Source organism: Pleurodeles waltl, chromosome 4_1, assembly GCF_031143425.1.
Source record: "Pleurodeles waltl isolate 20211129_DDA chromosome 4_1, aPleWal1.hap1.20221129, whole genome shotgun sequence".
NCBI classification, from domain to species: Eukaryota; Metazoa; Chordata; class Amphibia; order Caudata; family Salamandridae; genus Pleurodeles; species Pleurodeles waltl.
In genome coordinates this window covers 80,392,830-80,464,918 of record NC_090442.1, presented here as the reverse complement: position 1 = coordinate 80,464,918, position 72,089 = coordinate 80,392,830, and the positions used below count along the sequence as shown (strand labels likewise).

General features: G+C 48.0%; 1 protein-coding gene and 1 pseudogene across 1 annotated transcript; both read left to right on the top strand.

The window, feature by feature from the left end:
- The first annotated feature begins 37,621 nt into the window (after positions 1-37,621).
- On the top strand, positions 37,622-37,753 carry LOC138288627 (U2 spliceosomal RNA; annotated as a pseudogene).
- Positions 37,754-38,858: 1,105 nt separating this feature from the next.
- On the top strand, positions 38,859-50,464 carry LOC138286992 (nucleolar protein dao-5-like). The gene is made up of 3 exons (XM_069227355.1): positions 38,859-38,959; positions 39,044-39,673; positions 49,864-50,464. The coding sequence occupies exons 1-3, from the start codon at positions 38,859-38,861 to the stop codon at positions 50,462-50,464; spliced, it is 1,332 nt and encodes a 443-aa protein (XP_069083456.1).
- Positions 50,465-72,089: the final 21,625 nt, after the last annotated feature.

Here is a 72,089-nt window from a genome sequence, read left to right as displayed (position 1 = left end):
TGGGGGAATTTGTGCCATCACTTGGTGTGTCTGTATTGGAGCCATCGCAATGACCACCAGCTGAAGCACCACTGGGCTGACCTGATCTCCAGGGAGCAAGATCTGCTGGACCACCTGGGAATCATGATTGGTGGCCATGTTGGTGAGTACAGATCATGTAAATGTGCACAATTAAAAGCTGTGTAGTGACATGAGATGATTGGTACACAATCTGCCAGATAAGTTGCTGACTGTGTGTAATGCTGAGGAAACATACAGGGTAATTGATGCACTATGTGAAGGATGACAAATGCTAGCAGTCAGGCAGCTCATGTTTTGGACACTTACAGGTTGCTTGTTGCTGAATGTAATTTAGTGCCACCTTTGTGTCAGACAAGCGAAACATTAATGAGGCAATCAGGACTCTACAGGTCACAATTGCCAGTGAAGTATGGATGTACTGACATCATACCTACATATGTTGACGCTATAGCTAGACTGACATTGGAAACCCTACATGATGCAGAAAATGAGTGCTGCCTTCACGTCAATTGATGATAGCAATGTGGCCCAGACATATGTCTCATGTGTGTCTGGTGAGTGTGTAAGGAAAGTGTTCACGGAAGTGCTATGCCTGTTAGGGATTACTGTGCTCCTTCATATTTTATTGATACATGCCAGATCTGAACATGAACCATATTTGGAAAGGAGTCAGGTGCCCTCAGCTAACATCTTAGATAGGCTTTTTATGTTTCTTGTGCCAAAATCCGATTAGGGATGGCAGTCCAAAGGTATGGACTAGGGTACAAACATCTATGTTTGGTGCCAATCACCACTGTTAGGACACATCAATTTATTAAACTTTTCCAACATAAGGTATTGCCAAAGTCCCTGCCCCTCTGTACCTTGTACCTATCTGTCACAAATGTGTCATGACCACATAGGCTGTTTGACAGGTCATGCAGTCCTCAAGTAACCAGCCTTTGGATGTCTCTCTTGGATGCACATGATGAGACGAATACACACCAATATTGTTGCTGCTCACTAATGGAGGTGCATGTTTGCCACCACATGACAGTCAGGGCCACTGCATGTGTGTAGAAGTGTGTGTAACTGTAGCAGGAGACCCATCCTATGTAAATGTTGGCCATGAAATATTCCATGCAATATGAGCATGTCTGAAAGTGTTTCATTACTCATGTCAGCTTACACATTGTTTTTTTAATTGAAATTGTTTGTCACTGCACTGATTCTGAGCATATTCTTCCTTCCATGCTTTACAGGTGGACCTGCACCGTACACGTTTTGATGACCCCGACACCTACAGTGAGTGTTGACATGTATGTTATGTTTTGTGTTTGCTGGTGATGTGTGATGGACTCCTGTGTGTTGAACACATTGCAAGGTGTGATGCGCTGCCCAATCATTAGTCTTGTTCCATTAGTGGGATTTCAGTACTTAGAATATTTTGAGTTGACCAATGCTTATCTATTTGTCTGATCTTGGGTTTGTAGGCCATTCCTGTAGGACCCGCTATGAGAAGTGGGGTGAGTCATGTGGAATACACTAGTTACAATAAGAGTTGCACTGGGACTCGTCTCGAACTGAGTCTTCATGTCAGACTGACATTCTCCCAGATAGCTTCTGCAAATGGCTTTTATGAAGACTGCTGCTTCCCTATTAACCGATGTACTGAGTACACTGTAGGTTGAACCTTCTGGGAGCATGTTCTTCCACAAGTTGTACTACAAGTGTGTGGAACTAGAGTGCAAAGGCCTAGGTGTGCATGCTATTCATGATCATGGGTGTTCTTGCTCCTCTGTGTCTGTTGAAAATTATGCCTCACTGGAAGTATGTGATGTTGACCTAGGTCAGTACATTCTGGCATGTGTGGGCCTTGGATAGGACAAGGTTTAGCTGACTCCAATTTGTTGATAGCCCTTACTGGTGGTGTGTGTGTAGAGCCAAACACATGTTGAGATTTCTATACACTCCTGGGTGTGCATGTAGTTTGAAATTGTTTGTTGTTCTCCCCCCCCCCCCAACACAGGCATGGGTTTGTGAATAGGGTACCTAGGACTGAAGCAACCAGTATGTTACACATACTTGTGACTATTTGAAAATTTGTTTTGAACCTAGTGTACACACTCAGGTATGGCACATGAGTACTGTACTAGCAAATCCCATTACAAATCGCAGACCTTGAGGTTTGTGATTATCATCACATACACTGACATATGTAGTCCAGGCAATAGGCGGAGGATGTGCAGCATGATTGTTAGCTGTCAACTGTCAGTACTTTGATGACAAGTTATTGCCAGTTGTTACCCATCATGTAGATTTTGGATGTGCTATGTGTGAGATGACCTTTGTAGGCAGGGTTTCCATTTACTTCCTCTGAGACTTTCAATGATCTGTATGGTGATATGAGATGTTACAAGTACAGTAGATGTATTGTCAGATTGACCACTTGTGCTATTCCACACACTGCAGTTCCTATGGTAAATAGTTGCCCTTTGTCTTCACAGCTGCAAACATGACACCCCCCCCAGAAGCATGAATTTGAGAGGCGGGCCATGAGATACAGACACATCCTGCAGATGCAGTCGGGGTTCCGAAGGATGGCCCGTACATACCAGTCTGATTGGGCCTCCGGAGCATGGTGGGCTTCACCACAGGGTGGCCCAAGGTTGCCCACTACAGCCACCACCACCACAACCACTGGTTCTCCCCAGGTGGCCCCACCCACAGCGGGGACAGTTGTCCCTACATCTACAGCACACCCAGGCCCCAGCAGTGTGACAGCTGCAGGAAAGTCCAGTGGGCTAGGGTCCACACGGCCACAGAGCACCTCGGCCGGGACACAAACGGCACCAGCACCAACAATCGACCCTGCGGCATTCCTGGCTTTGGAACATAAGATGGACCGAGTTCTAAAGAAGGTGAACAATCTTAGCCAGGATGTCAGCTACATCAAGAAGTGGGTCAAATCGATCAGGCGGACCCTCCGCAGTGCCAACCTCTAGGAATATCTTTTTTCTATGGACATAATTCCCTCCCCTCCCTCCTCTTTCCTTGTTCTCATGATTAGTGGGCTTGGGGGATTAGTGTTAGGTTAGTATAGGTTGTTAGTTTAGTTAGTGTTAGGGAGGGGGTTGGGGGCCTGATTCTTTCTACTTTTCCTTATGAAGTGTGTGGGTGGGTGGGGGGCAATGTTGGGGTTCCTGTGTGTTTAAAAAAAAAAACAATAACAAACAAATTAAAAAATATGAAAAAAAATAACAAAAAAATATATTATTGTTTAGGATAGTATAGTATGTGTGTAGGTTAGTATGTGTTGTCCTCCATGTGTCCTGTCTCATAATGGTGGTTGGGGTTTGATGTTTAGAACGATTCGTTATATGTGAAAAGTAAGTTTAGCTTAGGTTAGTTAGGGACAGTTGTGGGTAATGAGTAGTCAGGTTAGATTAGGGTAGGTTTGACTTTTCCCTTAGTTGCCTCTGGTGTGATTAGTTTTGAATAAATATATAGATAACCCTTTACATTATGTGTTAACTGCTACTTGATAATGGCCTTGGCATCAATGTAGATGATTGTTGTTCTATGACATTTGTGTCCTATGCTACAAACAAATACAAACTGAGGTGTAAAATGGCAGCTACCCCAGTGCTACCTTGGTAAGAATCCACCATTTGTTAGAACCACCAATCGGAGTTGACATGGATCACAAAGAATTTTTGTCGATGAGTATGTTTTCTACGTCACAAAGTGTGCTTCTAGACTTGGTATTGTGGGGACAGTTTTAGGTCTGACTGCAGTGTGATGTCCAGGGACACCTTCAAAGATGAGGTCTTGTTAACACTCTTGTCTTCTTGTCTTCATAACTGACATAGATCATTTGTGTCACTATTCAGCATGATTACCTATTTGGATGTTAACTCAGAAAGATTGATTCATGCTGTGTTTTGTAGTGTTTGCTTAGATTAGACTGCACAGTTCAATGTGTTAGTATTGCATGGTGACAACATTTATCAGCCACTATTAGTTGACTTTGATATCTCTTGAGGAAGCATTATTCTGTCCAACACAGCATGATGGTGTGTGGTTTCTCACTTCATCAGTTATTCTCCTCAGGATGGGCAGGCAATGATGCAATCCTGGCCACTGTGCAGATGGTTCTGACTACATGATGTCAGGACAGTTGTATTGACAAGCTACATGATTGGCACACAGGGACATTTGTGTTATCTACTGCACAGTTGATGTGCCAAATTACACAGAGACATATTTGTTGTGCAAGTGCTATTTATTGATAGGTGCTGTAGTGCAATATGTACATTGTCCATGTTTGCTGAGTCCGTTCTAGTGAAATCTTACATGGTGATCCTACAGAAGGGGTGTAGGTAATGCTACTGACATGCTGGGGTGATGTTACAGACAGTGCAGAGGGACAGGATTTGCCGAATAGTAGGAGAGAGACAATAACTGGGCATGCTGAAAAGTTATACAGTGGTTAGCAGAACAGTCATTGAGTAGAGTTGTTGTAAGACTGGCATTTGACAAAACGTAGGACCTTGGTAAAAGTAGGCCATGGTGCAGGAACTAGTGCTTCCGGGTACTCTTCTGTGTGAATGTGATCTGTTCCATGTCTTCTTCTTCTGATGTGTGTGTTGCCTGCTTCGTCCTTGTTGTTGTTGGTTGTGAAGGGGCAACACACACCTCAGTGTTAGAAGACGTGGAGTCAGACATCCCGGTCGCTGCTCCCTGTGAAGGTCTTAAGGGCAGTACTGCAGCAAGGAGGATCTGCTGGTTCCTGAGAATAGCAGCCATTTCACGATGATAGGCAGCCAGGTCGGCCCTGAGGGAGTCATGATTGCATTCGTGCATGCAGTGGAAGGTTTGGGGTGCGAGGTGTTGTGGCAACTCCCTTACTGCAGTAGTGAATTTCTTGACAGTTTCTTGTAGTCCTTGCAGTATGGATGTTAGGGCTTGCATAGCTGCTGCCTGATCTGCAGATGACATCATGCACGAGCGCACCCCCTCAAGGCTGGCTGCCATAGTTTGCATTCCTAGCCGCACCTCCTTGGCCAGCTCCCGCTGTACTCCAACTATAGTTCTCTCAAAGCTGGTTCCAGTGTCGTCTGAGTCCTCAGCTGTATTGGAGCTGGCAGGTCTTACAATTGGGGTGGTGGGTGGATCCTCTGCGATGGCTGCTTGTTCTGTGCTCCTCCTTGTGACTGAAGGTGGGGTCTGGAGGGTTTCAAGGACCTTTTGGATAGTCTCCTGGGGAATGTTTATGGGCTCGACATCCATGTCATCAGGGAAATCTGGGACAGGCATATCGACAGGAGATCCATCTTCCTCTGCAATGAAACAGGGTACAATTAGTGTGTCTGTGTTGTGACAATTTTGACGTGGCGTGCCTGCCTTTTGATGAATTCACTTTGTGATCTTGTTTTGTATTAATATCTGCAGTCCTTCAGATGGGCATTGTTTCAGGCCTATGGCCCACATGTGTGTCACATGTCTGTTATTGAGTTATCAGACTTGTCAGCCTCATTGCCTCTAGGTGTTGGTTTATGCCAAATAGAGAATAGCCACCTTTTTGTCCTACTCGACCCTCCGTGTACATCCATTCTCATGGTGAGACCTTTCACTGGCTGTAGGTGTTCTGATGGCCCAGGCAGCACACTTAACTATCAGGACCTGCCCCAATCCCTGATCTTTCAAATCGACTTAATTGTACTTGACATGTAGCATATCCTATGCATGGCAATGTTATGATCTGATATGGATGTTGACATTGTTGATGTGTCCTGCTGATGTTGGGTAATGTGTGTTACATTGGATTGCCCTGATAGTCTTATCAGTGTCTTATTTTGTTCTCTGGCTGTGCAGGTGTATTTCAGTGACCAGTTCCATGAGTTCCCTCCTCAATGCTGTTGTCTGAGCAGTATGACATTTGTGATGTTGCCTTGTTAGCCAGGCACGGGATGGACCCTGACATATGCAGCATGGGTGTGTCCTTAGTGCTGTGTCACTCCTATTGTTGTTTACATTGGCTGATGTTTGTAACACCTATGGGCATTGACATATGAGTGTACTGGGGCCTTTGTCTTGTTTCAGGAGATTGTTGCAGATGTCATCCTCACCCCCTAATTTAGGTATGTATGTTCCATGGAGAGGTTTCTGCCATTGGCTACTTGAGCTGCACACAGATCAGAGGTGGTAGAGGCAACTGTTGTTGCAGTTACATTGCAGTTGTCGGTTTGGCTAGAGGATTGCTAATAGGGCCCTAGTTAATGTAGGAGATATGTTGGCTGACGAGTGCCAGGATGTAAGTTTGACGTAGTGGCCTTCCCTCCTGTCGAGGCTTTCCCTTTGCTCCACCGTTGGCATGACAGCATGCCCCCATGGGACTTTTGTTGGTGTAGTGTAATGGTGTGCCCCAGCTTATCTTTGTGCAGGCCATGCCCACCTGCCGTGCCCCTTTACCCATGCAACTCCATGTATATGATGACTTACATGCAATGTGTAGTAAGTATTTCCCCCCCTGCTTACAAATGACATTCTTGCATTATAATTCCCCATGCGACTTACCCTGCATGTGCGTTGTCTCGTGGTAGTCTGCGCTGTCCTGTCCTCGAATCCCTGTGATGATCTCCTCAGGGATCAAGGCTGCGACCATCTCCTCCATGTGGTCCAGTGTCTCCTGGTGTGCTGGACTCCCCCCTCCAGTCTGCAGTGCTGCCTTCCTGTTCCTGGCCATCTTTTCCTTGGTCCTGCGTTTGCAGTCATGCCATAGTTTCTTACACTCAGTGACTGTTCTGCATACTTCAGCCACACTGTTAATCTTGTCAACAATTTGTTGCCATATGGCCTCTCTCCTACTGATTGGCAACTTTGATGTGATAAACAGTTGGTGCTGGTGTTCCGTCACCTCTTTAACCAGGATTTCCTGCTCCTCTGCACTGAAGCGACACTTTCTTTTCTTTCTATAAGTGTCCTGGTTCTGGTATGGATCGTCCTGGCTGGTTCCTGGCCTGCTGTCATCTTCCTGGGGACTGTAGTGGCATCTGGGATCCATTTTGGCTCTCCTCTGGTGAACTGGCAGTGTTTGCGTTTTTTTTTTATGCTATCGAGTCAAAAAACGCAGCATATCTGGGTTGCGGTGTCGTAAATCGACCCACAGTCATTTCTGCCGCGTTAACGTTGTTTTCCTTTACGACTTGACGCCGCGGTGTGTGTCAAAAATAATGACTCCCAACTGTTGATTGCGCCGCCGTGCGTCAAAGTATAAATATGACGCCCGCACGGCGCAAAGAAATGGCCTTAGCCGGCGGTAATTTTTTTGACGCATAACTGCGCCGGCGCAATTTTGCGTCAAAAAGTATAAATATGGCCCTTGGTGTGTGGGCACCCTGGCAATAGCCAAGGTGCCCACACATCGTTCAGGGCAAATTCCCCAGACTTTGTGCGTGCGGGGACACCATTACACGCATGCATTTGTACATAGGTCACTACCTATGTACAGCGTCACAATGGTAACTCCGAACATGGCCATGTAACATGTCTAAGATCATGGAATTGTCCCCCCCAATGCCATTCTGGCAGTGGGGGGACAATTCCATGATCCCCCGGGTCTCTAGCACAGAACTCGGGTACTGCCAAACTGCCTTTTCAGAGTCTGCACTGCAGTTGCTGCCAACCCCTCAGACAGGTTTCTGCCCCCCCTGGGGTCCAGGCAGCCCTGGCCCAGGAAGGCAGAACTAAGGATTTCCTCTGAAAGAGGGTGTTACACCCTCTCCCTTTGGAAATAGGTGTGATGGGCTGGGGAGGAGTAGCCTCCCCCAGCCTCTGGAAATGCTTTTATGGGCACAGATGGTGCCCATCTCTGCATAAGTCAGTCTACACCGGTTCAGGGATCCCCCAACCCTGCTCTGGCGTGAAACTGGACAAAGGAAAGGGGAGTGACCACTCCCCTGACCTGCACCTCCCAGGGGAGGTGCCCAGAGCTCCTCCAGTGTGTCCCAGACCTCTGCCATCTTGGAAACAGAGGTGTTTGTGGCACACTGGACTGCTCTGAGTGGCCAGTGCCAGCAGATGGCGTCAGAGGCTCCTTCTGATAGGCTCTTACCTCTCTTGGTAACCAATTCTCCTTCCTTGGTAGCCAAACCTCCTTTTTGGGCTATTTAGGGTCTCTGCTTTGGGGAATTCTTCAGATAACGAATGCAAGAGCTCATCAGAGTTCCTCTGCATCTCCCTCTTCACCTTCTGCCAAAGGATTGACCGCTGACTGCTCAGGACGCCTGCAAAACCGCAACAAAGTAGCAAGACGACTACTAGCAACCTTGTATCGCCTCATCCTGCTGGCTTTCTCAACTGTTTCCAGGTGGTGCATGCTCTGGGGGTAGCCTGCCTCCTCTCTGCACCAGGAGCTCTGAAGAAATCTCCTGTGGGTCAAGGGAATCTTCCCCCTGCAACTGCAGGCACCAAAAGACTGCATCACTGGTCCTCTGGGTCCCCTCTCAGCACAACGAGCGTGGTCCCTGGAACTCAGCAACTCTGTCCAAGTGACTCCCACAGTCCAGTGACACTTCAGTCCAAGTTTGGTGGTGGTAAGTCCTTGCCTCCCCACGCTAGACTGCATTGCTGGGTACCATGTGATTTGCAGCTGCTCCGGCTCCTGTGCACTCTTCCAGGATTTCCTTTGTGCACAGCCAAGCCGGGGTCCCCGACACTGTAACCTGCAGTGCACAACCTTCTGAGTTGTCCTCCGGCGTCGTGGGACTCCCTTTTGTGACTTTCCGTGGACTCTGGTTCACTCTTCTTCCAAGTGCCTGTTCAGGTACTTCTGTGGGTGCTGCCTGCATCTGTGAGGGCTCCCTGACTTGCTGGGTGCACCCTCTGTCTCCTCCTCCAAGTGGCGACATCCTCGTCCCTCCTGGCTACGGCAGCACCCAAAAACCTCCACCGCAACCCTTGCAGCTAGCAAGGCTTGTTTGCGGTCTTTCTGAGTGGGAACACGTCTGCAAGCTTCATCGCGACGTGGGACATCTATCCTCCAAAGGAGAAGTTCCTAGCTCTCTTCTTTCTTGCAGAACTCCAAGCTTCTTCCAACAGGTGGCAGCTTCCTTGCACCCTCAGCTGGCATTTCCTGGGCTCCTGCCTACTCTCAACACTGTTGCGACTATTAGACTTGGTCCCCTTGTCTTACAGGTACTCAGGTCCGGAAATCCACTGTTGTTGCATTGCTAGTGTTTGTTCTTCCTTCAGAATCCCCCTATCACGACTTCTGTGCTCTCTGGGGTAGTAGGTGCACTTTACACCTACCTTTCAGGGTCTTGGGGTGGGCTATTTTTCTAACCCTCACTGTTTTCATACAGCCCCAGCGACCCTCTACAAGCTCACATAGGTCTGGGTTCCATTCGTGGTTCGCATTCCACTTTTGGAGCATATGGCTTGTGTTGCCCCTATACCTATGTGCTCCTATTGCAATCTACTGTAATTGTACACTGATTGCATTACTTTTCTTGATATTACCTGCATAATTTTGGTTTGTGTACAGATATCTTGTGTATATAACTTATCCTCATACTGAGGGTACTCACTGAGATACTTTTGGCATATTGTCATAAAAATAAAGTACCTTTATTTTTAGTACTTCTGGGTATTGCGTTTTCTTATGATATTGTGCGTATGACACCAGTGGTATAGTAGGAGCTTTACATGTCTCCTAGTTTAGCCTAAGCTGCTTTGCCATAGCTACCTTCTATCAGCCTAAGCTGCTAGAAACACCTCTTCTACACTAATAAGGGATAACTGGACTTGGCACAAGGTTTAAGTACCTCTGGTACCCACTACAAGCCAGGCCAGCCTCCTACAGCTACTCCTCCCCAGCCCTGAACACCTATTTCCAAAGGGAGAGGGTGTAACACCCTCTCTCAGAGGAAATCCTTTGTTCTGCCTTCCTGGGACTGGGATGCCCAGACACCAGGAGGGCAGAAGTCTGTCTGTGGGTTGGCAGCAGCGGTAGCTGCAGTGAAAGCCCCAGAGAGCTGGTTTGGCAGTACCTGGGGTCCATGCTGGAGCCCCGGCGATGCATGGGATTGGCACCCCCAATACCAGATTTGGCATGGGGGGACAATTCCATGATCTTAAACATGTTACATGGCCATATTCGGAGTTACCATTGGGAAGCTACATATAAGTATGGGCCTATATGTAGTGCACACGTGTAATGGTGTCCCCGCGCTCACAAAGCCCGGGGAAATTGCCCTGAACTATGTGGGGGCACCTTGGCAAGTGCCAGGGTGCCCTCACACTTAGTAACTTTGCACCTAACCTTCACTAAGTGAGGGTTAGACATATAGGTGACTTATAAGTTACTAATGTGCAGTGTAAAATGGCTGTGAAATAACGTGGACGTTATTTCACTCAGGCTGCAGTGGTAGTCCTGTGTAAGAATTGTCTGAGCTCCCTATGGGTGGCAAAATAAATGCTGCAGCCCATAGGGATCTCTTGGAACCCCAATACCCTGGGTTCCTAGGTACCATATACTAGGGAATTATAAGGGTGTTCCAGTGTGCCAATCAGAATTGGTAAAAATGGTCACTAGCCTGCAGTGACAATTTTAAAGACAGGGGGCCATATTTATACTCCGTTTGCGCCGAAATTGCGTCGTTTTTTTTGACGCAATTTCGACGCAAAACTAACGCCAACTAACGCCATATTTATACTATGGCGTTAGAGGCGAATAGCGCCAAAGTTCCCGGAATGTGCGTCATTTTTTAGCGTGAACCCCTTCCTTGCGTTAATGATATGCAAGGGAGGCGTTCCCGTCTAAAAAATGACTCCCAGGCCTTTACGTGGTATTTATACTCCCGGGCAAAAGAGACGCCCGGGAGTTGGCGTGGCTAAAAACGGCGCATTTGCGCCACTTTTTAACGCCTGCTCAGGGCAGGCGTTAAGGGGCCTGTGGGCTCAAAATGAGCCCACAGGTGCCCTCCCATGCCCCCAGGGACCCCCCCTGCCACCCTTGCCCACCCCAGGAGGACCCCCAAGGATGGAGGGACCCACCCCAGGGACATTCAGGTAAGTTCAGGTAAGTATAATTTTTTTTTTTTTATATTTTGTTTTGGTGGCATAGGGGGGCCTTATTTGTGCCCCCCTACATGCCACTATGCCCAATGACCATGCCCAGGGGACAGAAGTCCCCTGGGCATGGCCATTGGGCAAGGGGGCATGACTCCTATCTTTACAATGATAGGAGTCATGTTGATGGGGGATGGGCGTCGTTAAAAAATGGCGCAAGTCGGGTTAAGACGATTTTTTCGACGTAACCTGACTTGCCCCATTTTAAGACGCCCATGCGCCATTTTCCCCCTACGCCGGCGCTGTCTGGTCTACGTGGTTTTTTCCCACGCAAACCAGGCAGCGCCGGTCTGATTGCGCCGTCTAACGCCATTCCATAAATACGGCGCCCGCATGGCGCTTCAGAATGGCGTTAGACGGCGCAAAACTTTTTGACGCTAAACTGCGTTAGCGCAGTTTAGCGTCAAAAAGTATAAATATGGGCCAGAGAGAGCATAAGCACTGAGGTTCTGATTAGCAGAGCCTCAGTGGCACAGTTAAGCACCACACAGGGACCACATTCAGGCAACAACTATGAGTCCTGGCTAGCAGGATCCCAGTGAGACAGGCAAAAACAAACTGACACACAAGTATAAATGGGGGAAACATGCTAGGCAAGATGGTACTTTCCTACACAAGGACACCATGAAAAAATAGTCAGAGCATCAAATGGCTTGTAGTAGGTTTCACCATCGAGAAGGATTGGTTTAGCCAACACAAAAGTATAGGGTAGCTTAGGCACAATCAAGATACCGTATATTTAATTGTAGGTATCACCAAAAAGGTAGATTAGGGTAAATATAGCGCAAAGAATGCTAATGTGTCTTAAAAGACATCATAGTAAGTTGGCATCAAATAGAGGAGTTACCCAGTGGTAATCATATGGTTTATCCCTATGAGGTGCCAGGGACTCAGTGCCAAAATGAACAAGGGACCAATCAACTATTAGGAGGGAAACTCATCCACGGAATATCATCATTGAGCCCATGGATGTGGGTCCCCAGTCTGAACACCCAACGTTGCTCTCTTTCTACTAACGTTTTAGATCCAGTCAGAACGTGATTAAATGTGTCAAGAACTACCCACCACACATCATTTGGAGTGTGCTTTTTGTTGAGATAGCGGACACTTAGGCCCAAATTTATACTTTTTTTGCACCGCTTTTGCGTCATTCTTTGACGCAAAAGTGTCGCAAACTAACAAAATACAATTATATTTTGTACGTTTGCAGCACTTTTGCATCAAACAATGTCGCAAATGCGGCACAAAAAAAGTATAAATATGGGCCTTAGTTTTGTAGTGGAACGTCCACACCTAATTTTACTGCGGTGTTCATTGATCCTGACCTTCACTGTTTTAGTGGTCATTCCAATGTGCCGTAAATGACAGGAACACGTAATCATGTAAATGCAATTATGTGTGTTGCAATTAGTGTGTCTGTAGGAGGCTGGCCTGGCTTTTAGTGGGGACCAAGGGGTACTTACACTCTGTACCAGGACCAGTTATCCCTTATTAGTGGAGAAGACGTGTTTCTAGCAGCTTAGGCTGAAATAGGAGACATGCAAAGCTCCTACTATACCACAGGTGTCATATGCACAATATCATAAGAAAACACAATACACAGATATACTAAAAATAAAGGTACTTTATTTTTATGACAATATGCCAAAAGTATCTCAGTGAGTACCCTCAGTATGAGGATAGCAAATATACACAAGATATATGTACACAATACCAAAAATATGCAGTAATAGCAAAAGGAAGTAATGCAAGCAATGTACAGTCACAATAGATTGCAATAGGAGCACATAGGTATAGGGACAACACAAACCATATACTCTAAAAGTGGAATGCGAACCACGAATGGACCCCAAACCTATGTGAACTTGTAGAGAGTCGCTGGGACTGTAAGAAAACAGTGAGGGTTAGAAAAATAGCCCACCCCAAGACCCTGAAAAGTAGGTGTAGAGTGCACCTATATTCCCCAGAGAGCACAGAAGTCGTGATAGGGGAATTCTGCAAGGAAGACCAAAACCAGCAATGCAACAAAGGTGGATTTCCAGACGAGAGTACCTGTGGAACAAGGGGACCAAGTCCAAGAGTCGCGACAAAGTCGAGATTGGGCAGATGCCCAGGAAATGCCAGCTGAGGGTGCAAAGAAGCTGCAACCGGATGGTAGAAGCTGTGGATTCTGCAAGAACGAAGAGGACTAGGAACTTCCCCTTTGGAGGATGGATGTCCCACGTCGTGAAGAAGCTTTCACGCAGAAAGACCACAAACAAGCCTTGCTAGCTGCAAGGGTCGCGGTTAGGGTTTTTGTATGCTGCTGTGGCCCAGGAGGGACCAGGATGTCGCCAATTGCGTGAGAAGACAGAGGGGGCGCCCAGCAAGATAGGGAGCCCTCACAGAAGCAGGCAGCACCCGCAAAAGTGCCGGAACAGGCACTACGAAGAAGAGTGAACCAGAGATCACCCGAAGTCACAAAAGAAGATCCCACGACGCCGGAGGACAACTCAGAAGGTTGTGCACTGCAGGTTTGAGTGTGGTGGACCCAGGCTTGGCTGTGCACAAAGGAAATCCTGGAAGAGTGCACAGGAGCCGGAGCAGCTGCAAATCACGCGGTACCCAGCAATGCAGTCTAGCGTGGGGAGGCAAGGACTTACCTCCACCAAACTTGGACTGAAGAGTCACTGGACTGTGGGAGTCACTTGGACAGAGTTGCTGAGTTCCAGGGACCACGCTCGTCGTGCTGAGAGGGGACCCAGAGGACCAGTGATGCAGTCTTTTGTTGCCTGCGGTTGCAGGGGGAAGATTCCGTCGACCCACGGGAGATTTCTTTGGAGCTTCTAGTGCAGAGAGGAGGCAGACTACCCCCACAGCATGCACCACCAGGAAAACAGTCGAGAAGATGGCAGGATCAGCGATACAAGGTTGCAGTAGTCGTCTTTGCTACTTTGTTGCGGTTTTGCAGGCGTGCTGAGCAGTCAGCGGTCGATTCCCTGGCAGAAGGTGAAGAGAGAGATGCAGAGGAACTCTGATGAGCTCTTGCATTCGTTATCTAAAGAATTCCCCAAAGCAGAGACCCTAAATAGCCAGAAAAGGAGGTTTGGCTACCTAGGAAGGAGGCTAGGCTAGCAACACAGGTAAGAGCCTATCAGAAGGGGTCTCTGACGTCACCTGCTGGCACTGGCCACTCAGAGCAGTCCAGTGTGCCAGCAGCACCTCTGTTTCCATGATGGCAGAGGTCTGGAGCACACTGGAGGAGCTCTGGGCACCTCCCCTGGGAGGTGCAGGTCAGGGGAGTGGTCACTCCCCTTTCCTTTGTCCAGGTTCGCGCCAGAGCAGGGCTGGGGGATCCCTGAACCGGTGTAGACTGGCTTATGCAGAGATGGGCACCATCTGTGCCCATCAAAACATTTCCAGAGGCTGGGGGAGGCTACTCCTCCCCAGCCCTGACACCTTTTTCCAAAGGGAGAGGGTGTAACACCCTCTCTCTGAGGAGGTTCTTTGTTCTGCCTTCCTGGACCAAGACTGGCTGGACCCCAGGAGGGCAGAAACCTGTCTGAGGGGTTGGCAGCAGCAGCAGCTGCAGTGAAACCCCGGGAAAGGCAGTTTGGCAGTACCCGGGTCTGTGCTAGAGACTCGGGGGATCATGGAATTGCCACCCCAATGCCACTGGGGTGGCAATTCCATGATCTTAGACATGTTACATGGCCATGTTCGGAGTTACCATTGTGACACTATACATAGGTACTGACCTATGTATAGTGCACGCGTGTAATGGTGTCCCCTCACTCACAAAGTCTGGGGAATTTGCCCTGAATGATGTGGGGGCACCTTGGATAGTGCCAGGGTGCCCACACACTAAGTAACTTAGCACCCAACCTTTACCAGGTAAAGGTTAGACATAGAGGTGAGTTATAAGTTACTTAAGGGCAGTGGTAAATGGCTGTGAAATACTGTGGACGTTATTTCACTCAGTCTGCAGTGGCAGGCCTGTGTAAGAATTGTCAGAGCTCCCTATGGGTGGCAAAATACATGCTGCAGCCCATAGGGATCTCCTGGAACCCCAATACCCTGGGTACCCCAGTACCATATACTAGGGAATTATAAGGGTGTTCCAGTATGTCAATATGAATTGGTGAAATTGGTCACTAGCCTGTTAGTGACAATTTGTAAAGAGAGAGCATAACCACTGAGGTTCTGGTTAGCAGAGCCTCAGTGAGACAGTTAGGCATCACACAGGGAACACATACATATAGGCCACAAACTTATGAGCACTGGGGTCCTGACTAGCAGGGTCCCAGTGACACATAACAAACATACTGAAAACATAGGGTTTTCACTATGAGCACTGGGCCCTGGCTGGCAGGATCCCAGTGAGACAGTGAAAACACCCTGACATACACTCACAAACTGGCCAAAAGTGGGGGTAACAAGGCTAGAAAGAGGCTACTTTCTCACAGTGTCTCAAAAGGCGCCTATAGGTAGCACATATAAGTTATCAACCTGTTTGGTCAATGAGCAAACATTGCAACTACCACACGGATGATGACCTACTACTGGGGAGAGTTGCCAAAGAGTCACCTGCCTAGGTTCTGAGCGGACAGTTATAGGGCGTGTATGTACAACCAAGTCCATTATATTTGTTGTCCTCTTAAAGGCAACCAAATGCTTAGGTACTGATACTTCACCACTTCTCAGTATAGACCATTGATTGTTAATAAGCTTTTTTATGGTATTTGGCAGAGGGTGTATGTAGAAACACAAGCCAATCGAGTGTCGGAGTTCTTAGGTTCAGTTGTCAATAATGCCTCTCTGTGGTTATTGCATGCCTGGTTGCGAGCTGTATTAATTAGTTGGCGTGGATAGTGTCTATTATGCAACTTTGCTGCAAAGTCATTGGCTTGTGCTTCAAAACTCGAGATGTCACTGCAATTATGGCATAGCGGCAGAAATTGACCATACAGTAAATGATCCCGTAATGCCTTAGGATGGTGACTTGCATATAGAAGTAGACTATTACTATCTGTTGTCTTCTGATAAGTGCAGGTCTCCAATTTCCCCTGGTTGATGGTAATCGTGAGATCCAAAAAAGAAATCCTTAGGGCCGTATTTATACTTTTTGGCGCACAACTGCGCCAACGCAGTTGTGCGTCAAAAAATGTAACGCCTTCTAACGCCATTCCAAAGCGCCATGCGGGCGCCTTATTTATGGAATGACGTTACCCGGCGGAGCTGCCTGGTGTGCGTAAAAAAAAATGACTTACACCAGGCAGCGCCGGCGTAGGGTAATATGGAGCTTGGGCGTCAAAAAATGGGGCAAGTCAGGCTGAGGCAAAATTTTCACCTCAACCCGATTTGCGCCATTTTTTGGGGACTCCCAACCCCCATTGAAATGACTCCTGTCTTAGCAAAGACAGGAGTCATGCCCCCTTGCCAAATGGCCATGCCCAGGGAACTTATGTCCCCTGGGCATGGTCATTGGGCATAGTGGCATGTAGGGGGGCACAAATCAGGCACCCCTATGCCACAAAAAAAAACTTACCTGAACTTACCTTAAGTTCCCTGCGATGGGTCCCTCCATCCTTGGGCGTCCTCCTGGGGTGGGCAAGGGTGGCAGGGGGTGTCCCTGGGGGCATGGTAGGGCACCTTTGGGCTCCTTCCGATCCCACAGGTCCCTTAACGCCTGCCCTGACCAGGCGTAAAAAAATTACACAAAAGCGGCTGGACGTAATTTTTTTTGACCCGCCCACTCCCGGGCGTCATTTTTGCCCGGGAGTGTAAATACGGCGCACAGGCCTCGGAGTCATTTTTTAGAAGGGAACGCCTACCTTGCATATCATTAACGCAAAGTAGGTGTCCACGCTAAAAATGACGCAAACTCCATGAACTTTGGCGCTAGACGCGTCTAACGCCAGAGTATAAATATGGAGTTCGTTTTGCGTCGAATTTGCGTAAAAAAAAACGACGCAAATCCGGCGCAAACAGAGTATAAATATGGCCCTTAGTCTCTGAAAGTGATGAGGTCAACCTTAAGAAGGGATCAAGTACGTTAATCCAGGCGATAGGTAGACTGTATGGGTTGGACTGTGTTCCCATGCACCCACTATGTGTATCACTTCACAGTCATCATACTATGAATAAACTTTACTATCCTCCACAAGTGTGCGCCATACACAGGGCTAGCTGTACGAGAGACACACACAGTAATAGCACACTATGGGGCATATTTACAAGAAAGTGGCACATCGGTCCCACTGCGACACTTTTCTTGAGTCCCCCCTGCTCCCCCCAGTGACACCATGGATGCACTGTATTTACAACACTCTGCACCATGGCAGTCGTTACCACAACATCTCAACGTTTTTGATGCTATTGTGCCGCTTTGCTGCACTAGTGGTAAAAAATTTGACGCTAGTGCAACATAGCACAGGGAGGCCCATGGGCCAATACAAGGGCTTGGTTATTGGAAACAACGGCACAGTGAAATCTTGTAAATTTCACTGCGCCATTTTTATCGGGCCTCCCTGCACGGGCAACGCCTCCCCCCCTGCATACATTATACCTAGTGCAGGTATAATGTGGCGCGAGGGGTTGCAAAGTCACACAGTGCATGGATAGCGCTACTTTGTAAATATGGCACGGGTATGGCCTACTTATCACCACCTTAGTGTAAAAACAAATTAAGCTAATGGAGCGTTGAGGCACTAGAGACTTGTATATCTGCCCCTATCTGCGTTAGCACTTCATGTTTATTGTGTTTGGCAATGGAGGACTAAATGGTATACAATGTTGTCATGCACACTATTTTGGATGTATCAGATGTTGTTCAGCGCTGTTTCTCACACATAGCTACATACTTTTTGTGTTTTTTTAATCAACTGCATTCTACATAAAAAGGCATTTACTACGACTACGAGGATAATAAAACATAATTGTTAGAAATTGGGTTTTTGGTTGGCAGTCAGGTTACCCTCTGTCCAAGCAAAAGCCCTCACTCTAGTCAGGGTAAGTCACACACTATCCAAGATTATCCTGTGCCCACCCTCTGGTAGCTTGGCACGAGCAGTCAGGCTTAACTTAGAAGGCAATGTGTAAAGTATTTGTGCAATAAATCATACAATACCACCATCTAGCACCACAAAAATACACCACACAGTGTTTAGAAAAATATATAATATTTATCAGGATAATTGTAGGTCAAAAAGAATAAAGTTGCAATGGAAAATTGTAGAAATATCACAGTACAGTGATATAAAGTGTCTTAAGTCTTTTAGAATGTAAACAAAGTCTCTTTTAAGCACAAGTACCTGGTTGGGAGTGGAAAAATCTCCTCAGAGGGCCACAAGCGAAGAGGTGCGTGGAAAAAGGGTGTGTGCGTCGATTTCTCCCCAGCACACACGCACTTGCGTCGTTATTTTCCACGCGGGGAAGTCAGCGTCGTTTTCCGGCGCGCGGACAGTCTCTTTCTGTGGATCGCGGGGATTACCAGATGTCCCGGGTCTGTGCGTGGATTTTCCTGCTTGTTCTCCGGCTGCGCGTCGGTCTGCGGGGCTGCGCGTCGAAATTACGATCTCACGGCAGGCGTCGCGTCGATTTCTCCTCTAGAGGTCGGGCGGCGTTGTCCTTGCGAGGCCGTGCGTCGGATCTTCGATCGTCCCAAGAGCGTCGCGTCGATCAGCGTCGGAGTGCGGCGTTTTTCTCGCCGCGAAACAAGCTGTGCGTCGAAATTTTCGGCGCACGGAGCGTCCAAGTAAAGAGGGAAGTCTTTTTGGTCCTGAGACTTCAAGGAACAGGAGGCAAGCTCTATCCAAGCCCTTGGAGAGCACTTTCACAGCCATACAAGAGTTCAGCAAGGCAGCAGGGCAACAGCAAGGCAGCAGTCCTTTGTAGAAAGCAGGCAGGTGAGTCCTTTGAGCAGCCAGGCAGTTCTTCTTGGCAGGATGTAGGTTCTGGTTCAGGTTTCTTCTCCAGCAAGTGTCTGATGAGGTAGGGCAGAGGCCCTGTTTTATACCCAAATGTGCCTTTGAAGTGGGGGAGACTTCAAAGAGTGGCTAAGAAGTGCACCAGGTCCCCTTTCAGTTTAATCCTGTCTGCCAGGATCCCAGTAGGGGGTGTGGCAGTCCTTTGTGTGAGAGCAGGCCCTCCACCCTCCCAGCCCAGGAAGACCCATTCAAAATGCAGATGTATGCAAGTGAGGCTGAGTACCCTGTGTTTGGGGTGTGTCTGAGTGAATGCACAAGGAGCTGTCAACCAAGCCCAGCCAGACGTGGATTGTAAGGCACAGAAGGATTTAAGTGCAAAGAAATGCTCACTTTCTAAAAGTGGCATTTCTAGAATAGTAATATTAAATCCGACTTCACCAGTCAGTAGGACTTTGTATTACCATTCTGGCCATACTAAATATGACCTTCCTGCTCCTTTCAGATCAGCAGCTGCCACTTCAACAGTGTATGAGGGCAGCCCTAATGTTAGCCTATGAAGGGAGCAGGCCTCACAGTAGTGTGAAAACGAATTTAGGAGTTTTACACTACCAGGACATATAACTACACAGGTACATGTCCTGCCTTTTACCTACACAGCACCCTGCCCTAGGGGTTACCTAGAGCACACATTAAGGGTGACTTATATGTAGAGAAAGGGGAGTTCTAGGCTTGGCAAGTACTTTTAAATGCCAAGTCGAGGTGGCAGTGAAACTGCACACACAGGCCTTGCAATGGCAGGCCTGAGACAAGAAAAAGGGGCTACTTAAGTGGGTGGCACAACCAGTGCTGCAGGCCCACTAGTAGCATTTAATTTACCAGCCCTATGCACATAAAGTGCACCTTACTAGGGACTTATAAGTAAATTAATAGTCCAATCAGGTATGATTCAAGGTTACCATGTTTTAAGGGAGAGAGCATATGCACTTTAGCACTGGTTAGCAGTGGTAAAGTGCGCAGAGTCTATAAACCAGCAAAAACAGTGTCCAAAAAGTGGAGGGAGGCAGGCAAAAAGTTAGGGGTGACTACCCTAAGGCTGTCAGGTCTAACATGTGTCCCCCCGAGCTGAAAGTGGGGAGAGCTACCCGACCTCCTGGGAGCTCTCATCGCTAAGGCGGAAGTACCTGGAGAGACCATCAGCATTGGCGTGGTCAACCCCTGGGCGATGTTCCACCGTAAAGTCCATCCCCTGTAGGGAAATGGACCACCTCAAGAGTTTTGGATTCTCACCCCTCATCTGCATGAGCCATCTGAGGGGCCTGTGGTCTGTCTGAACCCGGAAGTGAGTCCCAAACAGGTAGGGTCTTAGCTTCTTCAGTGCCCAGACCACAGCAAAAGCTTCTCGTTCAATAGCACTCCACCTCTGTTCCCGTGGTAATAGCCTTCTGCTAATAAAGACTACCGGTTGATCTCTGCCCTCCTCATTTAGCTGTGCTAGGACTGCCCCTATGCCATGCTCTGAAGCGCCTGTCTGCACGATAAATTCCTGAGAGTAGTCAGGGGCCATGAGTACGGGGGCCGTGCACATGGCTTCCTTCAGGGCGTCAAAGGCTTTCTGACAAGCCTCTGTCCAATTCACCAACCTAGGTTGTTTCTTGGAAGTGAGTTCTGTCAAGGGTGTTACAATGGTACCATAGCCCTTGACAAATCGGCGGTAGTATCCTGTGAGGCCTAGAAAGGCTCTCACTTCAGTCTGCGTTCGGGGTGGTTGCCAGGCCTTGATAGTTTCAATCTTGGCCTGGAGTGGCTGCACCTTGCCATCACCCACTAGGTGTCCCAAGTACACCACGGAGCCCTGCCCAATCTGGCACTTACTGGCCTTGATGGTCAGGCCTGCCTGTTGCAGGGCCTGAAGCACCTCCTTGAGGTGAAGCAGGTGTTCCTCCCAGCTGGAACTGTAGACAGCTATGTCATCCAGGTAGGCTGCACAGAAGGCATCCTTGCCAGCTAGGACCCCGTTGACCAACCGTTGGAAGGTAGCGGGGGCATTTTTCAACCCAAACGGCATCACCCGGAACTGGTAATGGCCATCTGGGGTTGAAAATGCGGATCTTTCCTTGGCCCCCTCAGTTAGGGCGATCTGCCAGTACCCTGAAGTAAGATCAAACGTACTCAGGAACTTGGCAGCACCTAGCCTGTCCACGAGCTCATCCGCTCGGGGGATGGGGTGAGCATCAGTCCGTGTGACTGAGTTGAGACCCCGGTAGTCCACACAGAACCGGAGTTCTGGCTTCGCACCTGGGGCAGTAGCCTTAGGGACCAATACCACTGGGCTGGCCCAGGGACTACTGGATTTCTCAATAACCCCTAGAGTCAACATCTTGGAGACCTCCTCCTTGATGCTGGCCTTCACCTTATCCGACAACCTGTAAATTTTGTTTTTCACAGGGAGACTGTCACCAGTGTCAATATCATGAACACAGAGGTGGTTCAGTCCTGGAGTAAGGGAGAACAGGGGGGAGAACTGCTCCAACAGCTCATAGCAGTCTCCTTTCTGATTTAGAGTCAGGGAGTCAGACAGAATGACCCCGCTTACTGACCCATCACCTTCTTGGGAAGAGAGGAGGTCGGGGAGAGGTTCACTCTCCTCTTCCGTTCCTTCATCTGTGACCAGAAGCATGTTGATCTCCGACCTCTCAAAATGAGCTTTTAGTCGGTTCACATGGAGCACCCTTAGGGGATTCCTAGGGGTTTTGAGGTCCACTAGGTAAGTGGCCTCCCCTTTCCGCTCCTTTACTTCAAATGGGCCAGACCAGCGGTCCTGGAGAGCTCTGGGCTCTACTGGCTCCATTACCCACACTTTGTCTCCAGGTTGAAACTCTACCAGGGTGGCCTTCTGGTCATACCATTGTTTCATCACCTCTTGACTGGCCTCAAGGTTATCTTGGGCTTCTTTCCAGAAGCGGGTCATCTGGTTGCGGAGGGCCAACATATAGCTGACCACATCCTGAGGGGGTGTCTTTGGAGCTTTCTCCAATCCCTCCTGGACAATGCTTAAGGGTCCACTGACAGGGTACCCGTAGAGAAGTTCAAAGGGACTGAACCCTACCCCTCTCTGGGGGACCTCTCTGTAAGCAAAGAGAAGGCATGGTAAGAGGACGTCCCACTTACGCCTCATGGCCTCAGGGAGGCCACCAATCATGCCTTTCAGGGTCTTGTTGAATCTCTCCACAAGACCATTCGACTGGGGGTGATAGGGTGTGGTGAACTTGTAAGTTACACCACAGGCATCCCACAGAGACTTCATGTATGCAGACATGAAGTTAGTGCCTCTGTCAGACACTATTTCCTTGGGGAATCCCACACGGGTAAATATCCCCATCAGGGTTCTGGCCACCACCTGTGCAGTTACTGTCCTCAGAGGGATTGCCTCTGGGTAACGGGTGGCATGGTCCACCAAAACCAGGATGAACCTGTTGCCTAAGGCAGTTTTGGGGTTCAAGGGACCAACAATGTCGATGCCCACCCTTTCAAAGGGGGTGCCAACGTCAGGAAGTGGAATCAGGGGGGTTTTAACCCTTTTTCCTGCTTTACCACTGGCCTGGCAGGTAGGACAGGATCTGCAGAACTTGTCTGAGTGTGTCCTCATTTTGGGCCAATAAAAGTGGGTGACAAGCCTGTTAAAGGTCTTGCCCTGCCCCAAATGTCCTGCCAGGGGAATGTCGTGAGCCAGACCCAGTAGGAAGGTTCGGTAACATTGGGGGACCACCAGCATACGTGCTGCCCCAAAGCCCGGAACCTTAGGCTCACTGTAGAGGAGGTCATTCTCCCAATATAGGTGGTGATCGCCAGAGGCGTCGCCTGCTGCCTGGTTTGAGGCTTGTTTCCTCAAACCTTCCAGAGTGGGACATTCTTTCTGCGCCTTGCAGAATTCCTCCCTGGTGGGTCCACCCTCAACTTGCCAGCCAGCAAGCTCAGGTAAGACACCTAGGGCGGCAATGTCTTCCCCAGTTGGCTCGGGAGCCTCCTCCTCAGGAGCCCCGTCAGCCACTGTGGGAACAGCTGGGGTCGGTTTCCCGCACCCCTGGTCCCTCCTCCTGGCAGCTCTCTGGGCCATCGTTCCAGGCTCCAGATGCCCTTGACTTCCCTCTCGTTCAGCCATGGACCGTGTGGTCATGCAGACCCACTCAGGTAACCCTAACATCTCCAGGTGAGACCTGAGCTCCACTTCTTTCCAAGCAGTGTGCTCAAGGTCATTGCCTAAAAGACAATCTACAGGCATGGCAGGACTCACAGCTACCTTCAGAGTACCAGAGACCCCCCCCCACTCAAAGGGAACCAGAGCCACCGGTAGGTGACTCTCGCGATTGTCAGCGACTCTGACCTGGTGGAATGTATTAGGTACTATCTGCTCTGTTGACACCAGCTGACTCTTGATAGTAGTCATACTGGCTCCTGTGTCACGCAGAGCCTCCACCCTCTGCCCATCAATGGTGACCCACTGCCGGTACTTGGAAGTATTTCTGGGCATCTGGGCCTTGGGCACCATTTCTCCTTCTCCCAGGGACACTAGGGAAATCTCTACCTGCTCCCCAAAGCTAGTTGGGTCCATCTCCCCCCGAGTGCTACACTAGTCAACCCAGGTGCCTGTCCGGTAGTGGACGGTGCCCTCTTGGGGCACTGTGGATCGCCTTTGTAGTGACCATACTGGTAACACTCCATGCATTTGGGGCTAGATTTCCCTGACTTGTCAAATGTCCCCGGCTTTTTCCCAAATTTGGAAAAGGAAGGGTTGCCACCCCCTCCCTGGGAATTCTTTTGGGGGCCTTTAGAGAGTTCCTTATCTGTAAGTTTATCTCCCCCCTCTTTCTTCTGTTGGGAACCCTGACCACCTTTGTGGGAGTCCCCCCCAGGTACCTTTTTGGACACTCTGGTGCTAACCCAGAGGTCCGCCTCCTCAGCAAGCTTCCTGGGATCAGTCAGCTTACTATCCACTAGGTGCTGGCGCAAATCTGTATAAGTAACATTAAGCATATGCTCTCTCAGAATCAAGTCATATAAACCTTTATAATCTGCTACTTTGTTGCCCCGCACCCATCCATTCAGTGCCTTACTGGAGAAATCAAAGAAATCTACCCATGTTTGTGTGGTTTGTTTGGTGCTGTCCCTGAACCTCTGACGGTATCCCTCAGGGGTCAGCCCAAACTTGGCAAGTAAAGTGGCTTTCTGAAGTGGGTATGTGTTTTGATCCGGTGGATCCAATGTGAGAAGTGTGTCCCTCCCCAATGGCGGCACATAACCCCACATAGCTACCCCCCATTGCCCTTCAGGAACCTCATGAGCCCTTAGAGCAACTTCATAAGCAGCTAACCATTTATCTATGTCATCTCCCACCACAAAACTGGGCACCACATTTTTGGGTATACGAACCTTCTTTTCTCCAGCAGGTCCTGTCTGTATGCTGCCACCATTATTGCTGGATTCAGACTGTCTTGCCTTGATCTCCAGCTCCTTGAGACTCAGTTCATGAGCCAACAATAGTTTCTTTTCAGCCAAAGCTCTTTCAGCTTCCACTTGTTTGGCTGCTCTTTCAGCTTCCGCTTGTTTGGCTGCCCTCTCAGCTTCTGCTTGAATTTGTTTGGCTGTTCTTTCAGCTTCAATCTGTTTGGCTGCTCTTTCAGCCTCAGCTTGTTTGGCTTCTCTCTCTGCCCTCCTCTCCTCCTGTTGAGCCTCAATTTTCAGTTTTGCCATTTGCAATTGGAACTCCCTTTCCTCTCTCCTTTCCTCTGCGGTCAGGTTTTGCATGGAGACACTGCTCCCTGGTCTGGAAGGGTGCACAATTGCAGTGGTAACACCATCTACCGATAGTGAAAATTCCTCTGAGGGACCATGTTCTGGCTCCTCTTCCTCATCATCCTCTAAATGGGCTTCTGCCCAGGCCCTCAGCGCCACTTGAAAGTCCTCCTTTCTGGAGGCCCCTTGGGTGGGTACCCTCAATGCCCTGCAGAATCCTCTTAGTTGTTTGACCGTATATGCATCCAACTGGACTAGGTCAAAGTCCCCTGTCTGAGACCCAGTCAGAGACATGTTGAGTGAGGATTTAGTTTTTGAAAATTGTCAGGAAAAGAATCGGATTTTCAAGAAGAGATAAAAACCAAGTTGACCTTCAACTGTGGGTAGGTAGTGAAATACTTAGCTACTGTATGTCACTGCACAAATACAAGTCCTATCCTCACCGCTGATCACCAATGTTAGAAATGGGGTTTTTGGTTGGCAGTCAGGTTACCCTCTGTCCAAGCAAAAGCCCTCACTCTAGTCAGGGTAAGTCACACACTATCCAAGATTATCCTGTGCCTACCCTCTGGTAGCTTGGCACGAGCAGTCAGGCTTAACTTAGAAGGCAATGTGTAAAGTATTTGTGCAATAAATCATACAATACCACCATATAGCACCACAAAAATACACCACACAGTGTTTAGAAAAATATATAATATTTATCAGGATAATTGTAGGTCAAAAAGAATAAAGTTGCAATGGAAAATTGTAGAAATATCACAGTACAGTGATATAGAGGGCCATATTTATACTCCGTTTGCGCCGAAATTGCGTCGTTTTTTTTGACGCAATTTCGACGCAAAACTAACGCCAACTAACGCCATATTTATACTATGGCGTTAGAGGCGAATAGCGCCAAAGTTCCCGGAATGTGCGTCATTTTTTAGCGTGAACCCCTTCCTTGCGTTAATGATATGCAAGGGAGGCGTTCCCGTCTAAAAAATGACTCCCAGGCCTTTACGTGGTATTTATACTCCCGGGCAAAAGAGACGCCCGGGAGTTGGCGTGGCTAAAAACGGCGCATTTGCGCCACTTTTTAACGCCTGCTCAGGGCAGGCGTTAAGGGGCCTGTGGGCTCAAAATGAGCCCACAGGTGCCCTCCCATGCCCCCAGGGACCCCCCCTGCCACCCTTGCCCACCCCAGGAGGACCCCCAAGGATGGAGGGACCCACCCCAGGGACATTCAGGTAAGTTCAGGTAAGTATAATTTTTTATTTTTTTATATTTTGTTTTGGTGGCATAGGGGGGCCTTATTTGTGCCCCCCTACATGCCACTATGCCCAATGACCATGCCCAGGGGACATAAGTCCCCTGGGCATGGCCATTGGGCAAGGGGGCATGACTCCTATCTTTACAATGATAGGAGTCATGTTGATGGGGGATGGGCGTCGTTAAAAAATGGCGCAAGTCGGGTTAAGACGATTTTTTCGACGTAACCTGACTTGCCCCATTTTAAGACGCCCATGCGCCATTTTCCCCCTACGCCGGCGCTGTCTGGTCTACGTGGTTTTTTCCCATGCAAACCAGGCAGCGCCGGTCTGATTGCGCCGTCTAACGCCATTCCATAAATACGGCGCCCGCATGGCGCTTCAGAATGGCGTTAGACGGCGCAAAACTTTTTGACGCTAAACTGCGTTAGCGCAGTTTAGCGTCAAAAAGTATAAATATGGGCCAAAGTGTCTTAAGTCTTTTAGAATGTAAACAAAGTCTCTTTTAAGCACAAGTACCTGGTTGGGAGTGGAAAAATCTCCTCAGAGGGCCACAAGCGAAGAGGTGCGTGGAAAAAGGGTGTGTGCGTCGATTTCTCCCCAGCACACACGCACTTGCGTCGTTATTTTCCACGCGGGGAAGTCGGCGTCGTTTTCCGGCGCGCGGACAGTCTCTTTCTGTGGATCGTGGGGATTACCAGATGTCCCGGGTCTGTGCGTGGATTTTCCTGCTTGTTCTCCGGCTGCGCGTCGGTCTGCGGGGCTGCGCGTCGAAATTACGATCTCACGGCAGGCGTCGCGTCGATTTCTCCTCTAGAGGTCGGGCGGCGTTGTCCTTGCGAGGCCGTGCGTCGGATCTTCGATCGTCCCAAGAGCGTCGCGTCGATCAGCGTCGGAGTGCGGCGTTTTTTTCGCCGCGAAACAAGCTGTGCGTCGAAATTTTCGGCGCACGGAGCGTCCAAGTAAAGAGGGAAGTCTTTTTGGTCCTGAGACTTCAAGGAACAGGAGGCAAGCTCTATCCAAGCCCTTGGAGAGCACTTTCACAGCCAGACAAGAGTTCAGCAAGGCAGCAGGGCAACAGCAAGGCAGCAGTCCTTTGTAGAAAGCAGGCAGGTGAGTCCTTTGAGCAGCCAGGCAGTTCTTCTTGGCAGGATGTAGGTTCTGGTTCAGGTTTCTTCTCCAGCAAGTGTCTGATGAGGTAGGGCAGAGGCCCTGTTTTATACCCAAATGTGCCTTTGAAGTGGGGGAGACTTCAAAGAGTGGCTAAGAAGTGCACCAGGTCTCCTTTCAGTTTAATCCTGTCTGCCAGGGTCCCAGTAGGGGGTGTGGCAGTCCTTTGTGTGAGAGCAGGCCCTCCACCCTCCCAGCCCAGGAAGACCCATTCAAAATGCAGATGTATGCAAGTGAGGCTGAGTACCCTGGGCCATATTTATACTTTTTGACGCAAAACTGCGCTAACGCAGTTTAGCGTCAAAAAATTTAGCGCCGTCTAACGCCATTCTGAAGCGCCATGCGGGCGCCGTATTTATGGAATGGCGTTAGCCGGCGCAAGCAGACCGGCGCTGCCTGGTGTGCGTGGAAAAAAACCATGTAGACCAGGCAGCGCCGGCGTTGGGCAAAAATGACGTTAGGGCGTCTTAAAATGGGGCAAGTCAGGTTGAGGCAAAAAAATCGTCTTAACCCGACTTGCGCCATTTTTTAACGACGCCCATCCCCCATCAACATGACTCCTATCATTGTAAAGATAGGAGTCATGCCCCCTTGCCCAATGGCCATGCCCAGGGGACTTATGTCCCCTGGGCATGGTCATTGGGCATAGTGGCATGTAGGGGGGCACAAATCAGGCCCCCCTATGCCAAAAAAAATTATTAAAAAATAAAATAAAAATACTTACCTGAACTTACCTGAATGTCCCTGGGGTGGGTCCCTCCGTCCTTGGGTGTCCTCCTGGGGTGGGCAAGGGTGGCAGGGGGGGTCCCTGGGGGCAGGGGAGGGCACTCTGGGCTCATTTTGAGCCCACTTGTCCCTTAACGCCATGCCTGACCCAGGCGTTAAAAAGCGGCGCAAATGCGCCGTTTTTGGCCACGCCCACTCCCGGGCGTCATTTTTGCCCGGGAGCGTCTAACGCCATAGTATAAATATGGCGTTAGTTTGCGTTAGTTTAGCGTCGAATTTGCGTCGAAAAAAACGACGCAAATTCGGCGCAACCAGAGTATAAATACGGCCCCCTGTGTTTGGGGTGTGTCTGAGTGAATGCACAAGGAGCTGTCAACCAAGCCCAGCCAGACGTGGATTGTAAGGCACAGAAGGATTTAAGTGCAAAGAAATGCTCATTTTCTAAAAGTGGCATTTCTAGAATAGTAATATTAAATCCGACTTCACCAGTCAGTAGGACTTTGTATTACCATTCTGGCCATACTAAATATGACCTTCCTGCTCCTTTCAGATCAGCAGCTGCCACTTCAACAGTGTATGAGGGCAGCCCTAATGTTAGCCTATGAAGGGAGCAGGCCTCACAGTAGTGTGAAAACGAATTTAGGAGTTTTACACTACCAGGACATATAACTACACAGGTACATGTCCTGCCTTTTACCTACACAGCACCCTGCCCTAGGGGTTACCTAGAGCACACATTAAGGGTGACTTATATGTAGAGAAAGGGGAGTTCTAGGCTTGGCAAGTACTTTTAAATGCCAAGTCGAGGTGGCAGTGAAACTGCACACACAGGCCTTGCAATGGCAGGCCTGAGACAAGAAAAAGGGGCTACTTAAGTGGGTGGCACAACCAGTGCTGCAGGCCCACTAGTAGCATTTAATTTACCAGCCCTATGCACATAAAGTGCACCTTACTAGAGACTTATAAGTAAATTAATAGTCCAATCAGGTATGATTCAAGGTTACCATGTTTTAAGGGAGAGAGCATATGCACTTTAGCACTGGTTAGCAGTGGTAAAGTGCGCAGAGTCTATAAACCAGCAAAAACAGTGTCCAAAAAGTGGAGGGAGGCAGGCAAAAAGTTAGGGGTGACTACCCTAAGGCTGTCAGGTCTTACAATAATAAAAGCAGAACAGTGATGAGGGAAATGAAACAGAGGAAATTTCCGACCATACGATCCCAGTAATGGTTCTGGAATCTCTACTTGCACTACCGATATTCTATACAAGAGCATGGCAGTGTAAGGCCTAATGTGTCCATCAGGCCCCTCGGAAGAAACCCATCCCCCATACCTGTGATTGTATGTAAAGAAGAGGTGTGTTGGTCTACTGCGAGTCCTCCCACATATGGGCAGAAGAGGCATCAGAGCTCATCAAAAACTGTAAAGTGGGATGTAGGTTTGGATGACATTAGCTGGAAATCCCCTCTAACATAAAGGGGCAGTGAAGTGTTTTACAATGAAACAGCAGATGTTCTGAGAAACTGCCCTGATATGACAACACAGACATTTCGGTGTGAGTTTGGGACATGATGAACTCTTTGTACCGGATTTAACTTGTAAGCTTATCATAGTCAGCCCTGAGGAAAGCAGAGTGAATATGTCCTGCAAGAAAAGAATAAGGGGCATATTTATACTCTGTTTGCGCTGAATGTGCGTCAAAAATTTTGACGCACATTCGGCGCAAACCCTGCCCCATATTTATACTTTGACGCCCGACCCCGTGGACGTCAAAATCCCACCATGTGCGTCATTTTTTGGAAGCGGGAACCTGCCTTGCGTTAATTATATGCAAGGTAGGCGTTCCCTTCCAAAAATTGACCTTAAGGCCTGTGCCACTTATTTATACTCTGGCGTCATTTTGACGCACAGGAGGGGGTAGGCCTTAAAAAACGGCACACAGCCTGATGGGCGCCGTTTTTTAACACCTGGGTCAGGGCAGGCGTTAAGGGACCTGTGGGCTCGGAAGGAGCCCAGAGGTGCTCTCCCCTGCCCCCAGGGACACCCCCTGCCACCCTTACCCACCCCAGGAGGACACCCAAGGATGGAGGGACCCATCCCAGGGAAGGAAAGGTAAGTTCGGGTAAGGATTTTTTTCCGATTTTTTTTGTGGCATAGGGGGGCCTGATTTGGGCCCCCCTACATGCCACTATGCCCAATGACCATGCCCAGGGGACTTATGTCCCCTGGGCATGGCCATTTGGCAAGGGGGCATGACTCCTGTCTTTGCTAAGACAGGAGTCATGTCAATGGAGGTTGGGCGTCAAAATAAATGGCGCAAATCCTGTTTGAGGCCTGAATTTTGCCTCACACCTGACTTGCACCATTTTTTGACGCACAACCCCCATTTTCCCATACGCCGGCGCTGCCTGGTGTGAGTCATTTTTTTTTACGCACACCAGTCCACAGCGCCGGCTTACTTCATTCCATAAATAAGGCGCCCGCATGGCGCGTTGGAATGGCGTTAGCCGGCGGTAAAATTTTTGACGCACAACTGCGTTGGCGCAGTTTTGTGTCAAAAAGTATAAATATGGGTGTAAAAGTCTGCACAAAAGAGCAACTGATAAAATATTAAAAACAGCTTTCGCTAACCAAGCCTTTGATAAAATAATAAAAACGAATAAAATGCCAAGTACATAACTAAAAGGGCACAAGCTGCAGGCCTAAGCCAAGAAAGGCTAGATTTACGTGCTTGTACCCTAACTAAAGCAACCTTCAGACAGTGCAAACTGCTTGTGATTAAGACCCTGGGCGTCCACCAACCAGAATGCGCAGTACCATCTGCTGTTACTAGGGGGCAGGCTCTCCATGAACAACCCGATTTTTGGGGGGGAAATTTGCATACCCAGAATACACGGTAAATCCACACTCACTTCCGTTTCTTTTGTCATTGGTAAAAACATGTTTTTAAGATTTCTAAATCAGAAATCAGCGTGTATGTGTTTTGGTACAACGGCGATATATGTTATCCCTTCTGATATTTTAAAAGTCACCGTTTTCTTTACGTGTTGTTCATAATAACATGTGCTAGCTCCTTTTTTTTTTTCTACTTTGAGAAAGTATTGACCATGTTACAAATATTTGTTATGTTTCATTTGCACTGTGTGTGGCAATGATAAATGACGAAATAATAATTTTTGATGGATCGTTGTCACATTGTACAGACGTGATCCGTTATGAAGGTTAAAACATGAGCATTAATAACTAGGAAATGTATGTTAGTTTAGGAGTAGTATTATCATTGGAAATTACAAATCTGAGCTATTTAAAAAAGAATTAGAGTTTTTTTTTTCAGTATCAATCAGTACTGGTGTTTGATAATTAAAAGCTGGATGTTACCGATTAACGTGTTAAGTGCTGAAAACGCAGCAAGCGAAGTAAAGAAGTAGCGCGTCACCGGCAGTTTTAAATCAATAGAAGCGGATATTTGTGGGTCGCGGTGGCCGGAGTACTCCATACTGGACTCCACTGGCTCCTTGTGTCACCCTCTGGCACAGCAGCCTCGGGGTACATACAGTGTGGTGCCTGGAGGACTTCATTAGGGACCCCTAGTGACCACCTGCAGTACTGCACCCCTGACGAACATACAATGTGATGCCTGGACGAGTCATTAGGGACCCCTAGTGACCACCTGCGGTACTGCACCCCTGGGGAACACGCAATGTGATGCCTGGACGAGCCATTAGGGACCCCCCAGTGATGACCTTTGGTACCGCTCCCCTAGTGTGTGTACACTGTGCTGTCCCGCTAACTTGACTAGGGACCCATCAGGGGCTCCCTAACGCCACCATGTGGGCATTGTATTTAATATATGGTTCACTATGGCAGTAGCTAGGAAAGTAGCATCAGAATTTTATGACAAGCCGGAGGCTCCTATTATGCAGTTGTCTTTTCTTTATTTTAATAGCAGCTCCAGTCAAGATTCACTACAACTCCCATAAGGCAAACCACAAGTAGCCAATGGGAGAACAACAGTAGTCCATAACAGTGCACCAATCATCGTCATATCCACGGAATAATACCCATCTTGACTGAAAACAGCTCTCTTTTCTTGCTGCTCCTCAGTCAAGATAAGTATTATTTCGTTTTTCTTCTCAATTTAAAGTTGGCGCGTCGTTTGTACGTGTTTGGCATTAAAGTTTTGACTTTCGTTTTTTAAGGGGATTGTTAGATCGGCTTGTCAGCTGCAAGTGTTTTCTATTCATTTTCCGGCTCGCACACAGCCGGTAACGGTCTCTGTGACCGTTTGAGTTTCTTCAGCACGCGTTGGCATATTTCAGCCAACGCGCGTTGAAGAAACTGATCGCTTACCTCGGCGCTGCTCCTGTGGCTCTGCAGACGCTTGTCGGAGCAGGCTCATCGGCTTTGGTGTCAATTTCTCTTCCCGGCTCGGTCTCTCTTCAGTTAACTCCGCCCGTGGGCGGGGCCGGATACCTCCTTTCCTCTCTGTCAGAGAGGTTTAACCCTTACCTGGCTTGGTTGAAAGAGGATTGTGTTTTCACTTTGTTACCATGGATAGTTCTCAGCCTCAGTTAACTCATGAGGAGGAGGAAGATGTTTTAAAGGAACACTTAAATGATTTTATTCAGTCTTCTGTGGATCAGGCCATGGCTACCTCTTGGCAAAAACTGTCAAAAAATTTGGAAAATTCGGTGGTTAATATCGTATCCAAGACCATGCTGGCCCATTCTGCGGGGGAAAGCAGAAAGCGTCCAATCTCTTCAAAAAATAAAAAAGAGACGCTAACTGGAAGTGACAGTGTTTCACACATGGCGGAGGACGTGGTTCCTCATGGGCCTCCTAATAAGGAGGGGTTAATAGCTAAGTCTATGAGAAAATGCATGGTTAAAACCAAACACATTTCATCTCCTATTAGAATAACAAAGATTTTGGACACAGATGATGAAGTAAACGCTCCGGAGTCGGATGAGGGTAGTTAGGATGAGGATGTTGGAGAGTTGCTCTTCGCTCCTCCTCTCAAAAAGCCCAAATATGTTTCGGAGTCCTCAGCCATTCTGGATTCTGAAGGGGTACCTATGTTTGATCCGGGAGATATCCAACATCCGAATTCCACAGAGTGGCTCCCCTCAGAACATGTGGCGAATTATGTCACTGCCAGACTTCGTACTCCCTTGGATAAACAGGTCCGGGCGAAGTTAAAATCGGAGTGTCCCCGCCCGGCTCTGTCTTCTAAGATAACGGCGACTCCAGCGATTGATTCTTCGCTCCTGACTTTCTTTACCAGATACGGCAAAGATCCCCGTAAAGGGGTGGATAAAGCCTGGTCCACATGTCACGATAAGCTTTTGGACATTGTGGGTCCCTTGACACGTATATTTGATATAGCGGAAGCAGCTCGGCTGGAACAAGTCGCCATTGACCCTGAAGAGCTCTCCTTATGGGCGCAGCGAGCTGTTTGTTTGTTAGGAAATGCTAATTCCTCCATTACCCACGAACGGAGGAAAGGACTCTTGCTCAAGTTGGACCCAAAGTTGGTTAACTTAGCCGGTTCGGATCCGGGGGTGAAAGCAGAAGGATTACTGTTTGGTGATTCCTTCATTAAACAGTTAAGCAAGTATGTGACCACTTTTTCTTCGTTGGATAAGGCGCAGCAATCTTTGAAAAAGATGTTCGCTTCTCGGGTTTTCACCAGGGCCGGCAGAGGTAGGAACCGCTTTGCCGGCCGAACTTATGCCAACCAAGGTTCCCGCGGTCCCTACCAGAACACCTCTCAGGATTACAGGCCTCAATTCTATCCCCAAAGAAGCAGGGGCTTCAGGGCAAAAGGAGGCCGTAACTCCAGAGGTGCGACTCAACTCGGTAAGTCAGACTTCCTTTACTCCTGTGGTGGGGGGCCGCATTGCGCTATGTCTGTCAAAATGGGAGGATCTCACAAAGGATCCTTGGGTTTTAAACACAGTGCGAGGTTATGTTATAGAACTCTTGTCAGAACCTTTTCAAGAGGTTTTTCCTCCCCCTCCTCAGTTTTCAGATCAAATGACAGATTTAATTTCGTTGGAGATTCAATCTCTGCTGCAAAAACAAGCTATTGTTCCTTGTTCTCTAGATCCTTCAGGTTTCCTCAGTTCCGTTTTTCTAGTTCAGAAAAAGAACAAGAAAATGCGTCCAGTCATCAATCTGAAACAGTTCAACCAGTTTGTTCTTTATCGGCATTTCAAGATGGAAACTATTTTTCATCTCAGAGATACTCTTCTTCGGGGCGATTGGTTGGTAAGATTGGATCTTCGGGATGCTTATCTGTCAGTTCCCATTCATCCCGTCTCGCAGAAGTTTCTCCAATTCCACTGGGCAGGTCAGTATTTTCGTTTCACCTCTCTTCCTTTCGGCCTTTCCTCCGCCCCGTGGTGCTTCACAAAATTAATGAGGCCAGTGGCGGCTTTTCTCAGAGCTCGAGGCATTCGCCTTGGTGATTTACTTGGACGACATTTTGATCATGAGTCAGACTCGCGCTTTGCTTTTGTCACAAGTGCGTCTAGCTTGCGTTCTGTTGGAAGATCTAGGTTTTATCGTAAATTACGAGAAATCTTCTCTAGATCCAGTTCAACAAATCGAGTTCCTAGGCTTTTTGGTAGATTCCGTATCAGCTACTCTCCTTCTACCGTCATCAAAGATCAAATCCATAAAGTCCGAAATTCTCCTAATTCTTCGCAGTTCTTATATATCCCTCAGATCTTTAGCAAGAATCGTGGGTCGGCTTTCGTCCTCAATTCAAGCGATTTTTCCGGGTCCCCTGCATTATCGGGCATTACAAAGACTAAAGATTCGGCATATCCAAAAAGGCCTAGCTTATTCAGATGTTATAGCTCTGGATCAGGAGTCTCGGGCAGAACTCCAGTGGTGGATAGACCAGTTAGACGCCTGGAACGGCAGAACTATCTTTGCATCAGCCCCAGATCTTGTATTAGAGTCAGATGCAAGTCTGACGGGTTGGGGAGCCCGGTGTGGTGCAATCTCGACTGGAGGTTTATGGTCTCTAGAGGAGTCAAAATTGCACATAAAGGGCCGTATTTATACTCCGTTTGCGCCGAATTTGCATCGTTTTTTTCGACGCAAATTCGACGCTAAACTAACGCCAACTAACGCCATATTTATACTATGGCGTTAGAGGCGTCTAGCGCCAAAGTTCCCGGAATGTGCGTCATTTTTTAGCGTGAACCCCTTCCTTGCGTTAATGATATGCAAGGGAGGCGTTCCCGTCTAAAAAATGACTCCCAGGCCTTTACGTGGTATTTATACTCCCGGGCAAAAGAGACGCCCGGGAGTGGGCGTGGCTAAAAACGGCGCATTTGCGCCGCTTTTTAACGCCTGGGTCAGGCATGGCGTTAAGGGACAAGTGGGCTCAAAATGAGCCCAGAGTGCCCTCCCCTGCCCCCAGGGACCCCCCCTGCCACCCTTGGCCACCCCAGGAGGACACCCAAGGACGGAGGGACCCATCCCATGGACATTAAGGTAAGTTCAGGTAAGTATTTTTATTTTTATTTTTTGTGGCATAGGGGGGCCTGATTTGTGCCCCCCTACATGCCACTATGCCCAATGACCATGCCCAGGGGACAGAAGTCCCCTGGGCATGGCCATTGGGCAAGGGGGCATGACTCCTATCTTTACAATGATAGGAGTCATGTTGATGGGGGATGGGCGTCGAAAAAAAATGGCGCAAGTCGGGTTACGACGATTTTTTCGACGTAACCTGACTTGCCCCATTTTAAGACGCCCATACGCCATTTTCCCCCTACGCCGGCGCTGTCTGGTCTACGTGGTTTTTTCCCACGCAAACCAGGCAGCGCCGGTCTGATTGCGCCGTCTAACGCCATTCCATAAATACGGCGCCCGCATGGCGCTTCAGAATGGCGTTAGACGGCGCAAAAGTTTTTGACGCTAAACTGCGTTAGCGCAGTTTAGCATCAAAAAGTATAAATATGGGCCAAACTGTTTAGAGATGCTTGCAGGCTCCTTTGCAATCAGGAGCCTCGCAAGAGACAGGATTTCTTGTTCAGTTCTGCTCAGAATGGACAACATTTTGGCGGTGCATTACATCAATCGGTTAGGAGGCACAAAATCCAGGCCTTTAGCGGAATAAACGAAAGGGTTTTGGGAGTTCTGTCTTCAAAACAAAATCTCGGTTCAAGCCGAATATTTTCCGGGCAATTTGGTAGCGGACTGGTACTCCCGTTTGTTTCGGGACTCCAGCGACTGGATGCTCAACTTACAGGTGTTCAACGCCCTACTACACAAGTGGGGACCCTTCCACATAGATCTCTTTGCTTCACGGTTAAACACTCAACTTCCACGATTTTTCAGTTGGCTTCCAGACCATCTAGCTCTAGCCTTCGATGCGTTTACTCAGGATTGGTCGTCTTCCTTCAATTACGCCTTTCCTCCTTTTATCTTGATTCCCAGAGTTCTGGCACAAGTCAGACGTCAGCAAGCTTCTCTAGTCCTCATAGTTCCTTATTGGCACTCCCAGGTGTGGTTCCCTTCCCTCCTGGAACTGTCAATCGAATCCCCGATTCTGATACCCTCCTTTCCAGATCTCCTGACCAATCATCAAGGCCTCCATCACAGTTTAATTCTTCAAGAGTCCCTGATCTTATCGGCGTGGAAATTTTAGGGGAATCTCGATCTAGCGTTTCAATTTCGGCAGAAGCTGCAGCCTTCATTGACCGGGCTACAGCTCCTGGAACAAAGAAGGCTTATAGATCAGCTTGGTCTCTCTGGTGTTGCTGGTGTTTGGGAAGACAAGTTGATCCCATTACAGCGGATGTGTCTTTGATGGTCAATTTTCTGGCGTCGGAAGCCAGTAAAGGTAAGTCCTTTCGTACTATTAATTTATATAGATCTGCGATTTCTTCGACTCATGATTACTTCCAAGGGAAGCCTATTGGCGAACATCCGCTGGTTTGTCGTCTATTAAAGGGAGTAAAATTTTCTAATCCGCCAAAACCTAAATACAGTTGTTTATGGGATGTCAATACAGTTTTAACGTTGTTTGTCTCTTGGCCCGACAATCCTTTGTTATCTTTGAAGCAGTTATCGGCTAAGCTAGCTATGCTTTTATGTTTGGTATCTTTTAAACGGTTATCCGATGTTAGAGCTCTCGATGTTACTGCTCGCTATTTTACTCCCTCCGGAGTTCTGTTTAATGTAGTGAGACGTACCAAAACTAACCTTTCTTCAGTTTTTAATCCCTTTTTTCCTGATCATCCCAAGCTCTGTGTGGGTCAATGTTTAAAAGTTTATGAACAACGGACAGCCGATTTGAGAAAGTCCTCTTCTACTCAGTTATTGATCTCTTTTAGGAAACCTAAAAAATTGTTTACGTGAATCTTGCAAAGCACACAGAGGTCCATTGAAACCAATGGAAACCTCTTTTTAATGCCCTGCACTTAGCAGGCATTCAAAAATGGTGATAAAAATAGCACAATAGTCTCATAGGTTCATTTGAACCATTTTTGCACTCCCCCAGTGCCAGAACACCCCCTTGCATACATTTTGCCTGGCACAGCCATAACGTGGTGAAAGGGGTTACAAAGTGGCATAATGTAAGCTTTGCACCACTTTGTACATATGGTGCAGCATTTTGCCATTCAAATGCCACATTAGCCTTTTGGCTAAGATCAAGTGTAGTATCTGTTCTTATCAGTGTGAAACCACTGTCCAGTGGAAGTAATTTTGATATTTACTGGATCTTCGACTTGGAAGTGAAATAAATTTGCATCGTATATGCAAATGTATGCAAATTAACCGGAAAAGGCCCACTCAACTCTAAGGAGAGAGAGGTGGTGTCAGTTTGCTCATTAGGGGCGCAAAATGTAACCCCCCAAGGACCGTGTGGTCAGCTCTTAGAGCTCGGAAACATTTGCGCTCCCTACTCACTCTATCTTTCCTGGCGTTACGGTGGAGTAATGCTAGAGGCTTAAAGCCCCTTATAATACCTTTTACAGTTCTGCCAGCATTCAGGTCTCAGGAGAGGTGATCCATCACTTAGTAGGAGAGACACCATGATTACCCCACGTCTGCAGCATCTTTAATGTTCACTAGAAATCACTGTTCTGTCAAAGAGCTACCTGGTGCTATATGTGCACAAGGGCACTTTTAAGTGCTAGTACTGGAGCTGCTTCCTCCTGAAGATACCTGCCTCCTGAACTTCCCTGCTGTGGACCTTCACCTACCTACTGTGGAATTTGCCTGCCTGCTTGAACTGCCTGCTGGAGCTGCTTGCCTGCTGAAGACTCTTCCTTGCCTGCCGGACCTGCCTGGCTACTGAGGCCTGCCTGCCTGCTTGCTGAGAGGATCCCCTGCCTGACAAGCTTCCCTGCCTGCCTGAAGAGAACCACTGCCAGCCACCAGGGACAGGCCTGAGGAGTACCTACCTGCTGCAGCTCCAAGAAGGACCCTTCCCAAGGCACACCGCAACAGCACAGACAGGATGAGCAGACCGCTGAAACCCTGTTTCCACAACACGGTGAAGCTGCAGAGGAAGGTGGAATCGGACGGCTCCACACCAGAGCTCAGCAGGAAGACCTTCACAGAGCTGCTGGTGACCAAGATGGGGTTTACAGCTGCAGAGATCTGGTGCATAATGTCGGATGCACCCAAAGGCACATACCTGCTGACGTTCATGTCGGAATCAATCTGCAGGAGATACTGGCAGATGTGCTGGTCAAGACGGGGCGAGAAACCCTTCTCCGACTTCTACCTGGAGTGCCAACTCGTGTTGGAGGTCAAGAGGATGACCGTGCACGTCATACGTCGCCACTGCACAGTGACGAGAGAACCCTCCCACAACCTGGACAGTGATGGCATATGAGATGGTAAATGGACAGTCATGGTGAAGCTGAAAGAGGACCTGGCCGCCCCAGATGGAATCCATCACCCTCCTTCAAGCTTCTCCCTAGGCAGCGACTCGGGCTACCTCTACTACCCTGGGTAGCCCGAACTGTGCAACAAGTGAAGTAAACCGGGCCACACCGCTAAAGATTGCACAGTGCAAGTATGCAAGAACTGCAAAAGGGAAGGACACACAGCCAGGGCATGCAAAGAGGAAGCACCCTGCAACCTCTGCGGTGCCGTGGCCCACCGTTTCAAGGACTGCCCGCAAAGAGCCAAGTACTATGCCCAGGCAGCCAAACCTCCCGGGAGAGCAGCACAAGAGGAGGCTGCCGCGGCCAGCCTTCCAGTCCCAGCACCCAGAAAGACCAAGGAAACTGGGAGGAGGAAAGGCCCCGGGCAGGAGCAAGTCAAACCTGACCAGGGCTTCACCCCGGCCTTGGAACCACAGAGCACAGAAGAAGAAATGCCTGCCATCCCTGAGAGTGGGCCAACAGACAACGCTCCCCAACCCGCCTCTGAGATCCAGGAAGAAGGGCCCTGGACGAAACAGGAGCGCAGGAAAAGGAGGCACAGTCCCCCACAAGTCACAAAGAAGACCAGGAAGAAACACCTGAGCAACCACAACCCCAACTCCGATCCAGAGGAGTTAGAGGAAGAAGAACAACCAGGGAATGAGGGTCCAGATGACCAACTGGACCAAGTGACCAGAGTGCTCCAGGAGATGAGGGCGCTAGCCAGCGTCATGGAGGCGCCCCCACCACCATCGCCAGCAACATTCGAGAAGGAAGAGGCCTCCATGGAGGAGGAAGTGCAAAGCCTACCTGTCGCGCCGCACCGCGCGGCGCGAGCCGAGCGTTCGGCACAAGCCGCGCGTTCGGCTCGGGCCGCGCTTCGCGTCTTTAAGACGCGGCGCGCCCCGAGCCTTTCCTGCACACTACGAGGCCCCAGGGCTTACTTGGGGCCTCGCGCTGCTCTCTCCCTCCGTTTTGTTGGGGTCTCCTGACCCCTCTTACCTGTTTGGGCTCCTTTTCTTCTTTCTTCTGTCTTCTTCCTTTTTGGGTCTGTTTCTTACTCTTTCCTTTATGTCTTTTCCCCTTCCCAGGTTACCCTTGTCTTCCCAGCATTCCTCCTTCCCTATTCTCTATGGTTTCTGCTCCAGTCTATTCTATCTACTTTTCCCTATCCAAGATGGTGTCCTTTTTCTTCCTGTGGGTCACTTCCTGTTTTATGGTATTTAAGGGTGGTGTTTTCTTCTCCTCTTTGCGCTGCAACACTTTCTGTTCAGTTAGTGTCCTCGCTCCTGATTTCCTAGCCTTTAGCTCTGGATTTCGCCATTTCTGTGTTATTACGTCAGTTCTTTTGATTCCTGTTCCTCTGTTCTTGTTTCAGGAATCCTCTGCGAATCTTCTTGGAGGTTTTTTCCTCTTCTTCTGAAGGGGTTTTTTCCCTCTGGCGCTACTTTCTCACGGTCACGGTCTGTCCTTAGCGTTTCCCTTGCCTACAGCACCGTGGCTACCAGAAAGAGTCGCCCCTTTTTGGGCCAAAGTCGAACTCTCAAGATCCACGCCTCAAGATCTGCAAACTCCAGGCGCAAGCAGCACGTGAGTCGTGACAGATTGCAGCGCCCAACCATCCCGACGTCTTCTAACACCATGGAAGACACTGTGGTAGCTGCTGCAGATCCGGATCAAGCTCTTCTAACTACAATTCAGCAACAAGCTCAAGAATTACAGCAACTACGTAGTGAGAATGCTGCGCTGCGACAGGCTTTGGCTTTCCGCAGTGGTGATGTTCCGACGCTCTCCGCCTCTACCCATCGTTTTTCTGGTGAACCAACCAAGTTGCGTGAGTTCCTTGATTCCTTAACAGTGTACTTCGCCTTCCGACCCACCCAATTCTCCCATGACAGAACAAAGGTGGGTTATCTCATCAGTGCCTTATCTGGTCCTGCCTTGGCCTGGGCAACCCCGATGGTATCATCTAACGATCCGGTATTGTCGGATTATTCCGCCTTTGTGAACCGCTTCAAGCTGATGTTTAGTCGTCCGGGATTGGAGGCTTCAGCGGAAGAAGCCTTATGCGATATTCATCAAGGTTCACAAGATGTCCTTCAATACATTACACCCTTTCGTCAACTAGCGGCAGAGACCACCTGGGTGGAACGTACTTTGGTGACTTTGTTTCGTAGAGGACTCAAAGAAGAAATAAAAGATGAACTAGTACATTCCACCAGAGTGGAAGATCTTCTTGGCCTGATGGATCAAGCCCTCTCCATCGAGTATCGCCTTCAGGAACGGAGAACAGAGAAGAGAAAGAGCAGAGGGTCTTTTCCACCAAGCACCTCACGAGTTTTTCTGCATCGTTCTGAGGAACCTCGCCCTCCTGTCAGAGACACCGAAGGAGAACCCATGCAGGTGGATACAACTCGAGGCCCTCTCTCCGCTAGCGAACGAGAAGATAGACGAAAGAAAGGTTTGTGTTTATACTGCGGTTCTGCCGGCCACATACTGCGTACCTGTCCAGTACGTCCATCAAGACCATCGGGAAACGCCGCTTCCCGTCCTCTGTAAGAAGGGAGGGGACGGGATTTGCAGCTATACCTTCCATCAGTTCTTTCAATGACAATACCACATCCTTGTTCATTTTACCAGTCTTGTTACAATTACCTGATGGCCGTCAAGAGAAGACTATGGCACTACTAGATTGTGGAGCTAGTGGTATTTATATGGATAAGAAGTGGGCCACTACTCAACAAGTTCCTATACAACCTAAGGAGATTCCAGAACAAGTACACACGGTGGACCGATCTTTGATATCATCAGGTCCAGTAGATACAACTACCCTGATGCTGAATCTACAGATCGGTAACCATCAGGAACACATCTCCTTTGATCTTATAACTTCCCCCAACCATACCATCATTCTTGGAATCCCGTGGTTCATCCGACATAATCCATATGTGAACTGGGCTACCCGGACGGTTTCCTTGTCTTCACAGTTCTGTCACGAGCACTGTTTTGCTTCAGACAAGTATTGGTCGCCTAAGAGATCAATAATCACGGAGGGTACTACCGGTTCGACCATAAATACAGTCCAAGGAGTTCCTGAACACTATTTGGATTTTCAAGATGTCTTCCAAAAACCTTCCAAACCTGTGTTACCTCCACATCGAGATTACGATTGTGCTATTCCCTTGGAACCTGGCTCTATCGTTCCTTTTGGCAGGATGTATTCCCTCACGGAAACTGAAAAGGAAGTACTAAAGGAGTATTTGGATGAAAATATTCAAAGTGGTCTTATTGTTCCATCGTCTTCTCCGGCCGGGGCTCCTCTCTTTTTCGTACCCAAGAAGACAAAGGATCTTCGCCCTTGCCTGGATTTTCGAGGCCTGAATAAAATAACTATTAAAGATCGTTATCCTTTGCCTCTCATAAGGGACATTTTAGAGGCAGTCAGAGGGGCCCAACGGTTTACCAAACTAGATCTACGGGGAGCCTATCACCTCTTACGCATTAAAGAAGGAGATGAGTGGAAAACGGCCTTTAGGACTCCATTTGGCCACTTTGAATACAGGGTAATGCCTTTCGGTCTTACTAATGCCCCGGCAATCTTTCAGAGATTTATGGACTCAGTATTTTCGGATCTCCTGAATCAGACAGTTGTAATCTACCTTGACGATATTCTTATTTATTCCAGAAATCCCGAACTCCATTCTTCCCATGTGAAACAAGTCCTTCAACGACTCCGGGCACATCAACTATTTTGCAAACTCGAAAAGTGTGAGTTTGACAAGACGGAAGTCAAATATCTAGGATATCATTTAAGTACCACCGGTGTAGCTATGGATCAAGAAAAGGTACAAGCTATTCTAGATTGGCCTTCTCCATCTTCTATTAAAGAAACACAATGCTTTCTAGGATTAGCGAACTTCTATCGACAATTCATCGCAGACTTTGCAAAACAAACTAGCCATATAACTCACACTTTAAAGAAGGAAAATCTTATTAAAGGGTTTGTCTAGACTAAAGCTGCCGAAACAGCCTTTCAGGATTTAAAGAAGGCATTTACACAAGCTCCCATCTTAAGACATCCAGATACCAACAAACAATTTATTGTCGTCACCGATGCTTCCGAAAAGGCCATTGGTGCCGTCCTACTCCAACAACAAGAGGATGATGGTCTTGAACATCCTGTTTTCTATTTGTCTCACATACTCTCTATTGCAGAACAACATTACTCAGTACTGGAAAGAGAATTATTGGCTCTGAAAACAGCTTGTAGTGAATGGAGACAGTTTCTGATGGGTTCCAAGGAACCTTTTGAAGTGAGAACCGACCATCGAAACTTACAATGTTTACGAAATTTCGTATGCCAAAATAGTCGTCAAGCTCGTTGGGCCTTCTTCTTCAGCCAGTATGATTTCTACATTACATATATTCCTGGCTCCCAAAACATTCTGGCTGATGCTCTGTCGCGTCGTTATCCAGATTGTACTCCTGTCCCAGCTCAACCCCTACTGGAACCTAATAAGATCATTGGGGTAGCACAGTCTTTTCTGGAGGAGGTACAACTGGAATACCCCAGTCTATCTGATGATGAAGTAGAGAACTTAAGGCCTCTTCTACATAAGAGACAAGGATACTATTATTATCACGATCTGTTATTCATCCCTACTAACAGAGTGAGAGAAAAGGCATTACAAATGTGTCATGATTCACCGGTTGCTGGTCATAGAGGCATCAAGGCCACACAAGAACTGTTATCACGATTTTTCTGGTGGCCTACTTGGAAACAGGATATTGAAACATACGTTCAGGCTTGTCCCACATGCGCTCAAGTCAAGATTCCCCGAACCAGACCTGCAGGATTACTCCAGCCCTTGCCGGTTCCGCCAACTCCATGGCACACCATCTCTACTGATTTTATGTGTTCGTTACCACTTTCAGCAGGAAACCGGGTAATCATGGTCACTGTGGACTCCTTTACTAAGATGGCTCACTTCACTGCCTTGAAAAAGCTACCTACATCCCAAGAGTTAAGCCAGATATTCATCGAACATATCTTCCGTCTTCATGGACTTCCTCATACTATTATATCTGATAGAGGACCTCAGTACATTTCCCGGTTTTGGAGGTATTTTTGTAAGACACTAAACATCGATAGAGCTCTGTCATCGGGCATCCATCCTCAGACCAATGGACAGACCGAGCGTCTGAACCAAGGCTTAGAACAATACCTTCGTTGTTTTTGCAACTCAACTCAAAGCAACTGGAACACTTATCTCCCTATTGCTGAATTCTCTTACAATAATTCAGTCCATAGTGCCTCCAAGACCACTCCTTTTTTCTGTTCTTATGGTTTTCATCCTACTTCTTTTCCTACTTCTTCTCTGTCTCCCACTCCCTTGCCCGCTATTACTCATTTTTCCAAATGTCTTCTACAAATCCATAGACTGATTCGTTCTAATCTCTTACACACCAAGAGATATATGAAGAAAGTAGCAGACAAGAAACGTAGGGCCTCTCCGGACTACCATCCACAGGATAAAGTTTGGCTTTCTTCAAAGTTCTTGCCCTCACGTCTTTCTCAGAACAAATTCACACCTCGCTACTACGGGCCTTTCCGCATTCTCCAGTTGCTTAATCCTGTCACTGTCCGTCTTCACTTGCCTCACACGTGGAAGATTCATCCAGTCTTCCATGTCTCCCAACTCAAACCTTATGTACCAGATCCGTATTCTCGTCAGTTTTCCTGTCCTCCTCCTGTCTTAGTGGATGATGTTCCTGAATATGAGGTTCAGGAGATTTGTGACTCTCGTCTTTTTCACACCCGTCTGCAGTATCTGATTCATTGGAAGGGTTATCCTCTCAGTGAATGTTCTTGGGAAGATGCATCTTCTGTTCATGCTCCTCTTCTGACTCAGCGCTTTCACCGTTTATTTCCTTTCAAACCAGGGCCTTCGGGAGGGGGACCTACTGTCGCGCCGCACCGCACGGCGCGAGCCGAGCGTTCGGCACAAGCCGCGCGTTCGGCTCGGGCCGCGCTTCGCGTCTTTAAGACGCGGCGCGCCCGAGCCTTTCCTGCACACTACGAGGCCCCAGGGCTTACTTGGGGCCTCGCGCTGCTCTCTCCCTCCGTTTTGTTGGGGTCTCCTGACCCCTCTTACCTGTTTGGGCTCCTTTTCTTCTTTCTTCTGTCTTCTTCCTTTTTGGGTCTGTTTCTTACTCTTTCCTTTATGTCTTTTCCCCTTCCCAGGTTACCCTTGTCTTCCCAGCATTCCTCCTTCCCTATTCTCTATGGTTTCTGCTCCAGTCTATTCTATCTACTTTTCCCTATCCAAGATGGTGTCCTTTTTCTTCCTGTGGGTCACTTCCTGTTTTATGGTATTTAAGGGTGGTGTTTTCTTCTCCTCTTTGCGCTGCAACACTTTCTGTTCAGTTAGTGTCCTCGCTCCTGATTTCCTAGCCTTTAGCTCTGGATTTCGCCATTTCTGTGTTATTACGTCAGTTCTTTTGATTCCTGTTCCTCTGTTCTTGTTTCAGGAATCCTCTGCGAATCTTCTTGGAGGTTTTTTCCTCTTCTTCTGAAGGGGTTTTTTCCCTCTGGCGCTACTTTCTCACGGTCACGGTCTGTCCTTGGCGTTTCCCTTGCCTACAGCACCGTGGCTACCAGAAAGAGTCGCCCCTTTTTGGGCCAAAGTCGAACTCTCAAGATCCACGCCTCAAGATCTGCAAACTCCAGGCGCAAGCAGCACGTGAGTCGTGACACTACCTGCCAACCCGGAGGAGGAAGAGCCAAAGACCAGCCACGTGGGCAAGCCAACCTCAGAGAAGCACCAAGCAACAGCGGCCAAGACAACAGCCCCAGCGTCAGAGACCCGCCAGGAGCCTGACCAGCCCTGTAAGTAGCCTTGTCACTGTGTATAAACAGCTAATTACTCTGACCTGATAGTTAGCATTTAAGACTAAGTTGAACTCAAACACTAATTAAGATGGCTATTTCATTGTTTTCCATAAATGTGAGACGTATCAGAGAAAAGCGCAGATGTGCTAGCACCTTGAACTTTCTTGCCAGCCAGGAATGTGATGTGTACATGATTCAGGAATGCTCCATCCCTTTTGCAGCTTCATACACACACCTAGAACAGCAGTGGACATTTGGGCCTTCTTTTTGGTCTTGGGGGAACAGCAGTAGGTCTGTAGGAGTCAGAGGGTGGTGCTTCACAATGCACTCAGTCACCGAGCTGGAAGGCGGCAGGGCTCTTGTCGTTGATGGCTCATGGGTAGGAGAACCGGTTAGACTGATCAATGTGTATGCGCCTTCTGATGTAGGTGAGAGACGGGAGCTGTTTCAGCGCCTCAGACCACAGCTGGTCACCTCCAGCACAATCATGATGGGTGGGGATTTCAACTGTATACTAGAAAGTGGTGGTCGATGTGGGACCAGGGCTGGGGAAGGATGGATGGATGATGCCGCGAAACTCCTGGCGGAGATGGTGGGTGAGGCCTCCCTGACAGACGTAATTGGATCCATGGAGCTGGATGCCAGGAACTTCACCTGGAGCCGCCCTGATGGATCTGTGAGCTCCAGGATAGACTTCGTTTTCACCTCTAAATGAGTGAGGATCTGGCAACACTCCATGGTGACAGTACATTTCTCTGATCACAGGGCTATCAGGTTCCAGGGGGAACTAACAGGAAAGTTCCTGACAGGTCCAGGCACCTGGAAGCTGAATAGTTCTCTGCTGGGGAGAGAGGATGTACAGGAGGAGCTGAGGAGGACTTACAGTGAGTGGCAAGACATGAAAGACACCTTCCAGTGCATAGGGGAATGGTGGGAGTGGGTGAAAGGCAGGATTCAGGATTTCTTTAAGAACGTGGGCAGGAAAGCAGCAAGGGGGAGAAGGAAGGAGTTCAGTAGACTGCAGCAACAGCTGCAGGAACTGCACGACCTCCAACTCCGGGGATGGGATGTCATGAACCCTCTGGAGGCAGTCAAGAGCTGAGCAAGCACTTTCATGACGAATACAGGAGGATCATCTTCCGTTCTAAGGTGGAGAACCTGGAAAAGGGATGAGAAATGCAACTCCTTCTTCTTTAAGAAAATCCACTCTGCGCACACCCCTCTGGTTCAACTGCGCAACAGGGAGGGAATTTTTTGTGACACCAAGGAAGACATTAGGAAGGCTATGACAGACTTCTATGGGGACCTCTACTCAGAGAAGAGGTCAGATGGGGATCAGGCAGAAAAGTTTTTGGCTGGTATCCCGAGAAAGGTTTCCACACCAGCAAGGGAAGTCCTGAACGCACCCCTCACTCTGGAGGAGTTGCACATTGCAGTTAAATCCTTCAAGTCAGGAAAGACACAAGGTAGTGACGGTTTACCAATTGAATTCTACACTTCACTGTCGGACCTAGTGGGAGCAGACCTTCTGGAGCTGTATGAGGAGATGGAGCAGGAGGGAGTCATGCCCCACACATTAAGGGAAGGAACGATCGCGCTCCTGTATAAACATAAGGGGGAGAGATGTGACCTCAAGAACTGGCGTCCCATCTCTCTCCTGAATGTGGACTACAAGATCCTGGCAAAGACAATGGTGTATAGACTCAAGGGTGCTATGGGAGAGATAGTTCACCCAGACCAGACTTGTGGAGTTCCAGGACGCAGGGTAGCAGACAGCCTAGCACTGATCAGGGACACGATCCAGTACATCAGAGACCAGAATATCCACGCTGCGCTGGTCTGTCTCGATCAGGAAAAGGCCTTTGACTGAGTCTCCCTTGAGTTCATGGAGAGGGTACTGCAGGGCTTTGGGCTGGGGGAGCGGTTCTGCAATTATGTTAGAATAATGTATACAGACATCTTCAGTTCAGTCATGGTAAATGGTTGGAAAACAGACCCCTTTCCTATCAGGTCTGGGGTAAGACAAGGCTGCCCGATCTCGCCCTCTCTGTTTGTTTTGGTTATAGAGCTACTCTCGGAGTACATCAGGAAGAACCCGAACATCAGAGGGATCCAGACACCAGGAGACGCAAAGAAAGAAGTCAAGTGCACGCTGTACATGGACGACGTCACCCTCTTCTGCACGGATGGGAAATCGGTCCAGTCCCTGCTGGAGCTGAACTAAGGAGCAACCTGCCACCCGCTACAGCAACAAGGGTGTCGGAAAATGTATCCTCCCCATCCCTAACCAACAGACACAAAGACATTGCATGGATGGCCGTGAAAGGGGGACTGCCAGTCTGGTCATTCATGCACAGCAGGGGCCTGTGCCCACACAGAGAATGCCCAAGGGGATGCCCTACAGAGGAAACTACATATCATCTGTTCTGGGCCTGCCCTTTTGCCCATAGACTGCGGGGAGCCTTAAAACAAGAAATGGAGGCCCACATCCCATACCCAAACATCACTCACCACTCTGAGCTGTATGGGCTGTTTCCAAAGACACACTCAGTGGAGGCTATCCAAGGATGCTTGAGAATCGTCTGCTGCGTAAAGGACATCCTCTTGTATGCCAGGACCCGACTGGTCACCAACGGGGAGGTGGTGAGCAGGGAAGCGTGCCGCAGAATGGTACACAACCTGCTGAGAGATTACACAGACAAGGACAACAAGGAGTGTGAGGAGGAGGAAGAACTGTAAACCCTAACCCCTCCTTCCCAATGAACTCCCCACACTGCCCCAAGAAACCAAACCCCCTTTACCACTTCTCTCATATGTAAACTGACTATTATGTATTGTTAAAGTATGATTTGAAACAAAGTTGAAGTGGACTGCCCTTCCTAAGGGAAGAGGCACCCCTCTTTAAAAACCTATGTATCACCTACTTAAGCACTTAATAAAGGTTTTTGAAACTTAACAAATAAATAAAAGAGGGGATCCATGCTTAGGTGGTAACACCTATAACCCTCACCGTAGCTTTTGGGAGTGACTATGCAGTGTTTCTTGCACTACAAGCAGTTTTCTGTCTGTTTGGTCAGTACAGGACAGGTGACACTCAGATAGACCGGTGGCTGAAGGTGAAACCTATGGCATCCATCCCTGAAGAGATGGATACTGGTGCCCCAGGGCCCATGGAAAATGGCATCCCCCCAGTTGATGCCCCGAAACCCAACCCCACCACCCCAGGGGCAGGCAGCAAGGTGGCAAGTAAGGTGGACCCCCAGTGCCAAAGCAGGGGAACCCTGAAAACCCCACAGCTGCCAAACCAGGTAGTGGAGGGAAAGGTGAGGAGGGGACCAGGCAAGGGACAGCCCCCGAACCCTTCAATGGGTACAACCTTACCCGTAGACACGCCCAAGTCATTCGGTGGGAGGTGAAAGACAAGGTGGGACCTAAGCTAGACAGGGACCTCTTCATAGATAAGGTCATCAAACCAGCAGGGATCCCAGGGGAGGAGGTGCTGAGTTGCCAAGCATCAGCATCAGGGTGGATTTTCCTCTTGAGTTTCATCACCCACACCTTATATAGGAAGTATTGGGAATTCTTCCAAGGGAAGAAAGGGGAGAAACCATTTAACTCCTTCAATATATCAACTGGATGGGAGCCAGGATCGACGGAGAAGAGGATCACAGTGGAGATGACAAACCCCCACATCCCAGACCGGGACATCGCATCGCTACTCCAGAGATACTGCACCATTGCAAATGGACCCAACAAGGTCAGGGACAAAAGAGGCATATGGAACACGACTTGGCAGGCCATCATCAACCTCCACGAGTACCCAGCAGGAAGAGACGGACTGAGGCATCCCCCATCAAGCTTCGACTTAGGAGCCGACGAGGGCAGGATTCGTTACCCAGGCCAACCTTTTACCTGCAGGAAGTGTCAAGCCGTGGGAGACAAAGGAATGGACTGCCCAGAGAAGTACTGCAGGATATGCAGACAAACCGGACACGAGACGAGCAGATGCACAGGGAAAAAGGTGTGCAACCTCTATGGAGGAGAAGGCCACACCTACTACCAGTACACAAAGTCTGACAGACCCAGACCCTACGCAGCGGCAGGAACCCCAGCCCAGAATACCACCGGACCAAAGCTGGGCCCCACTGCCAATGCAAAGGTGAACTCCCTCCTGAAGGAATCGAGGGAAGAAGCCCAGAAGATACCAGAGCCAACCAGGAGAAGCAACCCGAAGGGACCGCCCCACAGGACCACAAGTCCCCAGGGCCCGACCCAGAGGAGGAAAAACGCAAACCCACAGTGGAACCAACCACAGTGACAGATCCGGCGACGCCAACAGAGACTACCGTCTCAGTGGAACCCACCCGCCCCGAAGGAACCCCCAAGAATGGTACACCAACTAATGCACCACCACTGGAGGCCCAAGGGGAGCCGGAACTAACACCAGAAACTGGGGCCGAGGAGGGAAAGGAGTCTATGGCTGCCGCTAGGACCCCAACCCCAGCCCCTGCAAAATCCCAAAAGAAAAACAAACACCTAAAGAAGAAGCCGGACTGCAGCAGCGGGGATGAAGAGGAGATTAAGAAGGCCTGGAAACAGGTAAAGTCCCAGAGGCTGCGGGAAAAGTGCAGGAAAGAGAAAGAGGAAAGGGATGAAAGGAGGCGGGCCCAGATCAAAGGGAGACAGTCACCGCCATGAGAAGAACCACAGACGGAACCCCTGAAAGACGAAGAGATGGAGAGGGACGAGATAGTTAACCAACCCCCCCAAAAATCAGGAAGAAAGAGGCAAAGGAAGGAAGACTTCTACACCACAAAGAAAAAGCATATCACTTCCCAAACCAAGGACCAAAATGACGGCTACTCCACAATCGACACCGATGAGGAAAACATAGAGGACACCGGAGGCACCCCGGGTTAACCAAACCAGTCGGTACAAACGGCCCTCCAGGAGCTACACCAACAGCTAGCCCTAATAAACACCACCGGGGACCCAAGAGAACAGACCCAGTGGACGAAAGTCCCACAAGCAGGAGCCAAAATAGTAATTTCAGATGACAGTGAGGAAGAAGGCAATGGAAAGGGGGACCAACAGGAGTCGCAGCACCCCCAGTAGAACAGTTTAGGGCCCAACGCGGTAGCGGTTCTCCCTTACCCAGACACTGACAGCTAGCACTGAGACAATGTCCATATCATTACTCACCCTAAATGTCAGTAGCGTGAAGGACCAGGTTAGGCGAGTTGGCACGTTGTCCTTCCTGGCCGCCCAGAACCATGATGTCTGCTTTCTGCAGGAATGCGGGATTCCGTACGACCAGTCGTACAGCCAACTTGAGCAGCAGTGGACGCATTGGCCATCGTTTTGGTCTGGAGGAAACAACTGCAAATCATCTGGAGTCGCCAATCTGATCAAGGGGAGGCATTTCACCACCAACAGGGTCACCCAGCAGGTCAACGGCAGAGTGCTAGTTGTGGATGGCTCGCAGTCAGGTGAGCCCATTAGGCTCATCAGTGTCTATGCCCCCCCCCCGGAGAAGAATGAACGGCTCGAGATGTTCAGGGTGCTCAGGATGCAGCTTGTGACCTCCAGGACCATCCTGATGGGTGGTGATTTCAACTGCACAGTAGAGTTGGATAGACGCACTGGGTCAGACTCCGCAGGGATGGACGTGACGTCCAGGCTGTTGGTGGAGATGACAGGTGAGGCATCCCTGCGGGATGTCGTGGGAAGTATGTGGCCGAACGGCAGGAATTATTCCAGGAGTAAGCCAGATGGGTCTGTGCGTTCACGGATCGACTTTCTCTTCACCTCCCCAACGGTAAAGCCTGGGCGGAGCTCCATGGTCTCCGTCCACTTCTCGGACCACAGAGCAGTCAGTTTCGCGGGGGAACTTACAGGGAAGTTCCCCACTGGCCCCGGATCGTGGAAACTGAACTGCTCACTGCTGGAAAACGAGGAGTTAGTGGCGAACCTCAGAGTCGCATATGTAGAGTGGAGGGACATGAGGGACCTCTTTCACTCTGCCGGCGAGTGGTGGGAATGGGTGAAGGACAGGTTCCGGAGCTTCTTCCAGGATGCAAGCAGAGCTGCTGCACGGGAAAAGACGAAGGATTTCAGGCAGCTGCAAAGCAAACCGCAGCGCCTGTTTGAACTCCAGCTCAGGGGATGGGACATGGATGACCAACTGGAGGAAACCCGAAAAGGTCTCTCAGAGCACTTCAGGGAGAAATCCAGGAAAATCATCTTCCGGACCAGAACCGAGAACCTCGAGAAGGATGAGAAATGCAACTGATTCTTCTTCAAAAAACTTCACTCGGCCCACGCCCCACTGGTAGAGCTTCGGGACTCAGAGGGCAACCTGCAGAGTGGGAAAGAGCGCGTCATGAGGGTCGTCACTGACTTTGATGGTGAGCTTTACTCACCGAAGTCGTCAGAGAGATCCCAGGCGGACCGTTTCCTAAAGGGCATCTCAAAGACACTGAGTCCAGAAGAGAGAGAGGGCCTGAACGCGCCCTTCACACTGGAAGAGCTGCACTTGGCCACCACGACCTCCAAGAGAGGCAAGACCCCTGGAAGTGATGGTCTCCCATTGGAACTTTATGTCGAACTGTGGTACCTGATCGGGCCAGACTTGCTGGACCTCTATGAGGAAGTGGTGGGTGTGAGAAAACAGGGCTGATTGCAGAGGCCCCCTAACTTTTTGCCCCCATTTTCCACTTTTTGCTGGTGTTTTCCTGACTCTGATGGTGCCCTGGGTACTGCTAACCAGTCCCAGGGCCTGTGCTCTGTGTAAAATGGATATGCAAATTAGGCTAATTATAATTGGCTAAGTTAACCTACCTATAAGTCCCTAGTATATGGTAGGGCATGTAGGTTTAGGGACCACAGCATAGGTGGTGCACCCATAGGTGCACTGCTGAGGTGCCCAGTGTCATTTTAAAGGGAGGCCTGCCTTGCTGGCTGCTTTTAAATTAAAGTTATATACAAATTCGACTTTGGAATGAAAAGTAGTTCCAAAGTCTTAAACTACCTTATTTTTACATATAAGTCACCCCTAAGGTGTGCCCTATGTGCCCCTAGGGCTGGGTGTCATGTAACTTTAAGCAAGGACTTTATAAACATAGTTTTATAAGCCCTGGTGAGGTAAAGATTACCAAATTAGTTTTTCCCCCATTGTAGTAAATGGCCTTCATAGGCTAGAATGGGGAGACTTTATTTTAATTTTTAAAGTCTCCTTAAATGATGCATACCAAGAGTTTGGTATCAAATTAATTGTTGTAATAAATCCCACAACTTCCAGTTGTTTGATTTAATATAACTTGTTCAGGTAAAGAGTTTTAAACTTTACCTGAAAAGGTTGCCAATTTCAGCACTGCATTGTTTTTGCTGCTGTGCTCTGATTGGCCAGCATGTAGCAAGCTTGGCCAAGCTGCCTTGATGAGGTGTGAAGTGGCCTGGCTTCACACAAAGGAATGTGCCTGTGGGAGGGAATCTCCCCTCAGCAGATGGGGAGGCAGGAAGGGGGAGGGCTGCCAAACTGGTCGTCAAAGGCAGAGAAGGACATTTGGAGCAACCAGCAACACCCCCACATCCTGCAACCCCAGAATACTAGGTGCCCCCTTGATTAGATTAGGAGATGACAGGAGAGGGGTGTGTTTATGATTTTTAGCCACACCAGTAGGTGGGTTCAGCCAGATGTAACCTCCAAAAATCAGATTCAACCATGATGGATTTTTAGAGAATGTTGCCTCCTGGGATTGATTTTTGCCACACTTACCAGGAAGTGGTAATTACAGGGGTGAGGACCCTGCACCTGATTGGAGAACCAGGACCCCCCTGCTTTTCACCCAGGAGCAAGGATAAAACTGGCAGACCTGCACCCACACCTCAGTTCCCTACCACATCCAACAAGGAAGAACAACAGAAGAAGAAGGACTGCCCTGCTGGACCCCTGGCCTGCACCTGGAACCTGCACTCAGAAGGACTGCACCAGCTGCACACTTGGGCTTCACCACAAGAAGGACTTTGCCTGGCTTCAACTGGTTAAAGGAGGGACTCCCTGTTTGCTACAGGTGAAAAATTGCTATCCAGAGTCCCCTGCACCAACTCCTGAAGAAAGCGACCAGCTGACTACTGTCCAGTGGCCAAAAAGGGTTTGCGCCAGGTGCATTCTGGGAGTTGTAGTCCGCACCCCCCAAGGACCATCTCAGAACTTCTGGACCCTTGGGGTGAGCTGTGGACCCCAAAAGAACCTTAAAAGGACATCTGGGAGAAGCCCCAGAAGTTTGGAGAAGTTTGGACAAATTTTGTAAAAAAGCTCCATAGAGGGACCGACCTGCCGCAGCAACTCTAGCCGGCTTGCCTCAACCGCGACCCGGCCTGATTTGCTGGTTTGTCCCGGTAAAGAAAATCTCAGAAAAAGAGACTAAGGGCCATATTTATACTTTTCGACCCACAACTGCGCCAACGCAGTTGTGCGTCAAAAAATTTAACGCCGGCTAACGCCATTCTTAAGCGCCATGCGGGCGCCGTATTTATTCAATGACGTTAGCCGGCGTTAGCCGGCGGAGCTGCCTGGTGTGCGTCCAAAAAAATGACTTACACCAGGTAGCGCCGCCGTAGGGGAATATGGAGCTTGGGCGTCAAGAAATGGGGCAAGTGAGGCTGAGGCAAAATTTTCGCCTCAACCCGATTTGCGCCATTTTTTTAGACTCCCAACCCCCATTAAAATGACTCCTGTCTTAGCAAAGACAGGAGTCATGCCCCCTTGCCCAATGGCCATGCCCAGGGGACTTATGTCCCCTGGGCATGGTCATTGGGCATAGTGTCATGTAGGGGGGCACAAATCAGGCCCCCCTATGCCACAAAATAAAAAATAAAAAAATACTTACCAGCACTTACCTTAACGTCCCAGGGGTGGGTCCCTCCATCCTTGGGCGTCCTCCTGGGGTGGGCAAGGGTGGCAGGGGGTGTCCCTGGGGGCATGGGAGGGCACCTCTGGGCTCCTTCCGAGCCCACAGGTCCCTTAACGCCTGCCCTGACCAGGCGCTAAAAAACGACGCAAAAGCGGCTGGACGTCATTTTTTTTTACCCGCCCACTCCCGGGCGTCATTTTTGCCCGGGAGTATAAATACGGCGCACATGCCTCGGAGTCATTTTTTAGACGGGAACGCCTATCTTGCATATCATTAACGCAAGGAAGGTATCCACGCTAAAAAATGACGCAAACTCCATGAACTTTGGCGCTACTTATCAAAAGCCCAGAGTATCCTGGCAAGAACAAACTCTCCAGACAAAGACCGGTCTCATTCATTACCCAATACAGTTCTGCTAGTAGGACCATACTACGGATTCTGAAGAAACATTGGCACTTGTTACTGCTGGACACGTGTCTCAAAGACTCTATAGGTGACTCTCCTACCATCGTGCACAGCAGGGGGCACACACTTAGGAACATCTTGTGCCCTAGCTTTCTCTGCCCCTCCGCTCCCACACGCTCTTTGGGGTGGATGCCAGAGAAACCTAATGGTTTTTACAAATGTGGCTGCTGCATATCCTGCCAGCTAGCCCTCAACAAAACCCTTTTCTTTTCCTATAACACCGAAAAGACATACCATATTAGGACTTTCATCAACTGTAACACGAAATATACTGTTTACTGCCTAATATGCGTGTGTGGTCTGGTCTACATTGGAAGCTCTATACGACCACTAAAAGAACGTATTCAGGAACACATCAGAGCCATTAGAAATATCAATACTAACTATCCCCTTGCTGTTCACTTCAACACTGCACATGGGGACAATGATCTTCTAAAGGTTAGATTCCATGGCATCGCTCAGGTCCCCAACTCACCTAGATTTGGAGACAGAACCAGGGACCTGCGCAGATGTGAGGCTAAGTGGATCATAAAACTCCGTGCTGTTGAATTAGGCCTCAACACAGACCGGGAATTACATGTTTTCCTGACATAACCACTCTAGCCCGCTCTCTGATTTTCTGATGCTGCATCATATTCATTCATGCACACCTCTTGGGCGGAAGCTCAACAATGTTTACAAATTACACCATTCTTGTTTTCTAACTTGTATTCTCTTGCCTTGTGTTCAACCTTTTTATTGATGTTTGCTTTACTGATGACATTATTGATTTTTGGAACCGATGTCCGTGCATGGAATCTGTAGACACCGTTGTTCTCTAAATCCATGTTTAAAGGACACCATTGTATTGTGTTCCATGGTCTTGAATTTTGTATGTACCATTGTTTGGGTCATGCGAGACGAGACGTCTCGATGATGTACACACATTACTATCGAATAAGATCATTTTGTATTACAGTCTCGTTTTCTACATGTATCATCACCTTTGTCACTTGATATCACCTTTACCAATGTGGACAATACAATTACTCCATCACACGCCTTTCAGTTCACCTATCACCTTTCTCTCTTCCCAACTTCTCTCTTTTTATTCCTACACTTTTAAAGCTTACTTTACTGTCCTCCTTAGTGCCTCTATCACTACTTCTTAGCCTACTGCTACCCTTAACATACCTTTCCCTGTTTCATTACTCCTCCTTCTCCTGTTTCCCCCTTTTTTCACATCTCGCAGCCGAGATCTCCCTGCCTCTCCTTCATTGGTTAATACTGTTTAATACTCCAACCATTTACCCAATGCCTCACTACTACCCTAACTTGACCACCGTCCTACATGCTCCGGGGACTTTACTGCATTTGCATTCATGCCGCGTGTCCTTTCTCCACACCCAATATGGCCGCCATACGTTCCCATGGACCCGGTTTTGGTCCTTCGCGTAATTTGTCATCGCCTCCTCTGACTATAAACACACGAGCGCGGGTCCTTACCGACCACTAGACGCTCTCAGACAACGGACCGTTTATCTCTCCGACCGACGGAATTCAGGTATGTTCTCAACCCTGGTGGATGAGTCCACCCCAGTATCGGCTTGTATTATTTGGCCATTCGTTAATCTAAAGTTAACTTTTTATATTTTAACTCTAACACCGCTGGTACTGCTTGATGTTTTACACTCGCGTACATGCTTATCTCGCGTTTTTTCTAACGGGCACTTTGCAGTCACCGTCTCTAACATTTACGATTTCTCCATCTATTCTATATACACTCCCCTAGCTCAGGCTTGCTTTTAATGACTGCCCACTACCACGTGAATCTTCCGGCACATGCGACCATTTACACTTTTCGTCTCCTTTTCCCATAATTGGTTTTGACACTAGGTCGTTACCGGTAATCCGATTCTCGGATTCTGCCCTACGCTTGTCAGACGGTTACCATACCCGCAATGCCTTTGCATCTGAAGGCTTTAATATTTCCTTTCCAATTTTTGTTACCTTAAGAACCCACTTTAAGACCTAGAAGTGTTTTCCAACAGTCTTTCTAAAGACTATTTTTACCAATACTTCGTCGGGAGCTTTGAGTTCGCTTTTCTCATAGTAATACAGGCTTCCCCCTTCTCTCTCAATGTGTGATAACATATTTTATAGGTTTATCTCAAGGCTTATCAGGGCTTCATTCACTTACCTCAACCCACGCTCTCAACATTCAACATTCCTATCGCTGCACTGGCAGCATGATTACTTTTAGTTTCACCATTTCTACAAGGTATGTATACAGTGACTTAATTTTGTGCTTAAATCACGACACTTACTCCTACCTTTCCTCCTCCTCCTCCTTGTCTTTCTCTCTTACTCCTACTTAAGTCCACCTTATTGCCCACGGTCTACTACCTGGACCGCACAGCCCAGGCAGTATTTACTTAACTTGGCTCCAAGGGGCCCTTCCTCGTTATTTATGCACTCTGTCTGGCTCTGTACTTTCACACGTGAGTTTCTTTCCCACATACATACCTGATCTCCTAGTTCCCTCTTCACTCTTGAACCATCACACCCTACCTTATAGTCTTTGTACACTCCTTTCACATTGACAGGGCCTACCATTTGTTATCTTTACTCGTAAACTTCAATCACGCACTCGTGTTGACTCACTCCATCAGATGTGTACTATATAGCGAACGGTCCCTCTCACACTGCTATTTCTGCCATGTTTAGTCACATCCCTATAAAGTCTTTGACACCAGACACCAGTCACTGCACTATGTTTGGATTCTTTTTACACTTGATCACCATAGAATCCATTATTGGATTCCATACACTCTTGTATACCAATGTCTGCTCTCATGACTATTTTTTGCAGCCTTGATGAAGTCACTTGTGTGACGAAACACGTGTTGGCTGTATATCTCTGATGACATCATGTTTTCTAATTTCTACAATTAAAGACATCATCTAACAACAAGACTCAAGATTTTCTCTTTACCTCATACTTCTTCAAAACCCTCAAAGTACCATCAGGGATCCCCTATCCCCACCACATGATTGGACAATACATTCTGTGTGCTGAGGCCAATTTGTTTCGCCAAAGTATAAATATGGAGTTCGTTTTGCGTCGAATTTGCATAAAAAAAAATGACGCAAATTCGGCGCAAACAGAGTATAAATATGGCCCTAAGTCCGAAGGTAAAAAGTTGACCGGGACCTCCCAGCCAGCGTATCCGAAGAGGGCTCCATGGATGTCGGATCAAGATAGAGGTTTACCCCGGTCGAAGGATCTTCACCTCGAAAAAACGACTAAGTCCGAAGGTAAAAATCTCCACCGAGGATTCCAGTATCGCATATCCCGAGAAGGGCTCCAGGAGGTCGGATTGGACTGGCAGGTTCGTCCCACTGAAGAAAATCTTCGAAAAAAAGACCAAGTGTGAAGGTAAACTTTTAGCCAAGCATGGCTCCATCGCGGTCGGCCTTAAACTTTGACTTTGCCCCGGTCGAGGTGCAACCAGATGACCCGATTGGCGCTTTTTGTTTCTAGGCGCTAAAAAAAAAAATTCTTTAAAAATTCATATTTTCGGTTCCCCTTATCTGATTTTATTTGTTTTGGTGTCATTTTAAAGATAAAAATATAATCTATTTCTATAAATTGGTTTTGGATTTTTAAACTTTTTCCTGTGTTTTATTTAATTACTGTTTTGTGATATTTGAATGCTTTACACTCTGTCTCTTAAGTTAAGCCTTGATGCTCGTTGCCAAGCTACCAAGGGTTGAGCTGAGTTTAATTTACTGAGACCTAACTGGACCTTAGTGGAGGTTAGTGGCCTATTGCAAAGTGTAGGTACCTACCTGCCCTTACCAATAACCCATTTTCCAACAGTGGGCAAAGGCAGTATGCCGCAGTCCCTGCGTGAAGGCATAATAACGCTTTTGTACAAACAGAAAGGAGAGAAGGAGGACCTCAAAAACTGGAGGCCCATCTCTCTCCTCAATGTGGACTACAAACTCTTAGTGAAGGCAATGGCCAACCGCCTAAAGAAAGTGATAGAGAAGATAGTCCACCCTATAGCCTGATGTTGTCAACAAACGGATTGGTGTTGTTAAGTATAAAACGTTATTCAAAATGATACATATACAGGCAGGCCAAGCTGGGCACAACGGAGCTACCCATAGATTTTCTGCTTATCTGGTGATAAAGCTGGTCTTCAAACCGGAAGAAATGTTCAGTTAGAGCTAAAGATACACATTTCATAATTAAGTGGATAGGTGTAGGGAAAGTCTATGTACTGCTAGCCAAAGCCTCTTCAACCACCTGTAATGTTGCTTCTTGGGGTATGTTGGTAAATAAAGCCTCCACATCAGGGCTTATCAAGGCAATAACTTGCTCAGTGGCATCAATAGAGTAAATAAGATTGAGGACATCCTTGGTGTCATTCAAAAACGTAGAGGTTTTCCTAACAATAGGCTGGAGGAAGTGGTCACAAAAGGTAGAGAGGGGTTATAGGACGGACCCTAAACCTGAGACAATGGGGCGTCCCGGTGGAGGCAGTCTGCCCTTATGGATCTCAGGGAGGCAATAAAAATACGGAGTATGCGGGTGGGATGTCTCCAAAAATTCGCACTCCTTATAAGATATCCAAGCATTGGTTTCTGCTTCATTAATCGTAGTACGTATTTGAAGTTGTAATCTCTCAGTGGGGTCTTGTGTAATCGGGGCATAGTATGTGGAGTAACTCAAGAGACGTAAGCCTTCCTGTCTATATTCCTGAGAGTCCAGGACAACGATTGCTCCGCCCATGTCTGCCGGTTTGATTACAATACTAGGGTCAAGCGCTAATGTTTTAAGAGCATCTCTCTCCCTTGAGGGGATGTTGACAAACAAATGTTTGGTGTGTAGTTTACTTTCATCTGTTAGGACTGCCTTTTCAAATGCGAGGAGTTCGCAGGGCATAGCTGATGTTGGGGTAGTGAACGAAGATGGATTTCTAAGTCCTCCCTCCGTGCCTCCAAAGGTTTTTCTTTAAGAAGAAGTGTTAACACATTTTTCTAAAAAATTTAGAGAGCTCAGAATTGCGATGAAAGAGATCTTCCTTAGGGGTTGGTACAAAGCCTAGCCCTTTATTCAAAGCACTTACTTCATCTGTAGAATGTTGTCTTGAGGACAGGTTGACGACTAAGTCCTCATTGCCTGATTCTTGCCTTGGCTCGTGATCACCATTTGTGGTTCTTCCTTTGCCCAATGTACATGTCTTCCTCTTCCTCTGCACCTGCCTCTTCCTCTGCCCCGGCCTAAAAAAGGGACATAAAGCATCATCTGGCGTGGTTGATATAAAGGATAGGGAGGTTGCCATGGCAGTGGTTGATGCACTGGGAACTGAGGTGGATTATAATAGGGTTGTGATTTGCCCTCGTCTGTGCTCCACCCATCCGAAGATGACCTACTGCTGTAAATCCGTGGTTTCCTATAGGAAGAGATAGATTCCTCAGAGGAACGTGATTGAGTATCGACCTCATAGTCATCTTTGATGTAAGGATATACCTTTTCTTTGCTGAATTTTTAAATATCTTTTTGCAAGTTTGGAATTTTCTGTTGAGTCAAATACTCTTTTATTTCTTTCAACCCAGTGTTAATCTCGGCTAAGCGACTTTTAAATACTGACAGGGACAAAGGTGTTTTCAACGTATTTTCTGTCAAGCTGAGATCAGCTAATCTTTTTGATGTATTAATAATGAGAACCAGCCACTGTCTAGTACACTTCTAAGTGATTTGCGCCCACTCCTTCCTACAAATTAAGGGGCAAATTTATGGAAAGTGGTGCTGCACCGAGTGCAGCGCCACTTTCCCGGTGCCCCTTAGCACCCTCATTCCGCCACCATATGTGCACCGTATTTTGAAAGACGGCTACCATGGCTCAGGGTAGGGGGCAATAGTGCCATTTTTAATGCTCTACTGATGTACTCTGCAGGAGTAGCACCAAACTGTTGGCGCTACTCTTGCAGAGAACATAGGGGCCCATTCTAAAGAACGGAAGACCCCTTTTAATGCCTGCTCTTAAGCAGGCATTAAAAGTTCCGTAATAAATGGTGCAAGGAAATCCTATAGATTTAGATTAGAGAACGCCCCCTTTCCATATATTACGCCTGGCGGAGAGATAATGTAGAGAAAAGGGCTACAGGGCAGCGCAATGCATACATTGCGCCACCCTGTAAATACGGAGTGGGCATTTTGGGCTCATTGGGCCACCTTAATGTCAAAATAAATTACGTTAATGTGGCGCAAGATGGCACTAGGGGCCTACAAATATGCCCCTGAATCTTGTAGGAAGATTCTCAGCACATTGTTCACAATCAGGCCTTTCGGAGCAATGTTGGCCCGGAAAAATACAGGGGCATATTTATGCTTGTTTTGCACCGAATTTGTGTAATTTTATTGCAAATTCGTTGTAAAACTAACTCCATATTTATACTTTGGCGCTAGACCCATCTAGCGCCACATTTATGGAGTTAAAGTAATTTTTAGGATGTGGAAACCTACCTTGCGTCAATGAGATGCAAGGTAGGTGTTCCCGGGCAAAAAATGACTCTATGGCTTTAGCGCCATATTTATCCCTCCATGCTAAAATCACACACGGGGGAGAAGGGGTCAATTAATGGTGCAATGCTTGCTTTGCTCCATTATTTAACACCTGGGTCACAGCAGGCGTTAGGAGACCCGTGGGCCTATTTCCATGGTGGAACACCATGGAATAGGCCCACAGGTACCCTCCACAGGCCAACGGGACAACCTCATCCACACCAGAGGGACAGCGGAGGATAGGGGACCGCATCCCAGGTAAATTTAGGTAAGTATTTTTTTGTAAGTGCCATTGGGGGTCCTGAAATGGTCCCCCCTACATGGCACTGGGTGCAATGGCCATCCATGCCCAAGGGACCCTGGACCTCTGTGCTGGCCATTGGGGTGGTGGGCTCCTGTCTTTTCTAAGACAGGAGTCATGGGGTATGGATGGTTTTGCATCAGAAAATGATGCTAGGCTGGTTGGAGTCATTTTTTTTTTTTTTTTTACTCAAACCTGCCTAACGTCATTTTTTGTTGCAAAACCCCCTTCTCCCATACCGCTAACCCCACCCATTAGCCTACCTTTTGAGCCGGCTTGCACCATTCCATAAATATGGTGCCCGACTGGTGCTCAAGAATGGTGCAAGCCAGTGCAAAACATATGTCCCTCAGTCATGATAGTTCCATGCAGTATTTTTTTTTTAAGATCTCGTTTTAGCGAGGACAACTTATCCCAATCCTCCTTGAGGTTCCTAAAAGGACCAGTCCCATTGTTATGAAGAATGGAGGGGGTTTAAGTATAGCAGTCACAACGTCATCATCGAAACTCAACCCCTGGAAGTCCTCCATTTCGAGGCATTAGAACTACAATTAGTAGGGAAGTACAGTTCAATGTCCCACAGCTGAGCCGCTGTGCTAATCTATATTACCATGAGAGGGACAGGGAGATTATATGGTCTGGTGTTTAGCCTCCCTAATAATAATACAAATCATATAGGTACACCATATAGGTAGGGACTCCTTAGGCGTGAAACATGTTGACCTTTATTTATGGTTGAAGGAAGTCCCTTCCTCCACCCCTTTGTTTTTTGTTAGAGTGGTGGAACATTGTTCATTCCACTCCCGATTCTTTTTAACCTTGTCTGAGACCATTTATGATCAATAAAATATAGATATTTGGGGTTCTCAAGCCAATTTTAACTTTCCCCTCTCCAGCTTCTTTTTGCTTGTAGGTTTAAATGTATCCCTACTTGTTGTGACTACTGCATGCTCTATTTATTAAGATCTCCGACAAATAGCCCCCTTGCAGGCCCATCAGACATTGCAGCACCAGTGTGACGAGAAGCAGGCCCTACGATGAAGCATGACATCCATTGGATGTGTGAGGGCTCTAGCTTCTATTTTCAAAAGTACCTAGTGGACCTCTGTCTTCTTTCGTAGAACAGTGAACCTATGTGATTTGTATTATTATTAGGGAGGCAGTACATTGGACTATATAATCTTCCTGTCCATCTCATGGTTATCCTGATTTATGGTGGCCTAGCGTCATTGTAACAACACATTAGCGTCATTTCTTTACTAATGTGGCGTTTAAATGACAAAAATGCTGCGCCATATTTACAAAGTGGCGCAATGCTTGCATTGCGCCACTTTGTAACCCCTTGCACCACATTATGCATTTGCGGTCACAAAGCAACTCTGAATTGCGATGCGAGTTGCAAATAGGAAGGGAACACCCCTTCCTATTTGCGAGTCGCATTCACAAATTGCGAGTCGGTACCGACTCTAATTTGTGTATGAGCATCGCAAAAGGCTTTTTGCATGGCGCAAACGGCGATTTTTGCAGTTTGCACCATGCAAAAAGCTTTCTACATCTGTCCCTTAGTGTGTGGGCACCCTGGCACTAGCCCAGGTGCCCCCACATCGTTCAGGGCAACTTCCCCGGACTTTGTGAGTGCGGGGACACCATTACACGTGTGCACTATACATAGGTCACTATGTATAGCGTCACAATGGTAACTTCGAAAATGGCCATGTAACATGTCTAATGGTACCATTCAGGTATTGGGGTGACAATTCCATGATCCCCCCGGTCTCTAGCACAGTACCGGGGTACTGCCAAACTGCCTTTTCGGGGTCTCCACTGCAGCTGCTGCTGCTTCCAACCCCTCAGACAGGTTTCTGCCCTCCTGGGGTCCAGGCAGGCCTGGCCCAGGAAGGCAGAACAAAGGACTTTCTCTGAGAGAGGGTGTAACAACCTCTCCCTTTGGAAATAGGTGTGAGGGCTGGGGAGGAGTAGCCTCCCCCAGCCTCTGGAAATGCTTTGATGGGCACAGATGGTGCTCATCTCTGCATAAGCCAGTCTACACCGGTTCAGGGATCCCCCAGCCCTGCTCTGGCGTGAAACTGGACAAAGGAAAGGGGAGTGACCACTCCCCTGACCTGCACCTCCCAGGGGAGGTGCCCAGAGCTCCTCCAGTGTGTCCCAGACCTCTGCCATCTTGGAAACAGAGGTGTTGGGGGCCACTGGACTGCTCTGAGTGGCCAGTGTCAGCAGGTGACGTCAGAGGCTCCTTGTTATAGACTCTTACCTCTCTTGGTAGCCAATCCTCCTTCCTTGGTAGCCACACCTCCTTTTCTGGCTATTTAGGGTCTCTGCTTTGGGGAATTCTTTAGATAACGAATGCAAGAGCTCATCAGAGTTCCTCTGCATCTCCCTCTTCACCTTCTACCAAAGGATCTGCTCAGGACGCCTGAAAAACCGCAACAAAGTAGCAAGATGACTGCTAGCAACCTTGCATCGCCTCATCCTGCTGGCTTTCTCGACTGTTTCCAGGTGATGCATTCTCTGGGGGTAGCCTGCCTTCACCCTGCACCAGAAGCTCCGAAGAAATCTCCTGTGGGTCGACGGAATCTTCCCCCTGCTAACGCAGGCACCAAAAGACTGCAACACTGGTCCTCTGGGTCCCCTCTCATCCTGACGAGCTTGGTCCCTGGAACTCAGCAACTCTGTCCAGGTGACTCCCACAGTCCAGTGACTCTTCAGTCCAAGTTTGGTGGAGGTAAGTCCTTGCCTCCCCACGCTAAACTGCATTGCTGGGTACAGCGTGATTTGCAGCAGCTCTGGCTCCTGTGCACTCTTCCAGGATTTCCTTCGTGCACAGCCAAGCCTGGGCCCCCGACACTCCTTCCTGCAGTGCACAACCTTCTGAGTTGTCCTCCGGCATTGTGGGACTCCCTTTTGTGACTTTGGTGGACTCCAGTTCACTTTCCTTCCAAGTGCCTGTTCAGGTACTTTTGCGTGTGCTGTCTGCTTCTGTGAGAGCTCCCTGAGTTGCTGGGCGCTCCCTCTGTGTCCTCGTCCAAGTGGCGACATCCTGGTCCCTCCTGGGCCATAGCAGCACCAAAAAACCTCTACTGCGACCCTTTCAGCTAGCAAGGCTTGTTTGCAGTCTTTCTGCAGGGAACACCTCTGCAAGCTTCATCGCGATGTGTGACATCCGTCTTCCAAAGGAGAAGTCGCTAGCTCTCTTCTTTCTTGCAGAACTCCAAGCTTCTTCCATCCGGTGGCAGCTTCCTTGCACCCTCAGCTGGCATTTCCTGGGCTCCTGCCCACTCTCGACACTGTCGCGACTATTGGACATGGTTCACTTTTCTTACAGGTACTCAGGTCCGGAAATCCACTGTTGTTGCATTGCTGGTGTTTGTTCTTCCTGCAGAATCCCCCTATCATGACTTCTGTGCTCTCTGGGAGTAGTAGGTGCACTTTACACCTACCTTTCAGGGTCTTGGGGTGGGCTATTTTTTTAACCCTCACTGTTTTCTTACAGTCCCAGCGACCCTCTACAAGCTCACATAGGTCTATGGTCCATTCGTGGCTCGCATTCCACTTTTGGAGTATATGGTTTGTGTTGCCCCTATACCTATGTGCTCCTGTTGCAATCTATTGTAATTCTACACTGCTTGCATTACTTTTCTGGCTATTACTTACCTAATTTTGGTTTGTGTACATATATCTTGTACATATAACTTATCCTCATACTGAGGGTACTCACTGAGATACTTTTGGCATATTGTCATAAAAATAAAGTACCTTTATTTTTAGTACTTCTGTGTATTGTGTTTTCTTATGATATTGTGCATATGACACCAGTGGTATAGTAGGAGCTTTACATGTCTCCTAGTACAGCCTAAGCTGCTTTGCCATAGCTACCTTCTATCAGCCTAAGCTGCTAGAAACACCTCTTCTACACTAATAACGGATAACTGGACCTGGCACAAGGTGTAAGTACCTCTGGTACCCACTACAAGCCAGGCCAGCCTCCTACATATGGTCGGACATTTCCTCTGTTTCACTTCCCTCATCACTGTTCTGCTTTTATTATGTTTTATTATCCTTGTAATCACAGTAAATGCCTTTTTATGTAGAATGGAGTTGATTAAAAAAACACAAAAAGTATGTAGCTATGTGTGACAATCAGCGCTGAACAACATCTGATACATCCAAAATAGTGTGCATGACAATATTGTATACCATATAGTCCTCCATTGCCAAACACAATAAACATGAAGTGTTAACGCAGACAGGGGCAGATGTACAAGCCCCTAGTGCCTCAACGCTCCATTAGCTTTATTTTTTTTTACGCTAAGGTGGTGATAAGTAGGCCATACCCGTGCCATATTTACAAAGTGGCGCGATCTATGCACTGTGCGACTTTGCAACCCCTTGAGCCACATTATACCTGCACCAGGTATAATGTATCCGGGGGGCGTTCCCCCTGCAGGGAGGCCCAATAAAAATGGTGCAGTGAAATTTACAAGATTTCACTGTGCCGTTGTTTCCAATAACCAAGCCCTTGTATTGGCCCATGGGCCTCCCTGTGGTATGTTGCACTAGCATCAAATTGTTTGGCACTATTGCAGCAAAGCGGCACAATAGCATCCAAAATGTTGAGATGTTGTGGCAACGACTGCCATGGTGCAAAGTGTTGTAAATACAGTGCATCCATGGTGTCACTAGGAGGCACAGGGGGGACTCAAGAAAAGTGGTGCATTGGGACCGATGCGCGACTTTCTTGTAAATATGCCCCATAGTGTGCTATTACTGTGTGTGTCTCTTGTACAGCTAGCCCCTTGCATGGCTCACACTTGTGGAGGATAGTAATGTTTATTCATAGTATGATGACTGTGAAGTGATACACATAGTATGTGCATGGGAACACAGTCCAACCCATACAGTCTACCTATGCAACATACAAATCTGCAATCACATATCTTATCCATCAGGAGATTTCATATCACACATACACATGCTCAATACTATACATTGCCAGTGCAAGAGTGTCTGCCTAGTAACAATGCGCCCACATTTGTCCCACTAGGCCAAGATGCCAATGGAAAAAGCAGTGATATTGGTCACCATGTTGCTGTGTTGCACTCAGATACAAACAATGGTTTCACTCCTCTGAGTACAGTCTTAGTGCAAATGTGAAGACCCAACACCAAGGTTCTGATTATGAAACAATTGTCCAACAGAAATCACAAAAATCAAGGTCCATCTACCCAAGGTGCCAGGCACTGATGCATTCCAACACATAGTGGTTGAATGTGGTTGGAAATTCGCAGGTGAACATTGTGTCTGAATGCATACCCATCACCCAACTTCAAGTAATCACACATTATAATTGTGATGGGTGTCAGTGGCAAACATATTCATGATTGGACTACACCTAATTAGTTGTGGCTAGACAAGCTGGCCATGTGATCCACATCCTAAAGAGTAGGCCTGTGGGTTAGGCCAAGGAGCCATTGCAACTTGATTGTGCAACACATATTCTCGTTGGAAGGGGAAAAACGCAGCACCAAATGTATAAAGTGGTGCAATGCTTGCATTGCGCCACTTTGTATCCCCTTGCATCACATTTTGCCTATGCCAGACATAATGGACGCAAGGGACGTTCTAGTGCTAAGGGGGCCGTAAATATGGTGCAAAGGAATCTCTGAGATTCCTTTACACCATTTTTATCAGCATTGTTTAAAGCCTGCTAAGTGCAGGCATTAAATAGAGGCTCCCATTGATTACAATAGGCCTCTGAGTGCTTTGCAGGATTAGCAATTCTCACTCCCGTTGCTATAGCTCCTCCTTATGAACTCAGGATTCACTAGATACCAACAAATAACTCTCACTCACTCAAGGAAAACTATTGGCACTGTCAACAATGTCTCACGACAAGTACAAGTTTGCAGACAATAAATTAACCAAGGGCACATATTTACAAGAAAGTGGTGCATCTGCTTTGATGCGCGACTTTTTTTGCATCCCCTGCACCCCCCTAACAACATCATGCATGTTCCGTATTTACAATACGGTGCACCGTAGCGCAAGTTAGGACAATAGCATCATAATTTATGATGCCATTGTGGTACGTTGCAAGATTAGCGCAAAATAAAGTGAGGCCCATTGAAAATAATGGATGCGTAATTTTAACACCTGCCTTAGGCAGGAATAAAAAATGATGCTAAAAATGGCGCAGTGACATGTTGTAAATTTCACTGCGTCATTTTCCTGGGCCTCCCTGCATAGGAACGCCCTCCTTGCATCCATTATGACTGGCGCAGGCATAATGTGGCACAAGGGGTTACAAAGTGCTGCAATGCACGCATTGCTCCACTTTGTAAATATGGCGAAGGAGAATGGCCCCCTAAATGCCACATTGGCATACAAAAGATGATGCTAGTGTGGCGCAAAGAGGTGCTAGGGCCTTGTAAATCTGTCCGCAAGCGCATATTTATACTCCATTTGCACCAAATTTGCATTGTTTTTTTAATGCAAATTCTGCACTAAACTAACTCCATAGTGGTATTTTGATCTTAGATCTAATGTCAAAATATTGGAGTTTAAACCATTTTTAGATGCATGAACCTACTTTGCGTCAATGAGATGCAAGGTAGGCGTTCCCATCTAAAAAACTGGTGTTAACCCCATAGCCCCATATTCATCCCATGTGAAAAATGATGCACGGGTGGGAGGAGGGGTAAATAATGGTGCAAAGCTTACTTACTTTGCACCACTGTTTAACGCCTGGGTCAGACCAGGCGTTAGGGGACCTGTGGACCCATTTCCTTGGTTAAACACTGTGGAATTGGTCCACAGGTGCCCTCCTCAAGCCCCAGGAACATCCCCAGCCACACTTGAGGGACACTGGAGGAAGGTGACCCCATCCCAGGTAAGTATAGGTAAGTATTTTTTTTTTTATTAAAGTACCATTGGGGGCCCAACTTGAGGCCCCCTGCATGGCACAGGGTCATAAGACAGGAGTCATGTGGTGTGAGCGGTTTTGTGTCAGAAAATGACGCTAGGGTGGTTAGAGGCATTTTTTTTTGTCTCTACTCAGCCCAACGTCATTTTGTGGTGCAAAGCCCCCTTCTCCCATACTGCCACCACACCCGGCTAACTTCATTTTTTTAACACTGGGCCACCCTTTGCACCGGCTTGCGCCATGCCATAAATATGGCGCCCAGCTGGTGCTCAGGAATGGTGCAAGCCGGTGCTAAACTTTCTGATGCAAAACTGCGTTAGTGCAGTTTTGCATCAAAAAGTATCAATATGCCCCTCAGTGTCTTCTACACTTGTGCGTTATCCCAGGATCTTAGGCCATGACAGACCCGTCAACAACAACAACAACTGCAGACATTTTTCAGCAAAAAACACCACAATCACCTTGAGTATGATGACTCCGCAAAACACTTCACATCACATTTTCCTGAAATCTTCAAGCCAAAAGTATGGAAGCACAAAACTCTATTAATACTCACACAAACATCACTTGTGGGCACAACGCTAGAACTTCATTAATCTTTGGACTGAACCATGAGACAATATTTAGGGTGAGCAATCTTTAGGCTGGGACTTTGCATGAGGTTGACCCTATCTCCCTAACACTGCACTAAAATGGTTCACCTCCCTTATGGGATGAAAAAATCCTCTGCAACCAGAACTGTTGTAGCATTTTCATCCTTTGCAGGAGTCAATGCTCTTCGTGGTTGATGAATCTTTTGACCCAGTAAGTGGTGTGGTAGAAAGTTTCACAAAGTTGAATAGAACCCCAATAATTAAACACTATTAGCAAGGGGGACACAGAAGAAAAACTCCAACCAGGAAAAAAGCTAAGGGACTTATCACAAGCATAAGCTCAAAGTCATGCAGACAATTTACAAAAGCAAGTTACAAAGATACATAATCACCTAAGGCGGTAACAACAGGTTAGACAAAGTAACATTAGTAAAACTAAGACCCAGTTTTATGGTGCAAATCATACAGGTACACTGTTCCACGAAAGAAGACAGAGGTCCACTAGGTACTTCTAAAAATAGAAGCAACAGCCCTCACACATCCATTGGATGTCATGCTTGATCATACGGCTTGCTCCTCGTCAGAATGGCACTGCAGGGTCTGACGGGCCCCACAAGGGGGCTCTTTGCCAGAGATCTTAATAAATAGTGCGTGCTGTGGTCAGAACAATTAGGGATAAATTTAAACCTACAAGCAAAATGAAGCTGGAGAGGGGAAAGTAAAACTGGCTTAAAAACCCCAAGCATCTAGATTTTATTGATCATAAATGGTCTTGGTGAAAGTTAAAAACAATCAGTTGTATTTTTCAACTTCGCGCCGCATTTGTGTAAAAAATCGGCACAAAAGCAGCGCTAAAAAAGTGTAAATATGGGCCATAAAGTGTTGTGACACTAGTTGGTGATATGCTGCCATGCTTGGTGGAAGGTAAAGCCCAAGGTAATGACTGCTTACCCACCTCTATTAGGGATGGAGCTCCATGGGAACATGCCTACCAAAGGACTATCGTCACTTCTACATGAATACAAAACGTATGTTAGTGGCACTACTGGTGAAATACATAGTAGGGATGTGTCATCCAGGGTAGATCGGTGATAATAATTTTCTATCACAACTAATGAGCATGAGCGAATGTGGAAACGACCATGTATACTTGACAGGTAATGTAAGTGCAGATAGCTGGTTAGCAATGAAAAAGGAGGAATGTCTAATCTCTGCCTAACCTCTATGTCAATATTAAATGAAAATGGAAAATAACTCAAAATATTTAGAAAGATAGAGGCTAAGAGCTGAAAAATCATATAGTGCAGAAAACTGTTGTTTCCCTTTTATTGGACTTAGTTACCTATAATGTGTAGTGAGTAAAGCCATATGTTGCTCTCTCAAAAATATGTATAAATATGACATTATGGGGGTCATTACAACCCTGGCGGACGGTGTTAAAGCTGCGGTAATCCCGCAAACAGGCCGGCGAAAAAAAAAAGTGAATTATGACCGTGGTGGAAACCGCCAACATAGACAGCCACTTTAACACTCCGACCGCCACGGCGGTACAGACAAGCAGCGCGGCGGTCACTGCCAACAGACAGGCGGAAGACAATGTACCGCCCACAGTATCACAACCCGCCAATCCGCCACCTTTTCCGGGGTGGATTCACCGTGGATAAAAACACGGCGGAAACAGCTTTTGCAATGGGAAAACGCTCACCTGAACACACTCCACGAGGAAGGAGGCCACCATGGAGCCCGAACTCCAAATACTCCCAGCACTTGTCTTTCTGCTCCTCTACGATCACCATCTACGTAGGCGCCGAAGACAACGGTGAGTACTGCACCTATGACATAGGGGAGGCAAAAGTCAGGGGGACACACACAACACCCCCACCACCAACCCCACCCTCACCCACTACAACACACACACCAATGAACGTCCAAACAGCACAGTAACAACCCCCAACCCCCCCGGAAGAATGCAAAGACAAAAGGAAATCAGTTCAAACATTGTAATGTATAAAAATACAGTAAGCTAATATATACAGATATATATACACATTCCAGAATTGATACATTACGATTAGTAGTGCAGGTATGCACATATCAATGTCCGTGCTCCACTGGGCCCAAATTGCATGGGCGAGGCCCACACTAGATACCTGTCAACAAACGGAGAGAACACTGCAGGGGCATCAGATAGAAATACAACAGGCCCCTAAGGGGGAAAGGAAGGGGGGGGCACCTCAGCCGGATTACAGCACCACGCCAGATCCACGACGGGGCTCCATGCCCATTGATGTATCCTGGGGAGTGCAAAGCCACAGTCTCTCAAGTCTCTACAGTGGGTGTGTTGCCCACTGTTCCATCCTGGGGAGTGCAAAGCCACAGTCTCTCAAGTCTCTACAGTGGGTGGGTTGCCCACTGTTCCATCCTGGGGAGTGCAAAGCCACAGTCTCTCAAGTCTCTACAGTGGGTGGGTTGCCCACTGTTCAATCCTGGGGAGTGTAAAGCCACAGTCTCTCAAGTGGATAACAGTCTCCAGTGGTTCTGGAGGGGGACTGG

Coding starts and splice junctions, on each gene's coding strand:
- LOC138286992 (XM_069227355.1), top strand. CDS start 38,859: ATGGTGAAGCTGAAAGAGGACCTGGCCGCCCCAGATGGAATCCATCAC. Junction 38,960..39,043: donor GGCTACCTCTACTACCCTGG/GTAGCCCGAACT, acceptor GAACTGCAAAAG/GGAAGGACACACAGCCAGGG. Junction 39,674..49,863: donor GCCTCCATGGAGGAGGAAGT/GCAAAGCCTACC, acceptor GACCCTACGCAG/CGGCAGGAACCCCAGCCCAG.